Below are 62,370 nucleotides of genomic sequence, written 5' to 3'. Positions count from 1 at the left end.
CGGACGGGCTGCTCCTGCTCCTGCAGGTACGAGCCGCGGGCGGGGGCTGGGGGCGCCTCGGGGCTGGGTCCACAGGTGCAGGGGGTGCCCCTCCCTGGCAGGGCCTGCTCTTGGCCTTCCTGCCCGGGGACTGTTTTCTGCTGCCACCCCCTCCCCCGTGTCCCACCTGCTGACAGACCCAGCGGACCGTCCTGTCCTCACCCGGTGCCCTCCGGGGCCTCCCCCTACCTGGCTGTGGGGCAGCCCGGGGCTTGCACCCTCCATGCTCCCTTTGGGGGGCCCCTCGAAGCTCCCCTGGCTCTTTACCCTGCGGGCCGGGTGGCCTCTCCCTGGAGCTCCCCAGGAGCCTGGGTGGCCCTGGGCCCGGGGAGCTGCCCGCAGGCCTGCCCGTCGGGGTGGAGGCTGCGGAGCGCCAGCCCCTGCACCTGCCCGGGCGCCCCCTCCTGCCCCCGCCCGCGGAGGACAAGCCCAGTCAGAGATCCCAGAGCTCCCCGAGGCTCCCCCCCCAGTTCCCCCGCCTCCCCCTCCCCGCTCTGGGGCTTCTTGGGGTCTTGGGTTTGGGGCGCCTGCCCAGCGGCCCCAGCTGCTCCATGGCCATGCCCTCCCCGCTGGGCAGTGGTCACCTGACTGGCCCCCGACTTGTCCCCGGTGCTCGGGGGTCTCCCTGGCCACTGGCAGCTGCTGTGTAAAGTCGCTTCCACCTCTGTGGGAGGACGCGGGTCACGCTCGTCTGGGCCTTGCACGCGGCGCCTTGTGGTCTAGGGGTGTCCTGTGTGCGGACGGCGCTGTCCTGGCCTTGGGGGCCCGGCAGCGCCCACCACTCGGCGCTTCATGGGCAAACCAGGGAGCCAGTAGTGTTTTCACCGTGTTTTTTAAAGCCACCACGTTACAGAGGTTTACTTGGAAGTGACATCCGTGTGGAAGGGGCGGTGCGGGGACGCAGACTCACGGGCTCCCTGGGGGCGCTGGCTCTGTCCCGCGGAGCCCCGAGGCCCTGGCCAGGAGCGGGACGACAGGCTGGTCGGGCAGGAGCGTCCGCGGGGGAGGCTGTGCCACAGTCCCAGCCCCGGGCCTAGGTGGGTGCCCCCTGCCCCCTGTAGCCTGGCCGTCCCGCCCGTCCTGCCCCCACCAGCTTCCGACCGTGGGGCTGCCCCCCCGCCCCCCCAGGCTCCTGGCTGCCGGGTGCCTGGACACCGAGCTGGAGGCGGGCCGGTCGGACACGGGTGTGCTCCGAGGATGAAGCATGGTGTCCCCAACTGCACAAGAGGAACACTCCGTCCCCAACCTCGCCGGCGGGGTTGACTGTTATTACTGGACGTCCTGCGTTGGCGCCAGGAGACTCCTGGGCCGCGCCCTGGCTGCCTCTGCGGCACAGGCAGGGGTGGGTCACCCTGGGGGCTGTGATGTCCCCGCCGTTCCCCGGCTGGGTTGGGGTGCGCCCTGAAGCCCTGGCGCCCATCATCTTAGGAGAGCAGGTGCGGGTCCCTCTGGGGAGCCCCTGCCCAGTCAGGTCCCCGCTGGTGACAACGCGGGTGTGGGAGCCGGGTCCACGGAGCTCGGACAGACGGCTGGAGGGGGCGGGAGGGGCTGGGGGTGCGGGTCCCTGGAGGCAGCACCCCAGTGTCTGGGTCCGTGTGGAGCAGCAATGCTCCCCTGAGGAGCCGGGGTGCTGGTGGCAGGCGGGCAGTTCCGGGGTCCATGTGGGAACATCCCCCATGCCCGGCGGGGGTCGTGGTGCCGCAGCCGACCAGGCCGTGGGGTCTGCTAGACGGGAGGTGGGGTTGGCGCTGCCTGGGGCCTCAGCAAGGAGGTGGGGCCAGGCCTGCGTCCTGGCCACCATGCGCCCACTCGGGGTCAGGGAGTGGGTGTCCCCTCCTGCAGCCACGGGGGTGTGGGCCCCCTGGGGGCCGCGGCAGCGAAGTGGCCCAGGATGAGACCCTGTGTGGTGCCCTGGAGGGCAGGGGGCGGGGGCTCCCCACGGGGTGCCGCTCGGGGCACCGGGGGCCGTGAGCCAGGTCGGGGTGGTCACCCTGCGTGCTATCCCGGGCACGTCCCGCTCAGATGCGCGCCAGGGACGGCGCCTCGGGCCCTCACCTCGGGGCCGCTCAGGACGGAAGCCGGGTCCGGCGCGGCCCAGGGGCGGGGGGTCGGGGAGGCCCCTAGGACCGGGCGCCCAGGGCCCAGGCCGCCCTCCCGGCCGCCTTGCGCAGCGCGTCCTTCACCTCCCGGTTCCGCAGGCAGTAGATGATGGGGTTGAGCAGCGGCGTGAGCACCGTGTAGACCACGGACACCAGCTTGTTGAAGTTGAAGGCGTAGATGGCGCGGGGCCGGGCGTAGATGAAGAGCGAGGCCGAGTAGAAGACGAGCACCACGGCCAGGTGCGAGGCGCAGGTGGAGAAGGCCTTGCGGCGGCCGGCGGCGGAGCGGGCGCGCAGCACGGCGCTCACGATGGCGCCGTAGGACAGCACCGTGAGCAGCAGCGGGCCCAGCAGCACCAGCAGCGCCAGGAGGAAGTCCACGAGCTCGGCCTGCGACATGTCGGAGCACGCCAGGTTCAGCAGCGGGGACACGTCGCAGAAGAAGTGGTTCATGACGTTGGGGCCGCAGTAGCCCAGGCGCGAGATGAAGAAGACCTTCCCCAGCGACACGCTGAAGCCCGAGAGCCACGAGCCGGCGGCCAGCAGGCGGCAGAGGCGGCCGCTCATGACGGCCGGGTAGCGCAGCGGGCGGCAGATGGCCACGTAGCGGTCGTAGGCCATGACGCCCAGGAGCGTGCACTCGGTGCAGGCCAGCGCCAGGAAGAAGTACAGCTGCGCCATGCAGCCCGCGAACGAGATGCGCCGGAAGCGCGGCGCCGCCAGGCCCAGCAGCATCTTGGGCTCGGTGACCGACACGTACCACAGCTCCAGGAAGGACAGGTGGCCCAGGAACATGTACATGGGCTTGTGCAGCGCGGGGCTGACGCGGATCACCGCCACGATGAGCGCGTTCTCCGTGACCGTGAGCGCGTAGGCCAGCGAGAAGAGCGCCAGCAGGCCCGCGTGGAAGCTTGCCGGGCCCGGGAAGCCCACCAGGATGAACTCGGTCACCTCGGAGCCGTTGTCCGGGGCGCGCATGGCGGCACCTGGGGGTGGAGGCAGCGGCTGGGGTGCCGGCCGGGGTGTGGGAGCCGCTGCCCCGTCCCGGTCCGCCTCCCCCAGGCTGGCCCCCGGGAGCGCCTGCGTCCTCGTGTTCCCTGGGTGCCGGGTGGGAGGTGGGGACGTGGAGGGGAGGGGGCCGTGCGGGGCACACGAGGACGCCTCACACACCCGGCCCGGGCTGCACAGGCTCAGGGAGGCTGCGGCCACCGTCCCCCAGGTTGGGTCGGCGTCTTGTGGGTCTGGGGGTGAGGGAGTGGCCTGGGGGGACGGGGAAGGGCTGCGCCCCGAGCGGGGCTCCTGGTCTGTCCTCGAGGTGACCACCTGCGGGTGACCTGCCGACATGCACGGCCCCAGGAGGGCGGCGGCCACGCGGGTCATGGCCACCCACGGGGCACCTGTTCCCTGGGAGGATTCGGGGTCTGGGAGGTATAGGGACGCAGGAGGCCCACCCTGGTCACCCCGGCCGGGTCCCAGGGCTGAGGCCCCTTCACGTGCCCTGGGGGTCCAGTCTCCACCCCACCCCACACGCAGCTGCCGTCTGGTTGTGCACTGATGTGGCCACAGGGTGAGGGGGCCTCAGTGACCCCGGCCCCTGCAGCGCTGCCACGAGGACTGTGGTCAGAGGGCCCACAGGGCCGCTCCCCCAAACGGAAGTCGGCTCCCGTCACCCCCGCCTTGTGCACGGCCCTGGGTCCCCCCTGGGGCTCCGCACAATGTGTCTGAGCCTCATCCCGGGGTCCCCGCAGACTGTGGCTGTGTGTACGTCTCCTAAACCCATTGTAAAGGCAGCGAAGTCCGTTCCGGGGTTGGGGTCACAGCTCCTTACCTGCACCCTGAGCCTCACGGCCCGAGCAGACCCATGTGGACATGGAGGGCACGGGCGGAGGCTCGCAGGATGAACCCCCAGCCGGCCGCCCGGGCTCTTCTGCATCCCACCCCGCGGGCCTCGGGGGCTGAGCTCAGCCAAGCGGTGTGGGGGGGCCACCTGCCCTGGTGCAGGAGGTGCCTGGGCCCAGCTGCCCCCCCCTTTCCCGGGGCCCCTGAGCCCAGACCCCCGCAGGGTGGCTGCCCCAGCCCTGGGCCCACTCCTGTCCCTTGTCGGCCTCCTGCCTTCTCGGGAGCCTCGGGACTCCCCGGCTTCGGCCCCGCACACCGCCCAGGGCCCGCCTCACGCAGGAACACGCGGTTTTCACCCTGCGAAGATTTCACGGGGCCGTGGAGCCCAGAGCCGGGGGGGGGCGGCTGCAGATGGACCCCCTCCCCACCGCTGCCTGAGACGGGACGACGGGACGCCTGCCCTCTCCGTGCCTCACGCCCCTCAGCCGCCCCGCGGCGACGCTGCCACACCCACTCGAGGGGCTGTGCGGCCCGGCAGGTGCTGCTGGCCGTGCGGCCGGAGGGGGCCCGGTCGGACCTCGCTGGGGTCAGTGCCCTGAAGCAGGGACCTGGTAACAGCGCCTGCAGGGGTGACTGCGGGACTGTCCGCTCCGATGTGCCCCCGTGAGCCGCCGGACGCGGAACCAAGCTCCATCGGGTCCAGGGTTGTCTCCGGGCGGAGTGTGACAGCACTGGGCGGCTGGGGGGATGGGATTTCCTCGGGAGCCCGTGCCCCACGGACACGAGCAGACAGATGGGACGGCCCTGGCTCCACGGTGACGCTCCCACGCCTGTGTCCCGAGCTTCACCGGGTGCAGAGTCACATCCTCTGACCCACATGCGAATCCTGCCCACGCCGCCGGCCCTGGTGGCGCTCAGCAGCCACGGACCCTGACCCACCGGCCCCGATGCGGGTTCCCACGTGGACTCCGGGCACCTGCATGTCCGTGTGCCCCCAGCACGCGCGCGCGCACACACACACACACACACACACACACACACACACGCGGGCGCCCTGCACTCTCTGCCGGCACCAGGACAGATGCCAACCCCCCACCAAGCCTCAGGAGCCGCACGCTGTATCGCAGAGACGTCTGCACAATCGGCTCCTGAAGCGGAGCTGAGCCCCCAAACCACAGACACCCGGCCCCTCGCGGGACGGAGACGTGCAGCAGCAGGTCCCAGACAGGCCTGCGGCCCTCGTCCCGCGTGGTGCATGCAGGACACCCCCCACCAGGGGCTCACACAGGCCCAGGCGGACTCGGGTGTGAGCACCCATCGGCTCCCACCTGTGCAGATGCAGACCCCCCCCCACCAGGCTCTCAAGCCCCAGCCCTGCGCCCTCACCTGCGGACGGGCTCCGCCGCTGCTCCCTGGCCTCTCCACAGGACCCAGGGCCACCGGGGCAGGGACTTAGGGGACGTGGTTCAGTTCCTGGCCCTCAGCGCCAACGGGGGTGACCGCGGGCTCCGAGGGCCACGTCCTGCCCTCGCCGGGGGCTCCCTGAATGCCCCCCGCCCCGGCGGCCGCATGCCCAGGGACCCCACACCCAGGACAGAGCTTGGAAGATAGAAAACCAGAGGAGACTGTGTGCTAAGGTCCTGCCAGGGACGCTGACGGCCGCCGCTGCCTCCTCCCCGTCCGCCTTGTCCAGGAGCAGGCGTCTGGCTTGGGGGAAGCACAAGGGGCCCCGCCTGCTCGGGGGGTCCGGGTCAGCCCCGGAGCCCACACCCTGCCCGGCCGCCTGTGGGTTCTTAGGGGCAGCCGCGCGGTGAGCTCACCTCCGTGCCGGCAGCTCCTCCGTGGGCAGAGCTCGGGCGGGAGGGGAGGCAGGGCAGTAGCTGTGCGGCGGCCGGGGAGCAAGCTCCTGCCCCCACCGCCGTCCCAGGGGCCGTCCCACGGCACCCGCGGCTCCGCCCGGGGAGCCCCTCAGGCCCCTGCTCGGGGACCCACCACCCCCGGGACCTGCCGCCTCGGCCAGCATGGAAACGTGTCCCTCTCTGCCGTCCTCGTGGGCACACGGCAGCTGTGACCCGGTGTGGGGACGTGGGTACAGGCGGCACCTCTGCCCTGCCGCAGCTGCTTGGTGTCGCAGAGGAGCCCGGGGAGCAATGTGCGCCCCCACCCCCGAGCAGCGCTGTGGGCTAGACCCTGCTCTCCCGAGTGGGCTCCACGCTGCGTCCCTCGGGGCTGGGCTGAGGCCCTGGTCCTGCCCCGTGACCACCCGCCTCCCTATGTCCAGCGGGTCCCCGCGGGGCCACACGAGGTGGACAGAGAAGCCCCTTTGCCAGCCGTGAAGAGGCCCAGGAGGGGAGAGGAAGGTGTCCAGGACCGCACACGGGGCGATGGGCTCCCCTGCCTCGTGGGGTCCAGTGTCCACCCCCTTGTGCAGTCGGTCCCTGTGTCGTCAGGGAAGGAGCCCTGCGGCCCCGGGCACAGCCCACTAGCCTCCCAGACGCGGGGTCCTGGCCCCCTGCACCCGGATGTCTGGGGCGCCTGGGTGGGCACAGGTCGCCCATGTTCCTGGGCCCCAGGGTCGTTCTGCGGCCGTCGCGGTGACTCGTTCACACTCAGCTGAGCTGAGCTCTGGCCTCTGGGTCCTGCCCCCAGCGGTCAGGGTCCTGGGTGGCTGCAGGGAACAGGCTGGGGGTCCTGGGGGGCTGCAGGGAACAGGCTGGGGTTCCTGGGGGGCTGCAGGGAACAGGCTGGGGGCCCTGGGGGACTGCAGGGAACAAGCTGGGGGTGGCAGGTGCTCAGGCCAGCGGGTGCTGGAACCAGGCGGACTTGGAGCAGGGACAGCATCCGGGAAGAGCGGGCCAGGGGCGGCGGGCCAGGTGCGGGCCCCGGGTGCGATCGGCAGGCTTGGGGGGCAGGGTGGTCAGGGGCTGCTTCTGGATGTAGATTTAGGGACGGGGGCTGTCAGGGCATGGACGTGAGTCCACCCCCCCCCTCCCTGGGCCTCACTGCGGCAGGCATGTGGGCTCCGTGGGGCGTGAGGCTGGGCCTCACCCCTCCCCCACCTTCAGGAGCCTGGCACCACGGCCCCCCGCCGGCGGCTCCCAAAGGCCGTGTCCCCCCCCCCCCCCCCCGCAGACCGTGTCCCCCCCAGGCTATGGCCTCCCCCCCAGGGCTGCTGGGCTCCTGCTGGGTTGCTGATTGCCGCGGGGGGGTTGGAGATTTTCTTCAGGGAAGCCTCACATCCGAGGTGGGGCCTCCGCCCTGACTGCAGGATTTGGAGATCCGGGTCCTTCCTGCCCAATCCTCGGGTCACCCGCGGCCCCCGGCCCACCTCAGGGGTGCCCAGCACCTGCCCCGCCCTGCCCCCCAGGGTCAGCGTCCACCCCGTCCCTGCAGGGTCCCCCGGCTGTCCCCGGCCTCCCCCAGGCAGGCTTCCTCTCGGACCAGAGCCGAGGGGCAGGGCCTCAGGGGCTCGGCTTCCTGCCCCCCTCGCCACCCCCCCCACAGGCCTCACCTCTAGCCACGGGCCTGGGGCCTCTACCCCTTTCCGCCTTTCCGCCTTTCCTGGCTGAGCAGGGATACTGGCCGCAGCCTCCTGTCCCCGAGATGGAGGCAAGGAAGGTCCAGCCCCGGGGCCACACCTGCACCCTCCCCCTCCCCCCTCCCGTGGCAGCCCGGAGCGCCCTCACCCTCACCCCTCCTCACCCTCCTGCCGCCTGTGCCGGGCCTGCGGGGAGCAGAGTCCCCTCCTGGCCGAGCTCTACTGTCCCCGTGGCTGGCGGCCCTGAGACACGCATGGGCCTGACCTGCTGACTGCCGCCGCCCAGGCGGGTCCCTGTGAATTTTAGAGTCGCTTTGTCAGGTCAGGGCTCCCCCCTTCAGTGGTTAATTTGGGGAAATGTTATGTCTTTGCAAGACCGAGGCTGCTGACCCATGAACTCGGCGTATTTTATTTCCTTCCTTAGACTTTGCTGAGGTCCCTGCGTGGAGCCTGCCTCTCCCTCTGCCTGGGTCGCTGCCTCTCTCTGTGTCTCTCGCGAATAAATAAATAAGACCTTAAAAACCGCGCAGCATTATTGAGGTACAAATGACGACAGTTAATGACACACGCTGGGGGTGTACGGCCTGGGGGGCTTCGGCCCCTGCATGCACCCCGACACCCTTACGGGGTGAGCAGGATGTGCGTTTCCGAGCCCCCGAGGCCTCCTCCTTCCTGCCCCTCCCGCGCCCCCCTCTCCGCGGCCACTGACCTGCTTTCCGCCACCACAGGTTCGTGTGCGTGTCCTAGAAACGTGTGCGTGCGGCGGTGGTGAGGACGGCGCGGGCACGCGGGGAGCCCTCGGTGAGCTGCCCGAGCTCCTGCCCGGACCCCCGCGCCCCCGCCCGTGCCCGGTGGCCACAGGGCTCGTCCAGGGATGCCCTGGGCGGGCACGGGGTGGTTTACGGCGGTCCCAGACTGCGGCCCGCAGCGCCGTTTCAGATCCCACCGGTTGTGCATGTCCTCACTCGTGTGTCTGAGTGACTCTCGGTGTCATCATGCGTGCACCCTCAGGTGAGCACCCGGGGATCTCGCGTCTCCCTGGTGCCACCCTGCAGTCCCCCCTCCGGCCCACACCCCTACCCCAGGCTCTTTGCTCTTAACTCAGAAACGTCATACAAGTGGGCCCATGCAGCACGGGCCCTTTTGAGGTGCCTTTACGTCCAGCCGACTTTCCCTGGGGTTCACCCAACTTGGGGGCCAACAGCTACGCCACGTTTTTGGCTCTGGGGTCAATGCCCGACACTGCAGTGGCCGCGTCAGGTGGCGAGTCTGCTTGGTGGGTCAGAGGGAACGGCCGTGTGTCCTGCCACCGGCCACGCAGGAGTGACTTAGTTTCTTGACTTTTTGCCAGCACCCGAGATGACCACTAATTTTTATTTTTATTAAAGATATTTATTTATTTATTTATTTATTTATTTATTTATTTATTTATTTATGAGAGAGAGAGAGAGAGAGGCAGAGACACAGGAGGAGGGAGAAGCAGGCTCCATGCCAGGAGCCTGACGTGGGACTCGATCCCGGGACTCCAGGATCGCGCCCTGGGCTGAAGGCAGGCGCCAAACCGCTGAGCCACCCAGAGATCCCCCTGACCACTAATTTTTAGAAGAGCTGTTCTGGTGGTTCCTGGCGATACTTGTGTTTTCAGTTTGCATGTACTTAACTGCTAACGAAGCGGAGCATCTTCTCATGTCCTCATATGACCCTTCTGTATGTCCTCTTTGGTGAAATGACTACGCGTTCCCATTTTCTAATTGAATATATTTTCATATTGAGTTTTTAGAGTTAAAAAAAATACTTGAATGCAAGTCTTGCATCTAATGTGATTTGGAAATATTTTCTCCTAGTGTATAAGTATTGTCACGATACTCTCGCAAAGCCACGATTTTAAAATTTTACAAGGTCCGCTTTAACTTTTTGTAGAATTTTGCTTTTGATGTCAAATTAAGAATGTCATTTTTTTTCCTAGAGGTTTTATAGTTAGGCCCGTCATTTAAAAAAATATATTTTATTTATTCATGAGAGACAGAGAGAGAGGCAGAGACACAGGCAGAGGGAGAAGCAGGCTCTCGGGGAAGGAGCCCAACGTGGGACTCGATCCTGGACCCCCAAGATCACGCCCTGAGCAGAAGGGAGATGCTCAATCACTGAGCTCCCCAGGGACCCCCCATTATTATTTTTGAATCAGTTTTTGTGTAAGAGCTGAGGGTTAGGTTGAGTTCATTTCTTTGAAGAAATTATAAATTATATTGAATTTTTTTTTTATTGAGGGCTCCATCTGTTCATTGTTACTGTAGAAATGTATCTGATTTTTGTGTTTAATCCTATGATCTTATTAAATCCACCTTTTACTTCTTGGACTTTTCTTTTTGTAGACTTCTTGGGATTTTATGCATGAATAATTATGTCATCTGTAAATAGAGATATTTGTTATTTCTTTCTGATATGTATACTTTTAGTTCTTTCTCTTGTCTTGCTGTGCTGGCTGGAACTTCCCGGGCTATGTTGAGTGTGGGTGGTGGGAGTGGGCCTCCCCGCGCTATTCCCGACCATAGAGGAGGACGCTCAGCCTTTCATCAGTAAGGATGATGTTAATTGCAGAGGATTTTGGTAGATTCCTAGTTTTCTGAGGGTTTTTTATTTATCCTGAAAGGGGTGTGAATTTTGTCAAATGCTTTTTCGGTACATTTAATATGATCATAACATTTGTTCTCTTTTGCCTATTGATGGGATGAATGACAAGGATTGATTTTTTTTAAAGGTTTTATTTGTTTATTTATTCATGAGAGACACACACACACACAGAGAGAGAGAGAGAGAGAGGCAGAGACACAGGAGGAGGGAGAAGCAGGCTCCATGCAGGGAGCCTGACGTGGGACTTGATCCCGGGACCCCAGGATCACACCCGGGGCTGAAGGCAGTGCTAAACCGCTGAGCCACCCGGGCAGCCCAGGATGATCAATTTTCAATATTGAACCAGTCTTGCATGCCTGGAATAAATCCACTTAGTCATAGTGCATTAATTTTTTTATATATTGGTTTATGTTGACGAAGTTTTGTTGAGGATCCTGCATCTGAAGTCATGAGAGATACTGACTGGTCTGTGGTTTTCATTTGCAGTGCTCTCTCTGGTTATAGTTTCAGGATAATTCTTGTCTTATAAAGTGAGTTGGGAAGGATTCCATCTTCTTTTATTTTTAGAAGAGATTGTGTGAAATTGGTGTATTCTTTTTTAAATATCTGGTAAAATTCTCTAGTGGAAACATCTTGGCCTAGAAATTTCTTTTTTTCCGGAATTTTTAGACTTTATTTTTTAGAACAGTTTTAGATTTGCACAAAAATAGAGAAGCTAGTACAGACACCCCACACACAGTTTTATTGTCCTTAACATCTTACATTAATATGGTATATTTGCTACAATTAATGAATGAATATTGACATATTACTATAAACAAAAGTTCATAGTTTATTCATATTTCCTTAGTTTTTATCTAATGTCCTTTCCCGGTCTTAGGATCCCATCTAGGGCACCATGTTACATTAGGTTGGCATGTCTCCTGAGGTTCCTCTTGGCCATGGTGGTTTCTCATACTTTTCTTGGTTTTGGTGACCTTGACAGTTTTAAAAGAGTATGCTCGGGGATTTTGTAAGATCCCCTTTTATCCCCACAGGAATTTCTATGATCTTCCCATTAGATCATAGTTACAGTTTTTTTGGAGGCAGATCACAGAGGCGAAGTACCATTTTCATCCCATATGATTAAGGGTACACATATCAAGATGGTGTAGGATTGTTGGTGTTGACCTCGATCACACGGCTGAATTGTGTTTGTCAAGTTTTTTTCCATTTATCTCTCCTTTCTATACTTCACTCTTTGAGGAAGACATTAGGCCCGCCCCTAAGGAGTGGGAGTTTATGCACTCGTTCCTTGAAAGCAGAGTATGTAAACAAATCACTTGGAATTCTTCTGCATGGGAAGTGTGTCCCTTCTCCCCCTTTATTCAGTCATTCCTATGTCAGGATGACTCATGGATCTGCATTTTACCCTTTGGGTTATAAGCCAATATTGACTGATCATTGCACAAATTGTTCCAGCTTTGGTCTTTGGGACTCCTTCAGTCAGGCCCTATGCACCTTTCGCATACCTCATCATCAGTGTTTTCAATTTTCTCTTATGGTTTGTTTTTGATCACTTCTTTACTTTCTGACATTATTTGATGCTCCAGACCCACCTTACATGTTTCCAACCCCAGTCTTAGAATCAGCCACTTCTCCCAGGACTCCTGGTTCCTTTTACTGAGGATGATGTTAGACACCAAGATCTGGGCGCTGGGTGTGCTCATTGCTACTGGGGCACTACTGCTTCCAGGCCTTCTCAGCTGGCAGAACAAAGAAACACATGTATGTACGTGCACATCTATGCACACATCTGTGGAGAAATACACACACATGTAACATTTCTGTATGCAGCCATCTGTACCCACATTAAGCTGAACCCAAGATCTTACTGACATCTCCACCTCTTATCCACCCCGCGTGGGTCCTTTAGCCTCCTTCCCTTGTTGGTCTGTAAATGTCAGTTGTAACCGTGAGAACTCTGGATTCAGAAGCATTTTGATTGTGAAAACTTAGTTTCTTTTCTAGTTTTAGTTATCTCTTTCATCAGGCTGAGTTTCAGTAGTTTGTGGTTTTCAGGGAATTGGTCCATCTCTTTGAAGCTGTCAATTTTATGAGTTTAGAGTTGTCTGTAAAAAATACAGCATCCATTTCTGATCAAAACTCTTCAGAATGTCGGTATAGAGGGAATATTCCTCAGCATCTTAAAAGCCATCTACAAAAAGCCCACAGCAAATATCATTCTCAATGGGGAAACAGTGGGAGCATTTCCCCTAATATCAGGAACAAGACAGGGATGTCCACTCTCACCACTGCTATTCAACATAGTACTGGAAGTCCTAGCCTCAGCAATCAGACAACAAAAAGACATTAAAGGCATTCAAATTGGCAAAGAAGAAGTCAAACTCTCCCTCTTCACCGATGACATGATACTCTACATAGAAAACCCAAAAGCCTCCACCCCAAGATTGCTAGAACTCATACAGCAATTTGGCAGCATGTCAGGATACAAAATCAATGCCCAGAAATCAATGGCATTTCTATACACTAACAATGAGACTGAAGAAAGAGAAATTAAGGAGTCAATCCCATTTACAATTGCACCCAAAAGCGTAAGATACCTAGGAATGAACCTAACCAAAGAGGTAAAGGATCTATACCCTAAAAACTATAGAACTTCTGAAAGAAATTGAGGAAGACATAAAGAGATGGAAAAATATTCCATGTTCATGGATTAGAAGAATTTATATTGTGAAAATGTCAATGTTACCCAGGGCAATTTACATGTTTAATGCAATCCCTATCAAAATACCATGGACTTTCTTTTTTTTTTAATTTTTTTTTTTTATGATAGTCACAGAGAGAGAGAGAGAGAGAGAGAGAGAGAGAGAGGCGCAGAGACATAGGCAGAGGGAGAAGCAGGCTCCATGCACCGGGAGCCCGATGTGGGACTCGATCCCGGGTCTCCAGGATCGCGCCCTGGGCCAAAGGCAGGCACCAAACCGCTGCGCCACCCAGGGATCCCTACCATGGACTTTCTTCAGAGAATTGGAACAAATTATTTTAAGATTTGTGTGGAATCAGAAAAGACCCCGAATAGCCAGGGGAATTTTAAAAAAGAAAACCATAGCCGGGGGCATCACAATGCCAGATTTCAGGTTGTACTACAAAGCTGTGGTCATCAAGACAGTGTGGTACTGGCACAAAAACAGACACATAGGTCAATGGAACAGAATAGAGAACCCAGAAGTGGACCCTGAACTTTATGGTCAAGTAATATTCGATAAAGCAGGAAAGACTACCCACTGGAGAAAAGACAGTCTCTTCAATAAACGGTGCTGGGAAAATTGGACATCCACATGCAGAAGAATGAAACTAGATCATTCTCTCACACCGCATGCAAAGGGAAACTCAAAATGGATGAAAGATCTAAATGTGAGACAAGAATCTATCAAAATCCTAGAGGAGAACAAAGGCAACACCCTTCTTGAACTTGGCCACAGCAACTTCTTGCAAGATACATCCATGAAAGCAAAAAATGAACTATTGGGACTTCATCAAGATAAAAAGCTTCTGCACAGCAAAAGAAACAGTCCACAAAACTACAAGACAACCTGCAGAATGGGGGAAGATATTTGCAAACGACCTATCAGATGAAGGGCTGGTATCCAAGATCTATAAAGAACTTATTAAACTCAACAGCAGAGAAACAAACAATCCAATCATGAAACGGGCAGAAGACATGAACAGACATTTCACCGAGGAAGACATAGGCATGGCCACCAAGCACATGGGAACGTGCTCCGCATCACGGGCCACCAGGGAAATACAGATCCAAACCACACTGAGATCCCACCTCACCCCAGTGAGAATGGGGAAAATTAACAAGGCAGGAAACCACAAATGTTGGAGAGGATGTGGGGAAAGGGGAGCCTCCTGCACTGTTGGTGGGAATGTGACCTGGTGCAGCCACTCTGGGAAACCGTGTGGAGGTTCCTCAAAGAGTTAGAAATGGAGCTACCCTACGACCCAGCAATTGCACTGCTGGGGATTTACCCCAAAGATACAGATGCAGGGAAACGCCGGGACACCTGCACCCCGATGTTCACAGCAGCAGCGTCCATAGTAGCCACACTGTGGAAGGAGCCTCGGTGTCCAACAGATGATGGATCAAGAAGCTGTGGTCTATGTATACAGTGGGATATCCCTCAGCCATTAGAAACAACAAATACCCACCATGTGCTTCGACGTGGATGGAACTGGAGGGTATGATGCTGAGTAAAGTAAGTCAGTCAGAGAAGGACAAACATTATATGGTCTCATTCGTTTGGGGAATATAAAAAATAGTGAAAGAGATTAAAGGCGAAAGGAGGGAAAATGAGTGGGAAATACCAGTGAGGGTGACGGAACATGAGAGACCCCTAACTCTGGGAAACGAACAAGGGTTAGTGGAAGGGGAGGTGGGCGGGGGGTGGGGGTGACTGGGTGACGGGCACTGAGGGGGGCACCTGACGGGGTGAGCACTGGGTATTATGCTATATGTTGGCAAATTGAACTCCAATAAAAAAAATAAAAAAAATAAAAAAATAAAGTCTATAGGATTTCCCTCTTAACCTTTTTTTTTTTTTTAAAGATTTTATTTATTTATTAATGAGAGACCTGAGAGGCAGAAACACATACAGAGGGAGAAGCAGGCTTCCACTAGGGAGCCTGATGTGGGACTCGATCCCAGGACCTCAGGATCACGCCCTGGGCCAAAGGCAGATGCTCGACCTTGGAGCCATCCAGGCGCCCCTCCCTGTTATCCATCTAGTGGCTGTTGGGTGTTCAAGATATCACTTTTTCTATTCTAGGTATCGATTTGGGTCATTTGTAACTTTTGTCGATCTTGCTAGAGTTTTATTAATTTTATTTTTCTTTCAAAAAAACCAGCTTTTTGTTTTATTAATTTTTAAAAATTGTTTTCCTGTTTTTGACTTCATCGATTTCTGATTTTATCTTTATTATTTCTTTCTTTATGCATACTTTGGCTTTATTTAGATTTTTGAGATGGCAGTTTAGCTTATAGGTTTGAGATCTTTCCTGTTATGTAAGTATTAAGCGCTAAGAACTTCCCTCTTAGCATTACTTTAGCTGCATCCCACAAATACTGACATGTAGTTTTCATTTTCATTCACTTCTTTGTGTTTTTAAAATTTCCTTTGAGACTTCATCATTGGCCCATGGATTATTTTGAAGCACGTTTAATTTTCAAGTGTTTGCAGATTTTTCTGTTGTCTTCCTGTTAATGAGTCCTTGTTTGGTTCTATTATGTCAGAAAACATATTCTGTATGATTTAAATTCTTTTAAGTTTGTTAAGGTTTGTTTTATGACCTAGGATATAGTCAATTTTGGTGAATGTCCGGTGGGTGTGAAACAAATGTGTATTCCTCTGCTGTTGTGTGAGTGTTCTGCAAATGTGGATTCGATCCTGTTGGTTGATGGTGTTCAGTTCCTCCAGACCTTGTGGATTTTCTCTCCAGTAATTCTGTCAATTGCTGTGAGTGGCATCTTGAAGTCTCCAATCAGAATTGTGGATTTGTCTATTTCTTTTTTCAGTTTTATCCATTTTTGCTTCATATATTTTGAACTTCTGTAGTTTGGTGCATACACATTTAGGATTGTTCTTTGTGGTGTGTTCATCCTTTTTATTATTATGTAACATTCCCCATTCTTCCTAGTAATTTTCTTTTATCTGGAATCTTTCTCTGATAGCAATATAGCCACTCCCACTTTTATTGATTAATGCTCCCATAAAATATCTTTTTTTTTTAAAAAAAAAAAACAACAACATATATTTGGATCATTTTTAAAAATTCACTTTGTCAACATCTGTCTTCTAATTTGTATATTTAGAAGATTTACATTTAAATTATTATTAGTGTGTTAGGGCTTATATCTGCCATTTGCATTTTGGTTTCTGTTTGTTCCCCCTGTTTCTCATGTATCTGCTTCTTTTTTTCCTTCTCTCCCTCTGAGTTATGTTAACAGCTTTCTGTTTTGATGTATTTATAGTGTTTTTGAGTTTTGTATAATTTTCTTATTGGTTACCTTATATATAACATATACAAGACTATACTATATAATACTATATTATATATGTTATGTATATAACAGTTAACAATTTCATATATATAAACAGTTATATATATGTATATATACTTATATACTAAAGCCTTCTGGTGTTGCCATTATACCACTTCAAGTGAAATATAGAAACCTTACTTATATTTAGTTTTTTTTTTTTTTCCCATCCATCTTAAACACAGAACCATCTGGAATTATCCTCTGTACTCACTGAGCACCACTTCGGGTAGTGTTATAACATAAAATGTGATCAAAGAAATTCACAAAGTGAAGGATAGTCTATTATGGTCCCTCTACTTTTAACCATTTCACTGTTCCTCTTTCCTTTCTGGAAGTCCCAGCTTTTTATCATTTGCTTTCTGTTTGGAGGGTTTTCTTAACCATATGTAACAGTATGTCTGCTAGCAAGAAATTCTCTTGTTTTCCTTCATTTGAGGATGTCTTTATTCCCCTAATTTCTGCAGGATGGTTTCACAGATGCAGAACGCAGGCTTAACACTCCTCTCTTTCAGCACTTAAAAACTGGTCTCCTGTTACCTGCTGGCCTCCATTTCAGATGAGAAATTTGCTGTTATTCAAATTGGTTTTCCTTTATAGATAATGTGTCATTTTTCTTTGGCTGCTTTTAGTTTTTTTAAAAATCTTTAGTTTTCAGAATTTTAATTATTATATGGTTTGGTGTGAATTTCTTTGGATTTTCCCGGTTTGGAATTTACTCAGATTCCTGTATCTCTAAGTTTATGTCTTGGGAAGTTTGCAGACATTGTTTCTTCACATTCTTTTCTCTCCTTTCCTTTCCAGATCTTCAGTGATGGAAATATTAGCTCTTTTCTTATTGTCCCAGAGGCCTCTGTATTAATTTTTTGTCTATTTTTTCTCTGCTGTTTACATTATATAAATTCTATGTATTTGTCTTCAATTTGACTGATGCTAACCTCTGGCATTTCCATTCTACTCTTGAGTCCATTTAGTGAGGGTGTTTTTAAGGTTTTATTTATTTATTTGAAAGAGAGTGGGGGGAGGGGCAGAGGGAGAAGCAGAAGCAGACTCCCTGCTGAGCAGGAAGCAGATGTGGGACTCGATCCCAGGACCCTGAGATCATGACCTGAGCTGAAGGCAGATGCTTAACAGACTGAGCCACCCAGGTGCCCCTATTTAGTGAGTTTTAAAAAAACTTCAGCTATTATATTTTTAATTCTATAATTTCCATTTGGTTCTTTAAAAGAATAATAGCTTTGGGTAGCCCGGGTGGCTCAGTGGTTTAACACCGCCTTCAACCCGGGGTGTGATCCTGGAGACCCGGGATCCAGTCCCACGTCAGGCTCCCTGCATGGAGCCTGCTTCTCCCTCTGCCTGTGTCTCTGCCTCTCTCTCTCTCTGGGTCTCTCATGAATAAATAAATAAACAAAATCTTAAAAAAAAGAATAACAGCTTTATTGACAATATAATTCATACACCAAATGTATCCTTTAAAAGCGTATCACCGAGTAGTTTTTAGTATACTCAGAATTATACAACAATCACCACTGGCTGATTTCAGAACATTTTCATCTCTCTCGAAGGAAACCCCATACCTATTAGCAGTCGCTTCCAATTTTCTCCTCCTTCCAGCTCCTGGCAACCCGATTCACTTTCTCTGTCTATGGATTTGCCCAATCAGGATATTTTCTATAAGTGGAGTCACACAGGTGGTCTCTTGTGTCTGACAAGCCTCACTTAGCACGATGCTGTCACGGTTCATTCCATTGTTGCAGGTGTCAGAGCCTCTGTCCCTTCAGTGGCTGAATATCGTTCTGTGCTGTGGATAGACCACATTTTGTTTATCCGTTCATCAACTGATGTACATCTGGTTTGTTTCTGTTTTTTTTTTTTATTATGAACATTGCTGCTATGAATGTTTATGTACCGGTTTTCGTGTGGACATAATAATTTCTCTTTGATACGTAGCTGGAGTGGAATTGCTGGGTCGCAGAGTACCTCTATGTCTAACACTGAATAACTGCCGAACTGTCTTCCAAAGTGACTGCACCATTTTCCAATGAATGTGCCAGTTTTTCCATATCCTCACCAGTAATTCATTTTTTATAACTTCTATTTCTTTGCTGAGATTTTCTATTTTTTTCCATTTGTTTCAAAAGAGTTTTTAATATATTGTGGAAGCATTTTTATGACGGGTCTTTAAAAATCCTTGCAGATCAACTTCATCTTGTGTCAGTTCATTGCATTTGATCATCTGTTGTTTTCCTGATTTTTCAGATGATGCGTGATTTTCACTTGTATTCTGGACTGTGATGTTAGGACACTCTTGCAGTCACCCTGTTTAGGTTCACCGTGTAGGTTCTATCTTTTTGTGGCTTTAGTTCCAATGACAGTTTTTAGGGGCCTTTCAAGGCTGCCCTGGCCTGTCTCATTCTTCTGGTGCTGTGGGGCTTCCACTCAGTCCCTGCTGATCCCCAGAAGTCTGGTGTCACTGTGTCACTGTCTGTGGTGGGGAGCCAAAGCCTCTGGGGCTGGGTGGAGGGCTTTGTTGCTGCTGTGGCTGTGGGCAGACTGGCCCACCTGCCTGACTGTGGGGTCTGAGTCAAGCTACCCTGTCAGCAGTTACCAGTGTGGGAGGAAACCCACAGCCTGGGCCCCTCCCTGATATCTGGCAAAGCTCAGGGCTGCCAAGGCCATTGGTTGCTCTGCTTAGAGATAGAGAGACAGACCCTTGGTACATTCTGGAAAGGCCCTCACTGTCCCCATTGGCCCCTGGAGGCCATTGGTGGCTCCTACTTCTGTATATCTGATTTTGGACTGTACTGTCTGCCATTGCATCAGTTGGGCGGCAGGAGCTGGCTGGGCCCTGGGGATCACAGGGCCATGAAGGCAGTTTTCTGGCCCTTGGGACTGGGGACCCTTCTCCTCACTCTCGAGGCAGCCCCCATTGGTAAGTACTTCCTTCCTTCATCCACGGGAGCTTCTGAAGGCAGCAGGTGTGAAGAGCCTGGGACCCTGGGGTGTCTCTCTGGCTCTTGCTCAGCCCAGAGGTGGATGGGTCGTCCTGGGACAGGAGAGATGTGGCATCCTAAGCGTGTACCTCTGGAGACGCTTGCTCTAACGACTGAGTAGCTCTAACTCCAGGGTGAACCTGGGGTGCAGGTCTGGGTCAGAGAGTGGATGGAATGAGGGGACATGGCTAGTGTCTGGTCCCAGTGACCCCCATGGACAGGAGATGCTGATGCATCTGCTGAGCGGCTGCTCCATCTCCTGTCCCTGGGGCTGGGCTGGCGGGAGGCAGGAAAGCCGGCTGTACCTGGCAGTGAGGGTGACCTTCAGCTCGGGCTGGGGCAAGGAAGAGAGCCACAGTTCCGGGGAGCTACAATAGCAAGGTGGGGGGCACAGGGGCGTGGGGTGCTGCTGGGTCCAGAATCGTGGGCAGGAAGCTGTTCTCCCAGAGGGAACAGCATGGAAAGGCTGGTAGTGAAAGAGCAGCCCCTGGGGGGCACGGCACACCGTGGCACGCGGCCTCGGACTGGGTGTGGCAGAGTGTGTGAGAGCCCGGGTGTGCATGTGTGCATGTGTTGGGCAGGGTCACAGGAGAGGGTAGCAGTGTCCAGTGCCCTGGAAACTGCTGGTGATACAGGGCCCAGCCCAGTGACCCCAGAGCTGGAGCAGGGGCGCCCCGGGCGGTAGTGGCAGGCATTTGTGGGCAGTGTGCAAGCTGGAGGGCATCCCGTTTCATCTTAAAGATGCAGACAGCCACGCACATCTATGTCCAGAGAAGCGTGGTGGGAAGGCGATGAGGAGGCTCTGGGGAGGGTGCTGGGGATCAGTGGAGATGCTCAGGTGTCGGCAAGAGGGGCGGGTCAAGGGCCATGCCTTCCTCTGGCCCTGTGTGGGGAGTCTGCCCCTGTCTCCTCCCTCTGTGGGTCCGGGATGGGCCCTGGAGGTGGTGTGGGGTGGCCCAGGCCGGGATGTAGACTCCTCTGTGGCTGCTGTTGTGTTTCTCCAGCACCAGCCCCGGAGGGGGGTTGTGAGGATGGAGGCGGGAGGGGCAGTGCAGGACAGACCAGGGGGCAGAGGCCTAGGAGGGGTTCAGGGACACCTCGGTGGTCCTGTGGACTGGGCCCACTGGCTGGGGTCTAGGAAGCTGCTGAGACCCCGAGACCTGAGGAGTCCGGCTTGGAGAGCGGAAGTGGAAGGGAAGGTGCGGCCCAGGTGGGTGGGTAGGGGTGAGCAGGGCACGGAGAGAGGTGGGGTGTGAGTCGGGGCCGCAGGGCCTCTGCAGGAAGCGGGGAGATGGTGATCGGGCGGTGGAGCAGGGTGGTGGGAAGGGCCAGCCCAGGGGACTTCCTTGCCTGGGGGGGGTGACCCACATCGAGGGGCCCCAGAGGGTTGGCGGAGCAGAGGCTGTGGGGGACCGGGCTGTGCACGGGGGCAAAGGGCTGCGGGGCGGGGCTCTGTGTGACCCCACCCTTCACCTTTCTGGACTGTGAGCCCTGGGACAGGCCGGGCCTGCCTCTACCCCCGGCGCGCCTCTGAGGCCGGCCTGTCCTTCCGTCCTGCTGCAGGTGGGCCGCCGCACCTGCGGCTGGGGTACAGACACAGCCCCTGCGATGGAGTGGTGCTGGTCGGACGCGACGGGGAGTGGGGACACGTGTGCAACCAGGAGTGGACGTTGGCGGAGGCATCCGTGGTCTGCAGGCAGCTGGGCTGCGGGCCCGCCGTGGGCGCCCCCAAGTACGTCCCGCTGCTCGGGGAGACGCTGCGGCCCCGGCTGCACAACGTGTCCTGCAGGGGTGACGAGCCCTCCTTCTGGGACTGCAGCCTCGGGGCCTGGACGCAGACCGCTTGCCCTCACGAGTGGGTGGTGGTGGCCCTGTGCGCAAGTAAGTGGGCGCAGGAGGGCTCGCGCAGGGAGCAGGCCCGCTGGGGGGACCGTGGGGACCAGACCCCTTCCGCCCTTCGGTTAGGGCTCCTGTCCTTCCCAGCCACCAAGTGCTGCTCGCGAGGCGCTCTTCGTGCAGAGGGTGCGGCTGGGACGGAACTGGACAGAAGTGCCGCCGCCCGAGCTTGTTCTCTCCCAGGGGGACGCAGTGAACAGACTCGGGAAACGGCGATTGTGGAACGTGGGGGGCAGGAACCAGACAGGCGGGGCGGGCGCCCCCCTGTGCCCCAGAGCCGGCCGGGCCCCCTCCGCCTTCGGTGTCTCGGCCTGGCGGATGCTATCCCTGGGAGGTCCCCTGCAGGGTCTCCCGCTGCCTCCGGGCCTGTGCCCCAGCAGCCTGTGCCTGAAGCCGGCCCACTCCGGGGTTCAGGGGCCCCGTTGGCGGAACACGCAGGCTCCTGGGTCACCACACGGTCTCCAAGTCAGGCACAGGCCCCGGTGAGCGGGGATGCTCTGGGTGGGGGGCCCTGGGAGCGGCAGGACCCCTGTGACTGCTCAGGAAGGACCCCTGTCAGCGCTGCGCTGACCCCTGGAAGGAGCAGGGCTGGTCTCAGTCTCGGCCCCGGGGCAGGGACCGTCGTGGCCCCGGGCAGGCTGGTCCTGGAGGCAGGCCACAGGGCGGCAGTGTCCCCACCTCGGTCCCGTGGCCTGTGCTCCCCAGACGGCACTTTTCGGGAGATCCGGCTGGTCAAGGGCCGCAGCCCCTGCGCTGGGCTCCCCGAGATCAGGAACGTGAACGGCGTGGACCGCCTGTGCGGCCTGCACGAGGAGGAGGCCACAGTGTTCTGCGGGGAGCTGGGCTGCGGGCGGGCGCTGCAGGCCCCCCGACGGGCCGCGGCTGGCAGCAGCCGGTACATGACGTGCCAGGGCACCGAGCCCACCATTCGAAACTGCAGACTCAACAACAATCTCCGCGGCGGCTGCGACTTCCAGCAGGACGCCGAGGTGGTGTGCTCAGGTGAGGCCGTCCCCCCGGGCACCTGGGAGAGGGGAGAGGCCGGAAAGCTGTGGAGCCCGGCAGAGGCCCAGGCGGGAGCACAGGGGCCCAGGCGGTGCCTCACCCAGTGGGTGCCCGCGTGTGCCGGCCCTGGCTCAGGGGCCGCGGGCCGGGGCTGTTGCCCGTGCAGCGCGCGTCAGGGGCTGCTGCCGGCCTCCTCGCAGTCCCGTCTCAGATGGCCAAAAGAGGTGGCCCTCCTGGGTCCTGCCCGAGCCCCGGGAAGCAGGAAGGCCGCCCTCCTGGGTGCCTGGGCCTGGCCTGCAGGGGCACACGGGGCCTGGAGGCCACCGCCCGGGCGGGCAGAGGCTGTGACACCTCCAGGTGGGCTCCTGGAGGAGGTGACTCTGCCCTCTGCCCTCAGGAAGTGACAGGGACCCCTGCTCCATTCTGGGTGCGGGGTGCACGGGCCCCTGCTGTACCCCTGCCCAGGCCTTGTGGCCCGCTGCCCTCACAGGCGGTCTGCCCCTTGGTCCGTGGTCCGGGCCGTGGCCGCAGTGTCCCCAGCGGACACTCATCCTGAGGCTGTGTGTCCTCCCAGGACACGTGGAAGCCCGCTTGGAGGGTGGCGAGCACCCCTGTGCCGGGCGTCTGGAGGTGAGGCGGGGCCTGACCTGGGGCACCGTCTGTGACGCTGACCTGGACCAGGCCACGGCCCATGTGGTGTGCCGGGAGCTGCAGTGCGGCTCGGCGGTGTGGGCCCCCGGCGGTGCACACTTCGGCCCCGGCTCTGGGCCCGTGTGGACCGAGGCCTTCCGTTGTGCGGGCAACGAGTCTCTGCTGTTCCACTGCCCTCGGGGGCCTGGGCACCAGTGCGGGCACCGCCGCGATGCTGGGCTCAGGTGCTCAGGTGAGGCGGGCCGGGAGGGCCCTGACGCTCAGCCCTGCCCCTCCCCTGCCAGCTGCGTGCTCACTCCCCCTGCGGGCTCTAAGCTGGGTTCCTAAGGGAGCCTCCTGCCCGGAGGGGGGGTGTTCCTGCGGGTGGAGGGAAGGGGAGGGGTGTACGGTGCCCCCCGGCTGCCCCCCACGGCAGGCACAGGTGCGCAGAGGTGGGACCCGGCACGGAGGCCGTGGGCAGGGAGCTGGTCAGGGAAGGGCACAGCTCTGGGGCCACCACCAAGACCCGGGGCCTGGAGGGGCAGCGGGGACGCTGACACCCCCTGCGCTCCTCAGAGTTCCGGCTGGTGAACGGCAGCGGCGGCTGTGAGGGGCGCGTGGAGCTGCAGGTGCAGGGGGCCTGGGCGCCCGTCTGCGCCGCCCACTGGGACTTAGCGGATGCCACCGTCCTGTGCCACCAGCTCAACTGTGGCAGCGCGGAGGCCACGCCCCCCGGAGGCCACTTTGGGACCGGGGACGTGGGCATCTGGCCTGACGCCTTCCACTGCGCGGGCACAGAGCCCTACCTGTGGCACTGCCCCGTGAGCACCCTGGGCAACCGGGCTTGCGCCCCGGGGAGCGCGGCGGCCGCCGTGTGCTCAGGTGAGTGGGCGCCGGCGCCCTGGGGCTTCCGCGGGAAGCAGGCGCCCCCCGCGACCCCGAGCGGCCTCCCTGCCCCCAGGTCTCCCGCACGCCCTGCGGCTCAGGGGCGGACACAGCCGCTGCGACGGCCGCGCGGAGGTCTCCCTGGACGGCGCGTGGGGCCGCGTCCTGGACGCCGCGTGGGACCTGCGCGCCGCCGCCGTGGTGTGTGCGCAGCTGGGCTGTGGCCGGGCCCACCGGGCCTACGACGCGCCCCCCCCGAGCCGCGCGCTCCCCGTGGGGCTGAGCCGCGCGCGCTGTCGGGGCACCGAGACCCGCCTGACCCAGTGCAACGTGTCCAGGTCCGCGCTGGTGCCCCCGGGCGCCTCCCGGGACGCGGGCGTGGTGTGCTCGGGTGAGTGGGTCCCGGCCCCGCCCCCCGCCCGCCCGACCCAGGGCGCCCCCGACCCCGACCCGGGGCGCACCCCCTGACCCAGGGCGCCGCTAACCCCGACCCGGGGTGCAGCCCCCGACCCAGGGCGCCCCGACCCAGCCCCCCCCCCCAGGGCGCCCCCGACCCCGACCCGGGGCGCACCCCCGACCCAGGGCACCCCCGACCCCCTCCCCGCCGTGACCCGCTTCTCCGCAGGGAGCCGTCGCGTGCGGCTGGCGGGGGGGCCCCACCGCTGCGCGGGGCGCGTGGAGGTGCTGCTCGGGGGCGCGTGGGGCACCGTGTGTGACGACGGCTGGGACCTGCGCGACGCCCAGGTGGTCTGCGGGCAGCTGGGCTGCGGCCACGCCCTCCGCGCCCTGGGGGCCGCGCCCTTCGGGGCCGGCTCCGGCCGCATCTGGATGCGGGAGCTGCGCTGCAGCGGCCACGAGTCCGCGCTGTGGCGGTGCCCGTCGGGGGGTGCGCAGGGCTGCGGGCACAAGGAGGACGCCGGCGTCGTCTGCTCAGGTCCGTCCCGTGGAGCGTGTCCGGGGCCGCGGGGGGGGGGGGGGGTCGCGCTGTCCCTCCCCGGAGCCCCCGCCTCGCCTGCGGGCCTGGGGGCTCCTGCTGCAGCGATGCCGGGGGCCCAGCACCTTTACACGGCCTGGGGGGGGGTGTCCCGCGGGCTCCTGGGTCCCGGGTGTGCTCGGAGGTGCGGGGGGGGGGGTAGCCGGGCCAGCCCTGCCTGGGGTCTCTCACCTGGGGAGGACACCTTGAGGGGGGCAGGTCTGCTCAGAGGTACTGGGGGCCTGGCCAGCTCTTCCTGGGGTGTCTCACCTGCGGGGGAGGGGGCCGGGGCCCGGGCGGGCTGGACCAGCTCTGCCTGGGGTCTGTCACCCCTGCTCACAGGCTCACCTCACAGTGAGTGGGAGGGTCTCTGTCTCAAACTCTTGGGACCCCTATTTCAGTGTGGCTGGGCTTTGTCCAGGGCTTTGCAGGTGGTGTTTGAACGTCTTTGTGTCTTAGCTCATGCTGTGGGACGCTCTCTGCATTGCCCTCGCGGGGGTGTGGCCTTCTTGGGTGACAGTGGTGCCTTATTGGGGGTGTGAGCCCTGGGGGTCTGCTGGGGCTGCCCCCCACGGAGGAGCCGAGCATTCACTGTGGCTTCTTTCATCCCTTCCAGTCCTGGTTTTGCTTTAGGAAAGTTTTCCTCTGCTTTGTCTCAGAGGATGGCTCTGTTGCAATTGCGTGTCTTCCAACATGACCTGTGGCCTCATTATTTTAGCTCTTCCCTGTCGCTTTTATTTATTGTTTTTGGGGGAGGGGCTCCAGAGACCGTAGGTGTGCGCGTCATTGTTTTGCCGGGTGCAGCACCGCTCTTGCTGGACTCCCTTCTCAGCTTGGCTGGCTCGCCTTATGGGCTCCCGCGGCAGTGCTCCCTTGCTGACTGAGGGGCCTCGGCTGCGGGGGGCGGGGGGCCCTGTTGCTGCGGCCACTCCGCATGGCAGCAGCGTTCCGGAGTCGAGAGCAGAGGCCAGCGAGGTGCGGGGGCTCCCCAGGCCCAGAACGGCTGTGGTCACCCTCAGACTGTTTGCTCAGTTGGCTGACGTCCCAGGGCCAACCCGGATTCCAGGGGTGTGGGTGCAGGCAGGAGATCTTGGTGGCCACTCTGGTCACCTATCATGGATGCACTTCCTTCGAGTGTCTTTTTTTTATATATATTTTAAAAAATTTTTTTTATTTTTATTTATTTATGATAGTCACAGAGAGAGAGAGAGAGAGAGAGAGAGGGATAGAGACAGAGACAGGAGGAGGGAGAAGCAGGCTCCATGCAGGGAGCCTGATGTGGGACTCGATCCCAGGACCCTGGGATCACGCCCTGGGCCAAAGGCAGGCGCTAAACCGCTGGGCCACCCAGGGATCCCCTTTCGAGTGTCTTTTATTTTTTTATTTTTATATTTTTTAAAGATTTTATTTATTTATTCATAGACAGAGAGAAAGAGGCAGAGACACAGGCAGAGGGAGAAGCAGGCTCCATGCAGGGAGCCCGACATGGGACTCGATCCCGGGTCCCCAGGATCACACCCCTGGCTGCAGGCAGCACCGAACCGCTGCGCCACCGGGGCTGCCCTTGAGTGTCTTTTAAAAGCTTATTTAAATTTTAATTTGTTATGACCCTGTCATATGCAATTCGTATCCTACTTTCTCCACTTATCCTGTAGACATATTTTTGATGTATCATGGACTCGTATAATTTTGAAGAGTTTCCTGTGCTTTATTATGGGTGATATCGTAGTCTCCTTAATACGTCTCCCTGTGGTCGGAGTTGCCCCACTTGAGGGTAACTTGATGATGTTCGGGCCATGACCAGCCAGGGCTGATGTTGTCTCTGAACATGGAATTCTGTGCTCATTCCTGTTTTTTTTTTTTAATTTTTAAATTTTTTATAGTCACCGCTAAGTTGATCATCTAGTACACAAGGATTGTTCTATATTTGGTTTTTCAACAATTTAAATTCAATTAATTAGTGTATAGGTAGCGTTCAGTGATTCATCAGTTGCCTATGACACCCGGTGCTCATGCCATCCCACGCCCTCCTTCCTGCCCGCCCCCCAGGAACCCCCACCCCGACCTCAGCGACCCTCAGTTTGTTTCCTGTGATTAAGGGTCTTGCCACAGTTGGGCTGTTGTGGGCCTGGCTGCTGTGAACACTGGGGTGCAGGGGTCCCTTCAGGTCACTACACCTGAACTGTGGTTGGAGTTTCTTCTGTTTCTGTCCTTTGCAGTGAAAGTGGTGTTAACGTCCTCTATTTTATTATTATTTTATGTTATTTCATTATTATTGATCATCATCTTCTTCTTCTTCTTCTTCTTCTTCTTCTTCTTCTTCTTCTTCTTCTTCTTCTTTTCTTCTTCTTCTTCTTCTTTTATGTGCTTCTTTAATTTTGTGTTTGATTGGTTGATGTAATTGGCTGCTCCCATGTTAGGGGCATAAATATTTACAATTTTTAGACCTTCTTGTTGGATAGACCCTTTTATTATGAAATAGTGCCGTTCTTCATCTCTTATCACAGTCTTTGGTTTATAATCTAATTTGTCTGATACGAGGGTTGCTACCACTGCTTTCTTTTGAGGACCATTAGCACGACGTATGGTTTTCCACTCCCTCACTTTGGACCTGGAGGTGTCTTTGGTCTAAAATGAGTCTCTTGGGAGGCCTGGATGGCTCAGAGGTTTAGCATCTGCCTTTGGCCCAGGGCGTGATCCCGGAGTCCTGGGATCGAGTCCTACATCAGGCTCCCTGCATGGAGCCTACTTCTCTCTCTGCCTCTCTCTCTCTCTGACTCATAAATAAATAAAATCTTAAAAAAAAAACACATAAAATGAGTCTCTTGCAGACAGCATATCAATGGGTCTTTTTTAAAATCCAGTTTGACACCCCCGTGTCTTTTGATTGGGCCATTTGGCCCATCGACATTCAGAGTAACTATTGAAAGTTATGAATTTAGTGTCACTGTATTATTACCTATAAAGTCTCTGTTTCTTCCTGGTCTGTCGTACTCTTGGGCTCTCTCTTAATTTAAAGGATCTCTTTTTAATATTCCTTGCAGGGCTGGTTTAGTGATCACAAATTCTTTTAGTTTCTGTCTGTCCTGGAAGCTTTTTATCTCTCCTCGTATTTTGGATGACTGCTTTGCTGGATAAAGAATTCTTGGTTGTGTAGTTTTTTCATTTAGCACTTGGATTATTTCTGTGTTTTGAATGGTTTCCAAGGATGGATTTCTGGACAATTACTGACACCTGCTAAGATGTTTCATTTGGGGATTAACCCTGGTCACCTGAGGTTAAGCGCCCCCTGCATCTCTGGGGTGGGACATTGTCATGGGGATGCACAACCGATTTAAGGTTCACACAGGGGCTCCCGGGTCGGATGCCCCTGAGTGGCATTGATCTTGGTGCTGGGACACTCTGACTTTGGCCTTCAGAGATGTCCCCTGGCCCGAGTGCTCTTGTCTTCCAGAGTCAGTGGCTCTGAGGCTGCGAGGTGGCACCCAGCGCTGTGCTGGGTGGCTGGACGTGTTCTACAACGGCACGTGGGGCGCCGTGTGCAGTAACGCCCTGCAGGACATCTCCATGTCCATCATCTGCAAGCAGCTGGGCTGTGGGGAGCAGGGCTGGCTGGAGAACAGGCCGGTCCCCACTGGCTCGGGCCCCTCCTGGGTGGACAACATCGAGTGCCGCAGGCTGAGAAACTCTACGCTGTGGCAGTGCCCCTCGGCGCCGTGGCACCCGCAGTCTTGTGCCCCTGGAGAGGAGGCCTGGATCACCTGTGCAGGTGGGACCCTGCAGGTTCAGGAACAAGCCACCTTCAGGGGCTGCCCTCGCTCCATGACTCAGGGCCCGGGGAGGGTCCCGTGGGCTCTACAAACTTCATTCAGTAGCTTCCCAGAGCATTTACATGGGATGGTGACTGTGAAATCCTACAGGAGTGTCAGAGAAGATGATGCAGGATTCCGGGGAGCCCCTCAACTGCTCGTCCACCCACAGCTGCCCAGGTACCCCTCTGCTCGCCCCCCTGTCCGCTCCTCACCTTGGTCCCGCCCTGCAGTGACCACAGCCCCCTTTCCCAGGGGAGGCCGTGCTGCGTGTGCGTGGGGGCGAGGACGGCTGCTCAGGCCGTGTGGAGCTCTGGCACGCCGGCTCCTGGGGCACCGTGTGTGACGATTCCTGGGACCTGGCAGACGCGGAGGTCGTGTGCCGCCAGCTGGGCTGCGGGCCGGCCGTGGATGCACCCACAGGAGCTACCTTCGGGCCGGGCTCGGGGCCCGTGTGGCTGGATGAGGTGGGGTGCCGGGGCAGCGAGGCGTCCCTGTGGAGCTGCCCCGCGGAGCCCTGGGGACTCGGAGACTGCGGCCACAAGGAGGACGCGGGCGTGCGCTGCTCCCGTGAGTGGGCGGTGGCGGGACAGGCGGTGGCAGGTTGGCTGGGGGCCAGGGTGGCCGCCGGGAGGGGTGCCCACTGGGGGCTGCCCCGGTGGCTCTTCTGTGCGCGTCGGGCTCGGGCTGCGAGGTCCGGCTGGGGCCTGCGCTGCTCCCCTCACCTCAGGCCGCTCCCCTTCTCTTGCAGGTGACAGGGGACCCCCGGCCCTGCCGCCCGCTCTGGCGCACACACCAGGTAGGCTGCTCTCGCTCAGGCTCGGCTCACGCCCTCCTGTGTGGCCCCGCCTGGGGCCCTGCGTTGGCTCACAGGGGCGCTGGGGAGTCTCCCGTGGGCGCTGAGGCCCCCCTCAGCCCCTCGGGATGCCCGGGCCGCAGCCCAGGCCCTCCCAGCCCCTACTCTGGAGTCGCTTTCATACCAGCTGGGGGTTCTGACCCGGGAACAGTGTGGCCTTCCTCCTGGCCCCCACCCTCCCTTGCCGCTCTCTCCTGACCTCTGCCCCATGACCTCAGGGCCACCTCTGGGGGAGGAGCGCAAGGCCCATCTGTCCTTTGGGGGCCTCCCCCACTCTGAGCGCCTCGGGTGGTCCAGGCCCAAGGTCACAATACCCCAGGCACATGGGCACGCAGGGGAGACCCCGCCTGTCACTGTCCCCACAGGAGCCCCCCTGGCCCATCCGCCTGCCCTCAAGGCTGGGAACCTGCCCATGATGCTTTGCTTCGTCCTTGGCACCCTCCTGGTGGCCGTCTCCCTGGTCCTGGGGGTGCAGTGGTACCGCGGCAGGAGAGCCCGCAGGGGTAGGTGGCAGTGGCCGGGAGGTCTACACGGGGCTCTGGGGGTAGGCGGGGTAGGCGGGGGCGTGCTCTGAGACCCAGCCCATCGTGGCCTTTCCTGTCCTGGGACCCGCTCAGCGAGCCGGGTCCCACCTGGACCCCACCGTGTGGTGACTCCTCGGTGCTACTCTAGGGCCTATGAGTTACAGGGTCGGGGGACCCCATCCCTGCTCAGCTGCTGAGGGGCCCCCATGGGCTCCCGATGCCTTGTGCGGCGCATGGGCTGGAGCCGGGCGGCCCTGGTGCCCTGGTGCCCTGGTGCTGGTGTGTCGCTGTCGCGTGCGGCTGCAACAGAGGGGCCAGGCTACTGTAGGGCACCCATGGGCCGGCGGGCGGGCGCGGCAGGGGTAGTGCGTCTGCTGGACGGCTGAGCTGTGGCCTTCGCAGGTTCCAGGATGTGGGGGAGTCTGCCCTCAGAAGGCGTTTATGAGGACATCGGCGCCGTCCCCATGGCGGACCAAGGCGAGGGACCCACAGTGTCCGGGACCCCGGCCCTGGAGGAGGAGTATGATGACGCTGGGGAGCCGGTGCTGGGCGCCGAGGACGAGGACGAGGAGGAGGAGGAGGAGGAGCCGGCGCCCCTGAGCCCCACGGGTGTGCACCTCTGTGCCTGGGCGTCTGTCGCGCTGTTCCTGCTCTACTGCTCCTACGCCCGCGGCTCTGCTCTGGCCAGCGCCTACATTTAAAGACCCCGAGAGCCACCTGTCCGTGTGTCCATGCCTCTCAGTCCAGCGTCACAGGCTTGCTCGTTAGGAGGCTCGGCCGTCCCTTCAAAGTTGCCCCAGAGGCTGGAATCTTCCTGCGGGTGGATGTGGAGTTAGGAAGGGTCCTGGGGTTTTCTTCGGGTTTCTTCTTCTGGCTGCTCCCAGGTTCTAGCACCTTGTCCTGGTGGCTATGATGGGGGGTACTGAGCATGTGGGGGGGATGTGCTGTGACCCTGCGCCACTGTCCTGGGCAGGTGGGGGAGACGCGCTGTGACCCTGGGCCACCGTCCTGGGCAGGTGGGGGGGACGCGCTGTGACCCTGGGCCACCGTCCTGGGCAGGTGGGGGGGACGCGCTGTGACCCTGGGCCACCGTCCTGGGCAGGTGGGGGGGACGCGCTGTGACCCTGGGCCACCGTCCTGGGCAGGTGGGGGGGACGCGCTGTGACCCTGGGCCACCGTCCTGGGCAGGTGGGGGGGACGCACTGTGACCCTGGGCCACTGTCCTGAGCGGGGAGGCGGGGGGACACGTTGTGACCCTGGCTCACCCTGTGCAGTGACCCACGAGGGCCCAGAAGGCGTGGGGCCCTGAGCCACGGGCTCGATGCACCTGTCTCTCTAACGCAGGTGTGGCCCCTTCTGGCCGCGGCCCCGGAGCCCCGGCTGAGACGGACGACGCATCCCGCCCGAGGCGGTGAGGACAGGGAGCTGGCCGTGGGGTCGTCAGTGGGACCACAGTGGGCAGCGAGCCCCCGCCCTGGCGGCTTTCACTGTCCTCATTTCAAAAGCAGATGCCATTAAAGTCCCTTTGGAGTCACTCCTTTGTGCATTAATTCAGCTCAGAGACATTCCTCAGAGCCCGGGCTTTCTGCGCTCTGCACCCACCTGCTCCTGGAAGTCCCCCCACGCCGGCGGGGGATCATGGGGGAGCCAGCGGTGTATGGGCTCCCCCACCCCGGCCTCACCCCACCCTGATGGCACCCATCCCCAGTGCACCTCACCCTGACCACAACCCTTCCTCGACCACCCCCTCCCTGACCACCCTCTCCCCATCGCCCCCACCCCGACCACACCCCCTCCCGACCACACCCTCACCTTGATCACCCCCACCCCGACCCCTCCCGACCACACCCCCACCTTGATCACCCCCACCTGGACTCCCCCCGACCCCCCCCACCCCGACCACCCCCTCCCTACCGCCACACTGGACATCCCAGGGACAGGGGTGTGGGGAGGGTGTAGCCCAGGAGTGGGTCCCTGGGGTCTAGAGGAGACAAGTGAGTTGCGGGAGGTGGGGTGGGGGTCTGAGCATGACAGGGGACCCGGGAGACCGTGGGGAGCAGAGTGGGCCGGTGGGGGGGTGCACAGGGCCCAAGGACTCGGAGGAGGCGCGGAGCTCATCCCTCTGGCCACCTGTCTGCACCTGCTGTGCCCAGACTGTGCCCCACGGCCGTGCACCCCACCTGCTGGCCCCCCCAGGCTGTCTGTGGGGTGCTGGTGGGGCGTCTCTGGTGCTAGGCCGGGCTGTGGTTCGCGGGGTGCCCAGACTGCTGCCCCGCGGGCCCTCCTGGCCTCTCCCTCCAGACTCTCCACGCCTCCCACTCTGGAAACCCGGGCGGCCCCCCAGATGCTGGTCGGCGGCAAATCTCCCGGAAAGCAACCCCTATTGATCTTATTCTGTTTATAAAATAATACACATTTATTATTGCAAGTTTAAAAACTCCTGGAACCAAGAAAGAGAATGGAAACACTTGTGCGCTCAGAAGCGAACCCCTCAGCCTCCGGGTGTATGTCCGGGAGGACGTGTCTGTCCGGACCCCGAGGCGTGAGCTCCAAGCGCGGGGCCCGGGGTGCTCGGCCTGTGTCCCGCGTGTGTCCCACGGGGCGTGCACCTGCCTGTCGGCCTGGGTCCGCACGCGGGCCTGCCGGGGTGTTGGCTCCTGGCGGGTGGCACGTGTGGCTGCTTTTCCGAGAGGCCGCGCTCTCAGAGGGCTGTGTGCCGCTTGCGGTCGCTGACCACGGCCACAGAGGTTTCTAGGCCGTCCCATCACCCTGCCGCCTCGAGATCCAAGCTCGGGGTGTCGGTCTCTGGAAGGTGAGGAGGCTGTGGCCCCGGAGCCCGCACCAGTCGGGTCGCTGCCTTTGGAAGAGACTCCAGAGAGCGCCCTACGCCTGCCTCTCGTGAGGACCCAGGTGGGCTCCCCCCTCCCCGGATCTGCCTCCAGGACTGCGGGCTGCGGGCCCCCCATCCGTCGTGTCCCACCCGAACACACGGACAGCCTGGGGGCTGGGCAGGCCCTCCTGCCTCTGCGGGGCCAGGCCGGCCGCACACCGTGCTGGACTGAACGTGTTTCCGGAGTGAGGACACCGCCAGGACCCAGCCCTGACGAGGCTGGAGGGGACAGCGTCCTGGCTCCTGCACCGCGGGGCGCACGGGGCTCGTGCAAGAGGCAGGGCGGCGCTGGGGTCACAGGCAGCCCCACCAGACCTCCCCACCCCGGCTGTGCCCTTCTCACTCCTGCGAGGTGGTACGAGGAGGGACGGAGCAGCCCCGGGGGCCACCCGCCCCGGCCCACTCCTGCGGGGCGCCCGGGCTTTGTGTCCAAGAGGAAGCTTGGCCGGTGCAGGCCTGAGGGGGGCCTTCCCAGAGCTGCCCAGGGAGCAGAGGGGCCGTGGCCCTGACGACTTGGGCGACTCAGGGGCCGACTGTGGAGTGGGGGGAGGGCCGAGGCCTGACCCTGGGCCACGAGCCCCTGGGGCCTGGGGACGAGCCTGTCACTTGCACAAACGGGGCGGGCGGCCTGACCCAGGCAGAGCGACAGTGCAGCCGTGGGCAGGGGCCCTGCCGGCACCAGAGCTGTTTCCCACGCAGACAAAGCGTCGGCGCACAGCCCACAGCTCGCTCCGGGGCTCCGGGGACCCAGACTCTGCGCTGCTGACCTGCCCGCCCACCGCCCCGAGCAGCAGCTCAGGACCCTTGGAGCTCCTCGGGGGTCGTGGGCCGCCGACCCCTTCCCCGTGGCCCCTGCTGACGTCCTTCCCCCGAGGCCGACGACCGCGGGCCCACGGCCACAGCTCCTGCGGGACAGGACCCACTCCCCGCGGTGGCCGCCGTAGGGTCCGCACCCTGCTGGCTTAAAACCACAGACACCGGGCGCCACCCAGGGGTCGAGGCTCCACCCCTGAGCCCTGGCGCGGGTCACCCTCCCTGTCTGAGCCCGTGGGAGGGTCCCCGTGGCGTCCCGCGTCTGTGTTCACGGCGATCCTGACACGTGGCTCATGGACGCTCGGCTCCAGTGTCGTCTCCACCGGCCCCTGGCTTCCCCTGCATCCACGGCCGGGGTCTCTCATCAGGACCCCAGTCAGGGGGGTCAGGGCCCACCCCAATGTGGCAGGGCCTCACCTCGGCTGCACATCTGCGGTGACCCATCTCCAAAGGCCACGTGCAAAGGCTCTTGTGTTCAGACTTGAACATATGCTGGGGCGTCTGGGGCTCAGTCACCGTCCCAGGGTCCTGGGGTAGCCCCCACGTCGGGCCCCTGCTCGGTGGGGGATTTGCTCCCCCCCCCCACTGCTCCCCTGCTCACACGCGTCCTCATTCTCTCTGTCAAATAAATAAATAACACCTTAAAGAAAACAAGACGTGAGCGTGTCTTTTCAGGGCACACAGTTCAACCCACATGTGTGGATTAGGACCGGGTTAACTGGCTTCTTTTTTTTTTTTTGTAATATTTGATTATTCATTTGTGATAGACACAGAGAGAGAGAGAGAGAGAGAGAGAGAGAGGCAGAGACACAGGCGGAGGGAGGAGCAGGCCCCATGCAGGGAGCTGGATGCGGGACTCGATCCCGGGACCCTGGGGTCACGCCCCGGGCTTAAGGCGGCGCCAAACCCCTGAGCCACCCGGGCTGCCCCTGTTAACTGGTTTCTGAGGAGTTCGGGGTACACCTGGAGCACAGGGGGGGTCTTCATGCGTGGAGCACAGGAGACCCGCTGGGCACTGGGCCGTGGGGCCGTGAGCGTGTCCCTGGATGGCGAGTGGCTGGAGCCTGTTGTAGGACGGAGCAGGGCAGGATGACCCATGGGATGGGCCTTGCGGGGTCAGGGGTCCAGGACGCGGCGCGTCAGGCGGTGGTGACGCTGGGTTGTGTGTCAGTTCTTGGCCACAACGTTGGTGACAGAGAAGCATGGAGTGGGGGGGTGGGGAGCCCTGGAAGGTGGGGCAGGTACGACTGCGGGTCCCTGAACCGGCCCCAGCCCCGTCACCCTGACATGCTCGGAAGTGAGACCAGCGGGGAGGGCCCGGAGGAGCCCGAGGACTGCGTCAGGGCCGCCACCTGCTCTGCAGGGTCGAGGGCGGCACGGCCCTTGGGGATCCGTGACATTGGCATGAGGTGGAGCGGCCGGCCAGGGGCTGGGACGCTGTCAGAGGCAGGCAGCTGCCAGGATTTACGGCTCAGGGCAGAGGGAGGGTCGGGGCGCAGTGGGGGGCGGGGGGGCTAGTACCGGGGCAGGTGGGACCTGGGGATGGAGGCAGGCTGGGAGCACGGGGTGGACAGTGCCCCGAGGAGGGGGCTCTGACCCAGGCAGGCTGGTGCTACGGGTGGGGGGGTGGGGACACTAGGACGTCACAGATCCAGCTGGTGGCCCATCCCCAGAGCTCGGAGTCAGCAGGAGACTGTGACCGCGATGGAAGAGCTGGTCAGCAGCAGCTTTGGGGCAGTTCCAGCATCCGGTGCTGGATCCCCCGGGAGCCGTGACGCCCCCCTGGGCAGCAGGACGAGCGTCCACAGGGACCTGGGCTGCGACTCTGCAGAGGCGGCGAGCCCCGTGTGCGCAGTGTGGGCCAGTGAGGTGGGAAGAGCATGGCCAGCAGGCATGCCCAGCTGTCACCGACCCGACAGGTGACAGCCGGGCATGATGTCCACAAGCCTGGTGTCCAGACAGGTGCAGGGGGCCCAGGCCGCGTGGAGGCCTTGACATCACCGTGACCTCCGGGAAGGGTGACGGGGCTCCCCCGGGCGAGCTTGACCCTCGGGCTCCTCGGGGACTGGATGCGGGGTCGCGCTGGGGGCGCTCAGGTCCGCAGAGCACACGGACTCACTGTCGGTTTCAGGACTGCGGCTGGGGCGGCTCACGGGGCAGAGGACACAGCCGAGGAGGCCACGGTGACAGCGGGACGTGGGAGGAGCGGGTGGACGTTCCGCCGCCAGCCCGTGGCCCAGCAGGTGTGCGGGGAGTGGGCGACGGGGCGGCCGTGGGACCCCGGGGACAGCAGCGCCTGGGGGACGTGTCCTGGGAGGAAGCCGGTGGCCTCCAGCCAGAGGTTGCTCAAGGACGATGACGATGGGTCCAAAGGAGACAGAGCCAGCTGGACGCGCTCCCGCCGGTGACATCCCGACCCTTCAAGAGCCAAATAGTGAACAGTCACGCGATTTTCCCTCTTGTGACCTTTGCGCCGCGTCCCTCCCTTTCTCTGTCACCTTCAGGAAAAGGTGACGACGTGTTGGCTCGGAGCGGGCTGTGGGGGCGAGCCTCCCTGGTCCCCGCAGCCCCCAGGCGCTCTGGAAGGAGGCTCCAGCCAAAGGGTCCCTGCGGTGACCTCGGACGCCCCGCGGCCTCCGCGTCCCCGGGGCTGGGTCTGGGTCCCACCAGCCTTACGGAGCCTCCGTTTCTCCTCGAGCAGCCGCTTGTGCGGGAAGCGGGGCCCCAGAGAGCGCGGTGTGCCGGTCGCCCATCAGGTGTGCCGGTCGCCCATCAGGTGTGCAGGTCGCCCGTCAGGTGTTCTGGGCACACGCTGAGTTTCGTCAGCTGGTTTTTCTGCATCCCAAGGATCATCGTACGCGTCGGTGGCCGGGGGGAACGTGAGCTGTATTGGTTGAACCAGCCTTCGCCCTCGGGCTGAGCCTCCGCGGCCGCGGTGTTCATCGTTTGCGCGTTATCATTGATCTGTTTTCTCTTCTTATAATATCTTTGCCGCGGGTCTCAGAACTCAGGGCCCTGGTGGCCTTGTCGGGTAAGTCAGGATTGCTTTAGTCTTTCCCCTCCCTGGAAGATGTTTTGTAAAATCAGAATTCTTCCTTCCTAAAAAAAAAAAAAAGAATTCTTCCTTCCCTAAGTCTCTGTTAGAGAACCACACACAAGACTTTCATCTCCTTCTGAATCGCCTGAGGCACGACACTCTGTGGCTCTTGCCCACAGATGCTTCCACGCACAGTGTTTTGCATTTTAGAGCTGTCGTCGGGGTGCAGGGGTCCCGGCGTTTCCCTGCATCTGTATCTTTGGGGTAAATCCCCAGCAGGGCAATTGCTGGGTCGTAGGGCAGATGGAACTAGGGGTGGTGGAAGGGGAGGAGGGCAGGGGGTGGGGGTGACTGGGTGAGGAGCACTGAGGGGGGCACTTGACGGGATGAGCACTGGGTGTTATTCTGTATGTTGGCAAATTGAACACCAATAAAAAATAAATTTATTAAAAAAAATAGAGCTGTCATTGCACAGCCTTCTGGCTCACACACCTTCCCTCCCTCCCTCCCTCCCTCCCTCCCTCCTCTCTCCTTCCTTCCTTCCTTCCTTCCTTCCTTCCTTCCTTCCTTCCCTCCTTCCTCGTAGGGGGAGGAGGACAGAGGGGGAACCTCAGGGAGACCCAGCTCTGCGCTCAGAGCGCGGTGCAAGGTCCATCCCACGACCCTGGGATCACGACCTGAGCCGATGCCGTGCCGGCCGCTCCCCGCCTGCGCCCCCAGGCGCCCCGGCTCACACAATTCCTGGTGATAAGTCAATATTTTATCTCTGTTCCCTCATATGTGAGTCTTCCTCTCCTTCAGCTCCTCTTGAGAGTCTCTGTTCCGGGTCAGACTGGGTGATGGTGGTCACGATGCGGAGTCAGCGTGTGTTTGTGCTGCTCGGGGTGACCCTTGAGATCGCTGGACCTACTAAATCTTTTGTGACCCATTTCCGTTGTTGTTTGCACCCCCTTTTGGGTGGTCCACTTCCGGCTGACAGGCGGCTCAGTATCCCTCGTGGGTCAGCGGAGACGCTGGTTTCCCAGGTTTCTGCTTGGCCTCCGTCGCGAGGAGCGGCTGCTGCTGTGTCTGCAGAGCCACCACTTGCCGCACAGCACTTTCCATGTCGACACGTCCGATTTGGCTTTTAATTAAGCCTCTGCATTTTTGTCTTCACTTACACTCACTTTTTTAGCATGGACCACGGGCTGCTTGGATGCGGTTACAGATTCCGTGTCCTGGGCGTGTTTTGCTCTGTCTGCTCACCGACCTGCCCCCTGGTCTGTCACGCTTCGGTTCTGCCCCTTTTGTCTGTCTGTCATCTCGAACGGATGCCGGACGCATGATTTTGTGTTGTCATGCACTTTAATCAGTTTATTAATAATATCTATTTGTAATATTAAGCTATTGACTTTTTTCCAGAAAAAGGCCGCCTGCCTCTGTCGCGTTTCTGGCCAGAAACGAGCGGGTCCCGATCTGTTCGCCTCTAGGAGGCTCCTTGTAGGTGCTTCGGGCGGAGCTGGTGGCCTTCGCTTGGGCTGGCAGGGCCTGCATGGGCCCCGGAGCCCCTCTGCGTCCCCTCCTGAGCACCTGCAGTCCTCGCCCCGGGAGGGTGGCCGGCACACGGCTTAGCTGAGGAAGGACGAGCCGATTCCCAAGAGAGACCTGGTATTGCCAGCATTGGGGGGGGGGGGTGGTGGTGGTGGGTGTGCAAGTTACGTCAACAGTGAAATAAAATTTCTCCTTTGGATTGGAAATTTTGGTGAAGCTACGGGAAAATTAATACATTTGTACATTATTTGCATTTTGTGAACAAAGAAACAAAATTTGACAGTTTCCATAAATATCCCTTCCGTGATGAATTCCGCCTCCCCCACACTGTGCTCTGCATAAATACTCAGTGCTCACGTACTTGTAAAAAGATTCAGTGTAGTATTTTTTTTAAGATTTATTCATTTATTCGTGATAGACATAGAGAGAGAGAGAGAGAGAGAGAGAGGCAGAGACACAGGAGGAGGGAGAAGCAGGCTCCATGCACCGGGAGCCCGACGTGGGATTCGATCCCGGAACTCCAGGATCGCGCCCTGGGCCGAGGGCAGGCGCTAAACCGCTGAGCCACCCAGGTGTCCCCAAGTGTAGTATTTTAATAACAGAAAAATGAAATAATCCAAACCTCCATCAATAAATACCTGACTGAATAAAATTACTTTGTACAATAAAAAATTACAGAAATCTACAAATGGCGTGACAGACAGCTATCCAGTATTTGTTTAGCGACGCTCAACAAAAGTTTTCTGGAAGAATGTAAAAGAAGAAATTAACGGGGATTCCTCTGGAGGTCGAAATGGGGTGTGTGTAAGCAGGGAGCGCAGATCCGGGGGGGACCAACCACCTGTGGAACTGTTGTTACTCTTCCTGGAACATTTTGCAGGGATGAGACCTAAGTATCTGCTCTTACATAGAAGGAGAAGTGGGGAAAATAATTCAAGGTTAGTTGCAATCACGGTCTCTGGTCGCCTGTCCAAGCCGCTGAGGTGATGCGGGAAATGAGGGAACTTCACGGCTTTACGGGGCAAAATCAGTGACAGTTCAGAAATAGCACTGAGCACCTGCAGAGTTGGGAGATGAGCCCTGAGTGGTCTCCAGGGAATCCGGGGAATCATGCACGGGAAGGGAGGGGGCTTGGTGGGTTCTCCGGAGAAACAGAACCAGCAGGAGGTACTCACGCGCTCTTGGACTCGTGAGGATTTGCATTCATATCTATACACACGCGCACACACGTTACATAACATGCGCACACACGTATACAACACGCACACACGTGTAGCACGCGTATAGACAATACACGTGTGATGGCCTGCGTGTGTGCCGACCGACCGTACGGTGAGTGGGTGCATATACACACAGAGGCACATTGGGAGGTTTATTTTTTCTTTATTTTTTTAAATAAATTTATTTTTTATTGGAGTTCAATTTGCCAACATATAGAATAACACCCAGTGCTCATCCCGTCAAGTGCCCCCCTCAGTGCCCGTCACCCCGTCACCCCCACCCCCCGCCCACCTCCCCTTCCACCACCCCTAGCTCCTCTACATTGGGAGGTTTATTATTGGGATTGGCTCGAGTGTTCGTGGAAGACGAGAAGCCCCACTGGCCACCGTCTGCCACCTGCAGACCCGGAGCAGCTGATGGCGTGATTCCGGCCACGTCCAGAGGCCTGCAAATCAGGGGCAGTTTGCGAGCACGATTCTGAGTCTGGAAGCCGAAGAAGCAAGTACACCGTCCTTCTCTTTTTTGTCCCGTCCTGGCCTCCAGGGGCCTGGTGATGCCGCCCCGTGCGTGAGGATGGTCTGTGATCTTCACGCCCGTTCAGAGGCTCATGTCTCCCAGAGACGCGCTCACAGACACAGCCCGAGGTGATGTCTGGGCAGCTGTCCCGTGTCCCAGAGCCCAGTCGGGTCGACACAACGAAATCAGCCGTCGTAGGAGTTGAGTCCTCTGCAATTCGAGGCCAAGATCCGGTGGCCTGAGCAGAACCTTGGGGAGCCTCCCGGGGGCATGGGTGACGGGGCTGAGTCAGCTCCCACGTCACGACGGTCAATAAGACGCGGGTGGGACTCCGAGTTGGGGTGCAGCCCAGGGATCTGCGAAGGAGCCGCGCGCCCCATGTAGACTAACGAGTGTCGTGTTCCGGGAGCTGCAGCCCGTCAGTAACAGGAGGCCCAAGCCACCGCTACCCGAGGCGCCGTAGGCAACTCACAGGGGAGTGTTTGCCCGGCAAAGCCGTCTCGAGGGTGTCAGCGCCAACTCGCGCAGAGAGAGGGTGTTGATAGCGGGTGGGGTGCATGTCACGGGGTCGCTGGTCCGAGAGCCCCCCCCGTTTACAGGCTTTTGACCACGAGCGTCAAGACCTTCCTGAGGGCTGCCTTGACCTCCTTGTTCTTGAGGGAGTAGATGAGAGGGTTCAGGGTGGGGCTCACAGTGGCGTACAGCACGGCCATGACCTTGCCCATCCCTGGGGAGTAGCTGGAGCCAGGGCTCAGGTAGGTGTAGATGATGGTGGAGTAGTACAAGGTGACGGCGGTGAGGTGGGAGGAGCAAGTGGAGAAGGCTCGCTGCTTCCCCTCGGCTGTACGGATCTTCAGGATGGTGGAGATGATGAAGCCGTAGGACACCACGGTGAGCAGGAAGTTCAGCATGGCGAAGAAGATGTCGGCCATCACGGCCATGACGTCGTTCACGAGCGTGGAGGAGCAGGAGAGCACCAGCACGGGGGGGATCTCGCAGAAGAAGTGATCGATCACGTTGGGCCCGCAGAAGCTGAGCCGCGTCATCAGGCAGGTGTTGACCCCGGCGCCCAGCACGCTGATGCCCCACACGGCGCCGGCCAGCGCCGCGCACACCCTGGGGCTCATGAGGGAGCCGTAGCGCAGCGGCCGGCAGATGGCCACGTAGCGGTCGTAGGCCATGGCCGTGAAGAGCAGCACCTCGCCCGCCACCGACCACGACAGGAAGTACATCTGGGCCATGCAGCCCCCGTAGGAGATGCTCCTCCTCTCTGCCAGCAGGATGTCCAGCAGCTTGGGCACCACGGTGCACGCGCAGGTGACGTCCAGCACAGACAGGTTGACCAGGAAGAAGTACATGGGCGTGTGGAGCCGCGGGCTGGAGGCGATGGCCGCCACGATGAGGAGGTTGCCGCCCAGCGCCGCCGCGAAGAGGCAGAGGAAGAGCGCGAAGAAGGGGCCGCGCAGCCGCGGCGTGTCAGAGAAGCCCTGCAGGATGAACTCTGTCAGCAGCGTCCGGTTGCTCATGGCGCGGACTGGCCTCGGCTCCCGGCTCTGCGGCTGCAAGACAGGGCGCAGCTCACGGTCCGCGGTCCGTGCCGGGGCCCCTCGGGGTCCCCCCACCCCGATCAACGACGGCCAGCTCCTCTCAGGAAGGGGCAGGAGTGCTCCATCCCCCACCTCCTCCCTCCATCCTCCACCACCTCCCTCCAGTCTCCACCTCCTGCCTCATCCTCCACCTCCTGCCTCCATCCTCCACCTCCTCCCTCACCCTCTGCCTCCTCTCTCCAACATCCACCTCCTCCCTCATCCTCCACCTCCTCCTTCCATCCTCTACCTCGCACCTCCATCCTTCACCTCCTCCCTCCATCCTCCTCATCCTCCTTCCATCCTCCACCTCCTCCCTCACCCTCTGCCTCCTCTCTCCAACATCCACCTCCTCCTTCCATCCTCCACCTCGTACCTCCATCCTTCACCTCCACCCTCCACCTCCTCCCTCCATCTTCCACGTCCTCCCTCATCCTCATCCTCCTCCCTCCATCCTCCACCTCCTGCCTCCATCCTCCACCTCCTCCCTCCATCCTCCACCTCCTCCCTCATCCTCCACCACCTCCCTCCATCCTCTGCCTCCTCCCCTCATCCTCCATCTCCTCCCTCACCCTCTGCCTCCTCTCTCCAACATCCACCTCCTCCCTCCATCCTCCACCTCCCGCCTCATCTTCCACCTACTCCCTCTATTCTCCACCTCCACCCTCATCCTCCACCTCCTCCTTCCATCCTCCACCTCCTCCCTCATCCTTCACCTCCTCCCTCCATCCTCCACCACTTCTCTCCATCCTCCCACCACTACACTAAGGACAACCCTCCCACACCTCAACATGGCACACTGTCCTCCCACAGTGATGGTCTGACCTTGCCATGTCCCTGCTGGAGCCCTCAGAGATGATATCCAATGTCTCCAGGGGGCCTTCAAGTGTCACCATGTCCCATCAGGCCAGCATCGCCCCTGCTTCTCTCCCCTGCACCCCTAAGTGTCCTATCGCACTTCCTCTGCCTGACACCCCCCCCATCCCTTCACACTCCTTGATGACCTGCCCCAGACATGAGATTCCTCCTCAGGAACATTGGAGCCTTACGGAGCCCTGGCTCTGGACAGGGGGACGGGGAATGATGCCAGGGGAAGGCAGGGGGCCACGGGGCAGGGCAGATACCTCTGCAGTCAGGTGGGACCTAAGTCACCAAGAGGGAGCAGCATGAGGTCCAGGTTGGGGGTACAGTCAGGGCTGGAAGAGCAGGGTCCGAAGCGATTCACTCAGTCCTGGGGGCCGCCAGGAGCTTCCCGGTCGTGGGTGGCCACACAAGAAGAGAGCAGAGCCGAAGGGTTTTCCAGAGACGCGTGTTGCTGGTCCTGGGGGCGATGCGTCCAGGTCTGGGCAGGGCAGGCTTCTGAGGCCTGGGTGGCAGCTCCCAGCTCTCGGTGGCAACCCTGCCTGGAGTCCCAGTCTCAGCTGGTTCTGTGCCGACTTCAGAAATCGGCGCAGTTGCAGGAAAGTTTATATTCCTTAGTCACGTTGGTTGTGGGAAAATAGATGGAAAGAAACTTCCCCCGGATGAGCCTACAAATGACAAGTGGGTGAACGTCAGGCTCAACGGGGACATTTCGGAAAGACACCCCGTCACCCGGCGGAGAGAGACCCTCGGAGTCTTGGTCCCGGACCTGGGGTCAGGCTGTGGCGACCACGACACGCTGCGCGCATCTGCACGTCCCAGCCCCTGCGACGAGCAGCGAGGTACTTGTGCTGGAGACCGCGGCCGCTGCCGAGCCAGTGGTGGCCTCGCTCGCTGGGGAGTGGGGGCGGCCGGTGACCCCAGCCCCGAGCCGCCAAGCAGACGTCCCCGGGACCCAAGATCCCCCACCCCGCGTGGCCTGCCCCTGACGTCTGCACGGCCTAAGGTCTCCCACACAGAGTGGGGTGTATTGTCCCTGAATTCTGACCTCGTCGGGCAAAGGCACCGAGCTTGCTCAGGTTCACGGGGACACCCTGGTCTGTAGGGAAATATCCCTGCTTGAAACGTGCGGTGGGCCTGGTCCCCAGCGCTTCCGTGTTTACAGCCCCAGGAAGGGTCCGTGGGGGAAGGCCCAGCAGCCTGGGGGCACCCCTAGCTCCCGAAGTAGCCTGTGGACCGCTCCGTTCTGTGCAGTTCTGCAGCATTAATAGGACGTTCTTGGGGGTGATCTTGAGGATGTGATCCTGGCAAGGGGACCCGAGGTCGGAGCCCGTCAGCCTTCCCCCCCAGGGAGGAGGACCCTGCACGGCCCAGCGGTTTCTGATCTGCTGCCGGCTTGGGCTGCGCCGTGGACACGGGGCCGGGGCCGAGGGGCTGCGGTGCGAGCAGCAGGGGCAGCCTCCCGGGAACCCCCGCCCCCACCCCCTGCTCCTTCCCCGACCCGTCTGAGCCTGGACACTGTGCTCGGCAGTTGGTTTAAAAACTTGACGAAATGGCAAATTCTAACAACCACACATCCTCCGAAAGCAGAAGTCAGTAGTGTTCAGACACACCGAACCCGACCCTCTTGAGCACGACGCCAGGGCACAGCCAGGTACCTGCACCTGCTGGGACCGCAGAGTCAAGGACCTGGGTCACCGCGGTCACCTCACAGCGAGACGCACGGACGCCGTGTCATCCGCAGGGGAAGGCGCGGCCTCAGGCCCCCTGTGGTCCGGCTCCCTCCCGTGGGTCCGGAGGGGACAGGTGTCGGGCGGCCCGCAGACCCGGAGGCCGTCAGGGGCCCGTGGCACCTGGGGGACGGTGCACAGCACGGCACCTGCTGCAGGGACATGCTCCCCGGCCTCCTCCCTCCCCGCCCTGCCCTCCCCGCGAACACGGAGGACGCCCAACACTTACCTCCTAAAATTCCAAACTGCTCAATAATAATCTATGACCTACAGATACAACGATTCATGGCCTCAGTCATGGTAATTGTGCTAATTCTGTAAACGGTGTCTCCTTAACAGCAGGAGAGAGACCGGGATGGAGAATGAACCCACGGCGGGACGCCTGGGGGCTCGGCGGTTGGGCGTCTGCCTTCAGCTCAGGGCGTTACCCGGGGTCCCGGGATCGAGTCCCGCGTTGGGCTCCCTGCGTGGAGCCTGCTGCTCCCTCTGCCTGGATCTCTGCCTCTCTCTGTGTCTCTCATGAATAAATAAATAAAATCTTAAAAAAAAAATCCCTGAGCAGCCTGGAGCTCCTCCGGGCCCTAGAGGCAGGGTCGGGGTCCTGAGGCAGCCGAGGGAGGCCCCGGGCAGGACTTGGTGCTTGGCGCTCCGCGGGTCCCTGCTCAGGACAAGGCGGGCAGACAGGGTCGAGCCGCCACCGTGGTTTTGAGCAGAGCCACCTGCTGTGCGCCCGGAGCCAAGCCGCCAGCCCCATGGGATCCTCTGCAGACCTGTCACCTGCAGGGCCTCAGAGGCCCTGGGCCTGGGGACCTGAGCGTGGTGGCCTGGGCCGAGCGGCTGTGCAGGGAGGTGGAGGCCAGAGGCGCAGGCAGGGGCTGGCGCTGCTCCAGGCCACACAGGACGCCCAGTCCCCCGTGCACACTCAGCCCCGCTTCCCTGCAGGCACAGCCCAGGAGGCTTCTCAGAGGTGGCGCTGACCTCCGTGATGGGGGAGGGAGCAGGTGCAGGGAGGGCCGGGTGTGGCTGTGTCAGGGCCCGGGGCCCCGGAGCAGCCGGGACCCCTGGCTCTCTCGTCCACGCATGTGGGTGAACTGAAAAGTGGTTTGGGGGCGCAGGGCAGACCTGCTGCTGGGGCTGGGGCATCGTCGGGGTCTAAGAAGCGGCGGCACGCGGTCGGGCGGGGAGGAGGCAGAGCGGCGGGGGCACGGGCTCTGGGGAGACCGAGGGCCTGCCCCGTCCTCACGGCCTGCAGCCTCCGCTCCCCTGGACGTCTGCCTGGGGCCTGGGCCCCCCGATGCCCCACAAGCGTGCACAGCCTGCACCCCTGACCCCCCGGGCTGTTGCCCTGCTCTGCACCGGTGCCTTCCCCGAGACCTGCTCCCCGGGCGCTGTCCCCCCACCTGTGCCCTGGGGACCCCCCCCCCCGACCCCTCCTCACACTGTTCACGTGTTTAAATCTAACAAAGGCCAAACCATGTCTCCTGGACGTCATCTCCCCTGGAGCCCGAGGTGTTGACCCCCCCCCCCCCCCGCGCTGCAGACCATCCCTTCCGAGGGCGCCCCGCCTCCATCTCCCCTGCCTGCCTGAGCGTCTCCCTCACCCGCTCTTGCCGCCCCCCATCCCTGCGCCGTGGCTGGTGGGTCTCGAACCTGCAGGATCAGGCGCCCGTCCTGCGACTCCTGTCCCCCGCCCTGCTCTGAGGGGCGCCTCCCTCCAGCCCCCGCCCCCTGCTCTGCCCTCTGCCCGGACTGGGCCGTCCTGTCCCGTCGCCTTCTGACATAGTGCTTGCCCCACGGCCCCACGACGGGTTAGAGTCCCTCCCGTGCCCCTAGAATCCAGGTGTTTTCTCTCACATCCACGGGGCTGCAAGCCCGCACGTCTCTCATGCTCCTGGTTGTCGCTGCGGGAAGGCGACCGCCTGCACCCCAGGGACGCGGGGGTGCTGCGGCCGGTCCACTCCTTCCCAGGACCACGAGGCTAAGCCGTCACAGTTGTGCCGATTTCCTCCAGGGATCACATTGAGCCGCAAGCTGCTCACACAGCCCTGGCTCCATTCTCAGGGAAGGCCCCGTGGGATCCGACCCCGGGCTCCCTCGTCGGGGTCCTGGCCCCCAGGGCGGCCCGCTCCCGCCTGGACACTCCGTACCTGTGAGGGGTGGACACTGCAAGCTGCGATGCCCACACTTGGATCCACGGATCCCAAACCCAGTAGGAGCCCGAGAGTCCCCGGGGCCCTACCCTGGGCTGGACTCCTGAAGGCCCGGGCCCTGGCAGGACGGCAGACGGCGTCCCCTCCTCCGTTTCACCGGCACAGCGCCAAGACCCGTTGCGGCCGTTCCCTTGACCGATCCGACGCCGCTGGTGTGGAGAGGGCATCACGGGCACATCGAGGCACGAAGCGAAGATGCAGAAGGAACCTCAGAACCAGGCGCACAGGGAGGCCGGATGCATCAGACCAGGAGCTTAAAACGACTTCAGTTAATAGGTCGGCGACTGAGCGGAGAGGTAGGAATCCCAAGGAGGAGCACGGGAATTCGGACACAAACCACCAGGACGGGTCGCAGACTGCCTCCGAGAGGCCGTTGGTGGACGGGACACGGCTGAGAGCTAGAGGACTCAGGCACTCCGGCATCGGGGCCGTCTCGGGGCGCGCCTCCGTGACCCTGTTCCCGTCTTCTGCTCACACGGTCCTCGCCACGCGTGTGACCTTGTGAGCCGGGCACGCTAAGACCCCGTAACCGGGGCTCCCCAGGCCCTCTGAGTGCGTTTCCTTCCTGTGAAGAGGGCTGACTTCTCCACCAGAGTCAAATTACTGGGGGGAGCTTTTGGAAGCTTCACTTTGTTTGTTGGGAATCACTCTTTTTTTTTAATTTTTTTATTTATTTATGATAGGCACACAGTGAGAGAGAGAGAGAGGCAGAGACATAGGCAGAGGGAGAAGCAGGCTCCACGCACCGGGAGCCTGACGTGGGATTCGATCCCGAGTCTCCAGGATCGCGCCCTGGGCCAAAGGCAGGCGCCAAACCGCTGCGCCACCCAGGGATCCCCTGGGAATCACTCTTTATTTTGTCAGGATGGGTCTGTTTTGTTTTTTTTTTTAAGAAATTATTCATTTTTATTTTTTTAAAATAAATTTATTTCTTTTTTGGTGTTCAATTTGCAAACATGTAGAATAACACCCAGAGCTTATCAGGATGGGTCTGTTTTGGTTTTGACGCTAGTTTTTCCCTCATTGTTTTATTAATCTTTAATTTAATTTCAATTTGCCGACAGCATAGTAGAGCATCACACCTGGCGCCCCCCCAGGGCCCGTCACCTGGTTACCGCATCCCCCCAACCCCGACCTCGGCGACCTTCCGTTTGTTTCCTAGGGTCAAGAGTTGCTCATGGTTTGTCTTCCTCTCTGACTTTTCCCCACTCGCTTTCCTTCCCCCCCCATTTTTTTGTTTTTTGTTTCCCTCCTTCCCTTGTGGTCACTTTCACTATTTCTTTTTTTTTTTAATTTTTAATTTTTATTTATTTATTTATTTATTTTATTCAGAGGCAGAGAGAGCGGCAGAGACCCAGGCAGAGGGAGAAGCAGGCTCCATGCAGGGAGCCCAACGTGGGACTCGATCCCGGGTCTCCAGGATCACACCCTGGGCTGAAGGCGGCGCTAAACCGCTGCGCCACCTGGGCTGCCCACTTTCACTATTTCTTTATTCCGCATGTGAGTGGGAGCATATGGCGCTCGCCCTCCTCTGAGCATCACTCCCTCCGGTTCCATCCACGACGATGCAGGTGGCGAGTCGTCCTCCCTTCTGACGGAATAGTCCGCTGCGTACACATGTGCGTGTACCACAGTCCTTGCTGTTTTACATTTTTCCCCCAGCTTTATTGAGATATAATCAACATACAGCATTTGTACGTTGAGTCGTACAACATGGATCTGACACATCTGCACGTTGAAAAATTTGTATTTTGTGAAAATACAGCATCAGAGCGTTAGCCGGCACCTCCCTGTGACACACGTACCACTTCTTTGTGGTCAGAACTTAGGATCCGCTCTTAGCAGCATTCACGTGCGTGATGCAGGATCATTAGCTGTTAGGTCCCCCAACTCGTTAATCTTATCACGGGAAGCTGCTCCCCTTTGACCAGTATCTCCCCATTTCCCACCCACCTGCACAGGGTCTGTTCTTCATCACCTTGCTGTTTCTCCTAGTTTTCGGTCTTGTTGGTTTGGATCCTGCATGTAAGAGCCTCACACGGCGTGTATCTTGCTCCGTCTAAGGGGGTCAGTCAGCACCACGGTCTCAAGCTGCATCCCAGTTCCATAAAGGTCAGGCCTCCTTCCTTAGGCTGAACGGTGTCCTGCCGCGTGTGAGAGCCGTGCTGCGGTGGACGTGGGGCTGCAGAGACCCTTACGCGCTTCTGATTCAACCCCTTTGCATACGTGCAGAAGTGCAATGCTTGGGATCCCTGGGTGGTGCAGTGGTTTAGCGCCTGCCTTTGGCCCAGGGCGCGATCCCGGAGACCCGGGATCGAGTCCCACGTCAGGCTCCCGGTGCATGGAGCCTGCTTCTACCTCTGCCTATGTCTCTGTCTCTCTCTCTCTCTCTTTCTGTGACTATCATAAATAAATAAACATTTAAAAAAAAAAAAAAAAAGAAGTGCAATGCTTGCGGCATAAGGTAATTCTCTTGTAATTTTGGATGGAATAGGAGCCTCCACGCTTTCCACAGGGGCTGCCTCCGTCTGCATTCCCACCCGCAGGGCTGAGGCTTCCTCTCCCCACGTCCTCACCAAGGCATATGATCACTTCGTGTCAGCCATTCTGACGGGAGTGAGGTGACGCCTCATCGCGGCTTTGATCTGTAGTTGAGCCATCTTAGTCTTTCTAAAATTTAAATTGCATTAGCTCACAGATAGTACGTAGTTTCAGACGTAGTGTTCAGTGATTCCTCAGGTGCCCATCGCACTACGTGCCCTCCTCCATGCCCGTCACCCAGTCGCCCCATCTTAGTCTTAAGGGGACTCTTTGGTCCAGTGACACAGTCCTTATCCCGTAGGTATGACCTTTCTTGGGTTTTAATGGAAAACCAAGTCTCTCTAATGTGGTGGACTCGAATTTCAAAGTCCATCTGTGCCCCCCATGATGAGAGCAGCTCACATGCAGCCCCCTGAGCCTTCCAGACACTGACAGTCTGTTGTCTCCGTCCAGGGCCCCGTCCAGGCACAATTCAGGTCGGCCCGTGGCTGGAATGCCCTTGTGTCCTCCGCCTCTATTTTTTCCCAAGACATTTACCGTCCATTCCCATCTGCCCGGCAGCCGCAGTCTCTGTCCTCTGACCCCTCAGGCCAGCTGGCCTGTGGCCCCGTGATGCGTCGTAAGTGCCCCGAGGTCACCTCGCACTTGAGCTTAGACACAGATCCTTACACTGACTCCATCCTTTCCAGGTCTATTCCTACCCAGTTTTGCCTGATTTAGGCCAGTCTCAGGTTCTAGAAAGAGCTGTGACACGCAAAGAATTTTGCTCTGAAGATTACGATTGTTCTTGTGTGAGGGCTATTGAGAAAACCTACTTAAGACTATAGAAGTGTCCTTAAAAAAAAAAAAAAAAGACTACAGAAGTGGAAAGAGCCCATCGTGTGCTTTTTAATTCAAAGTTTTCTAAAAATCCTTAAGTTTGCACATGTTTTATTCTGAAGCAGGGAAAGAACAAGAGACTTGCTGAGAATTTGCGCCTAGGGCTTGGGAGGAAGGCCACCACTCCTGGGACAGGACGCCACCCACCTGAGGCGGTGGACTCCCGACACCTGCGCACAGGAGCTGGGAAAGAAACTGAGCCCTTGGAACATCGACTGATTTGGAAGAATCCGGAATGACATGGAAAGGCTTGCACGAGAGGCGGCTTATTACGTGACGCGTGCACAGTCATTCTGCATTCCCCGCAGCCTGCGTGCTCACGGACGGGCTTCCTCGGATGGAATCACAAGAGTCTGCTTTTCAATTTTCTCCTTTTAAGTGTCCTCCCTTTTCCAATGTTATTAGCACAAAATACACTTTTATAATGAAAAGAAACCCCGTGGATGTTTCCCAGGGAATCCCCGAGGCATGGAGCCCAGAAACCCGGGAGGGGACGCGGGCCGGGGGTGCGAGGTGCTCGGGGCGCCCTGGGCTCCTGCGCGCGGCTCTGGACCCTCACCTGTGTGGGGAGCCTCCCCTGGCTGGCGGAGCGGAGGGCACTTCGTGTACGGAATCTGGCTCCAGAGCTCAGCCCTGGAAGCGCGGCCTGCAAGCCCCTCGCAGGTCGGAGAGGCACGTGCTCCACGGCTGACCAGCCTCCCGCTGTGATGTCCCGTGGGGAGCTCAGGGCTCCAGCAGCACTGTCCTCGCTGCCCCTGGCCACCACCCTGGTCCCCGGCCGACTTTCCGCAGGTTTTACCAACCTCACGAATGTGATCAGGGAGAGAAGAGGAATGGTCCTGTCCCCGGACTAACCATGTCACCAGAATGCCTGTGTGCGGCCTTTCCAACGTGAGCTCTAGTTGGTAGAGACCCTCTGCTTGTTCCCCCAGAGCTTCGCCTCGGGCGGAGGGAGCAGGGGCATGTGGGAGAGAAGCGCACTGGCCAGGGCTGGGGCAGGGCTTTGCCCACACGGGCCCGCTGTCCTCCCCGCCGACCCTCAGGCGCGGGCTCCAGCGCTGGGCCAGGCCCGTGTGTCGGGGGCAGGACGGCCCACCACAGGCCCCAAATCAGAGCCAGCGCCCGAGTGCTTTGGCCCATCTGCCTGCAGGAGCAGGGCTCGGGCTTTCCAGCCGCCCTTGGTGGCCAGGCGGATGTTGGTGGCCAGGAGGGCGCGGGCGGGTGCTCTGACACGGCGGCCTGAAGATGTGTCACTGCTTAGACCCCAGCCCTTCAGTTAAAGACGTTCACACGTCTGTCTGGACGGGGCTCGGCCTCCATCGGGATCGGTCTCCCCACCCACCCAGCAGTCAGGGGCGGTGCGACTGTCACTGACGTTCGGGGACATGTCCGGCGAGGTGGCTCTAGTATGACCCACCGGATCGCCCACTGGGAAATGCTGAGATGTTTCAGCCAAACATTGTGATTCTTTAAATAAGAGAGAGAGAGAGAGGTGGATTTTACATATTATCCTTGTTGCTGAGCCCTGCTCCTGCAGGCAGATGGGCCAAAGCACTCGGGCGCTGGCTCTGAATTGGGGCCTGTGGTGGGCCGTCCTGCCCCCGACACACGGGCCTGGCCCAGCGCCGGAGCCCGCGCCTGAGGGTCGGCGGGGAGGACAGCGGGCCCGTGTGGGCAAAGCCCTGACCCAGCCCTGGCCGGCGTGCTTCTCTCCCACATGCCCCTGCTCCCTCCGCCCGAGGCGAAGCTCTGGGGGAGCTATCCTTGTTACGTTTTCCTTTAAAAAATATAATCAGAGAGTTTTCATCCTAAAACATAATGGGCAATGGGATCTCAGACCCTCAGCTGCAGAGTGAAGCGGATCATCCGGCGTCACCCGGCAGCGCTGCTCATCTTCACCTTTGCGCAACGTGGGTCCCACATTCAATTGCAGAAACTGCTCACACACGCATGAGAAGGTCTGGAATCCCATGTCCTCTGGAGAAGGTTCCTGCTCCGTCCCAAGGAAAAAGCTCTAGGGAGTCATCAGCAACGATTAGGAAACACACTTTGTTTTAAACAGGACAAGCGCAGGGAGAATGGGCACCAACCCTACGTCTCCACCACGGGACACGCTGTCCTCCTTCCCCATCCACGTGTGCAGAAGATCAAGGCCACCGCCTGCCAGCAGGTCGTTGCCCTGGGCCGTTGCTGGACATCCCCAAGTGCCAGCAGCTTGGAGGAGCTAACAACCGCCTGCCAGTGGCCACTGGGATTGCCCTCCGCGTCCCGCGCTCCAGTGCCACTGCCTCACACAGGGAGCGAGTGTAGACTTTGTGCCGCCGGGCAGCCCAGCACACCTGAGGGCATGCAGCCTCCCCCTCCCCCCCCAACCTGGGGCCAGCCGCCCTCCGCAGCCTGGTGCCTGCAGGAGCCTCTGCTCCTGGACGGGGAGGGGGGTGCTTCCAGCCGGTGGCTTTTCAGGCCTCGGGGACCTTCGCAGAGGGAGCAGCGGCTGGCTGGCCACCAGGTCTTGTCAGGCCCGTCCACACTGCCCATCTGGGCTGGGCGTCTTCAGTTCCTGGCCGGACACTTGCCAGTTTGGGCCTAATCTGGGCTTCACTCACCCAAACCCTCCACTGCCCGGTTTCAGAGAAGGGGTCAGCCCCCCGCTCAGTGCTCATAAGGGCTGTGGGATGGGCCCGGCTTCCCCCTGGTTTTATGTAGGTAAGAATGACAAAGAAAAGGCATCTGTACCGGGTCTTATCAACCCGAGTCCTTGACAGGACGCGACGTGACGGTCGGTGCCCAAGGACCCTGTGCAGTGACCGCCACAGTCAAGTCAGAGGACACAGCCATCATCTCGCAGCTGCTGTAAAGCTTCATATTTACTGTCTTGGCAAATGTCAAGTACGGAGGACAGCGCGTCGTCAGCGCCCAGTGTGGCCTCTGCCGGGCTCCCGCCGTGCCCCACACCCTGAGCTCCAGGCAGGGTCCTTTCTACCCCGTGTCCACGTGTTCAACTCTTTTTCAGATTCCACATGTTTTCCATTTTTCTGTGGTGGATTTCACTGATCAGAATGTGCTCCAGGCTCATCCACGTTGTTGCAAAAGTGAGGATGCACCTTGTGGGGTTGTTTCAGGTCACCCATATGGTCATTCTCTTCCTATAAGATCCCGCCGTCTGCAAACAGGCACAACTTCCCTCCTCCTTTCCCAAGGGGTGACTTTTACTTGTCTTGGTGGCCTGAGAGCTCCGGCCGGGCCTTCTGTGCGCTCGGGGCCGCAGTGCTGGGCGTGGAGTCCTTGCCTCGTTCCCGGCCCCAGGAAGGCTGGTGGCTTCCAGCATGAGCGTGACGTCAGTGGCAGTGGGGGTGGCCCTGGCTCCTGTGCTGAGCCCCCTCCTTCTGTGTCTCATGGTGGACGGACTGTCATGGTCGAAGGACACTGAATTCTGCTTCTCCCAGATGGTCGTATGGTTTCACCCCCGTCCTGCTCCCGTGGGCTCGCGTAGATCGAGTCGAACCCGCGTGGGCATCCCCGTGCCAGGCGTCGTCCCGCCTCGCCTCGGCCTGTGCTCCTTTCCCAAACGTTCTCAGCAGTGCTCGTCGGGGCCACTTGCCTGCAGTGTCCGTGTCTGGCTTTGGGGACTGAGCTGTGCCGGCCAGGCCAGCGACCTCCTCTGCGGCTCTTGGGGAGGGCCTGAGAGGAGGGCGTCCATCTCCGTGTTCGGTAGGAGCCGTGCGCCCCGGGCTTGTCTTTGTCGCCAGGTTTCTGATGTGTCCTTCCTCCCTACTTTTCTGTTCAGATTTTCTGTTTCTGGGTTATTCAGCCTTGGTCACTTGTGTGTCTCTGGGAACCTGCTCATTTCTTCCAGTTGTCCACTAGCTGGGTGGAATTGCTCGTCGTAGCCTCTTGGGGCCGTCGCTGTGTCTGTGGTGTCACCTGTAACGTCTCCTTCGTTGACTTGAGTCTTCTCTTCATTCTTTGTGAGTCTAGCTCGGGCTTTGTCCCGTTTCTTTATCATTTCAAAAAACCAGCTCTTATTTGCGTTGATCTTTTCTATCGTGTTTCTAGCCCGTATTTCATTTTCTTCGGCTCAAAGGACTTCCTTCCTTCTGTAACTTAGGGCTTAGTTTGTTCTTTTCCTATTTCCCGAGATGCGCATTTTTCACGTAGGCCTTTATTGCTATAAAGGACTCTCTTGTTATTCTATATGTTGGCAAATTGAACACCAATACAAAATAAATTTATAAAAAAAATAAAAAGAGTCTCTTAGAATTGCTTCTGCTGCAAACCATGACTCTGGATGTTGTGTTTCCGCTTCATCTTGCCTCAGTGTAGTTCTCTATTAGTGTTTCGGAGGTAGGGTTTGGTGATTCATCGGTTGCATTTGGCACCCAGTGCTCATCCCGCCCCGGCCCCAGGTGCCCCCTCGCCCGCACCTCCCCTCCAGCGACCCTCGGCTTGAGTCCTGTGACTCAGCCTCCTATGGTTTGTCTCCTTGTCTGATTCCGTCTTGTGTTATGTTTCCTTCCCTGCTGCTCAACGTAGGTTGATTTCCCCTCTGACCTGTGGGCTCTTCAGAAGCGTGCTAGTTAACCTCCGCACAGCTTCAGATTTTCCAACTTTCCTCCTGCTGCTGACTTCTAATTTCATGTATTTATGCTCAGAAAACATATTTGGTATGATCTTAACCTTCTTAAATCTGCGAAGGCCCATGTTGTGGCCCAATATAGGACACTATACGATCCCTCCTGGAGACGCCCGCACGTACCGGAGAAGAACGTGCATCCTGCTGCCGGTGGATGGAACACACTGGGCATTTCAGGCCATTATTTGCTGTGGTTTCCTAATGGATTATCTGTGTGGATGGTCTCCCCACTTATGAAAGTGCGGGTTGGAAGTCCTCGAGTGTCCTCCCGTGATGTTCCATTTCCCCTTTCACTTCTGTGATCGTTCACTTCCTGTACTTAGATGCTCCAGCCTTGGGTGCATATACTTTAAATTGTTGTATTGTGTTACGAACCGACCCCTTTATCAGGACATACTGATGTCTTTGTCTCTTATGACTGATTTTGACCGGAAGACTATTTGGAATTTTGTCTAATCTACCTATAGCCAGTTCAGCTCTTTTGGTTACCACTTGCATAAAATATCTTTTCCCACGACTTTGCTTCTCAGCAGATGACTACCTTAAGTCAAAATGAGTCTCTTCTAGGCAGCATATTGTTGGATCCTGTTTTTTACCCACTCAACCCAGAGAATTTTTTTTTAAGATTTTATTTATTTATTCATGAGAGACACAGAGAGAGAGAGAGATGCAGAGACACAGACAGGGGGAGAAGCAGGCTCCATGCAGGGAGCCTGATGTGGGACTTGATCCCGGGTCTCCAGGATCATGCCCTGGGCTGAAGTTGGTGCCAAAACATTGAGCCACCCTGGCTGCCCAAGAATTTAATCCATGTATGTTTTTTTAATTTTTAAAAATTTAAAAAGATTTTATTTATTTATTCATGACAGACAGAGAGAGGCAAAGACCCAGGCAGAGAGAGAAGCAGGCTCCCTGCGGGGAGCCCGATGTGGGACTGGATCCCGGGACCCCAGGGTCACACCCTGAGAGGAAGGCAGACGCTGAACACTGGGCCACCCAGGCATCCCTAATCCATGTATATTTAAAGTAATTCTTGAAAGGTAGGGAATTACTACAGCCATTCTGTTGTTTTCACAACAGAAGTTCTCTGTTATAATGTTCAAAGAAACCCTTAGCCATCCCCTCTCTCTACTATTCTTCTTGGACCCCAATTATTCTAATATTATTTCACTTTTGGCAGTTCCCGAGGCCCATTCTGCTCTCTTGCTGTCTTCTTTCATGATGTGTTGAGTTTTTTGGTCATAGTTTGCCTCGATTCCTTTCTCTTTGTCTTTTGTGTACCTACTAGCAGTTCCTGCTTTTTGTTTACCAAGAGGTTGCCATAAAACATCCTATAGTTATAAAAATCTCCTTCGAGCTGATGGCACCTTAGCTTAAGAGCCTAAAAAACTCCCCCTTTCCTCTTCTCCCTCCACATTTGTGCTTTGATGTCACACTTTACATCTTTTTATGTTGTGTGTCCATTAGAAATGACCATAGCTATAGTTGTGTGTAATATTTTTGCCTTTTAACATTTACGCTACAGCTAAAAGTACTACGTGCACCACCGTTACGGCACGCGTATTTTGAATTTGACTATGCATTTACCTTTAACAGTTTCATACTTTCATAAGATATCACAACTTTAATAAGTTCCTTTCATCCAAATTTGTTGAAGTCCAGGTAGCATTTCTTGTAAGGGAGATGCAGTGGTGATGAACCCCCTCAGCTGTTATTTGTCTGGGAATGTCTTATCTCTCTTTTGCTTCTGAAGGACAGCGTTGGTGTTTGGTTGCAGGTTTTTCTTGAGCACTTTGTATCTGTCATCCTACTTCCTTCTAAGCCTGCAAGGTTTTTTCTGAAAAATCCAGTGATGGCCTCAGAGGAGGGCCGGGGAAGCCCTTGTATATGATGAGGCATTTTTCTCTCGCTGCTCTCAAAACTCTCTGTCTTTGGCTTTTGATGATTGTTGATGATGTACATGTCTGAGGGTAATCTTCAGTTTGACCTTGTTTGGGATCTTTTGAGTTTCGTGTCTCTGCATGTTCATACCCCTCCAAGATTTGGGATGGTTTCAGCCATTATTTCTCCAAGTAGCTTTCTGCCCTTTTCTCTCTTCTCCAGTGATGGGACTCTGCCTTGATGATCACAGCTTTGTAATACAACCTGTAGTCTGGAGTTGTGATGCCTCCAGCTTTGGTTTTCTTTTTCAACATCCCTTTGGCTATCTGGTTCCATACAAACTTTAGGATTATTTGTTTCAACTCTGAAAAATGTGGATGTTATTTTGATAGGGACGGTATTGAATGTATAGGTTGTTCTCGGTGGTATAGACATCTTCACAATATTTGTTCTTCAGTTACGAGCAGGGAACATTTTTTTTTTTCATTTCTTTGTGTCTTCCTCAGTTTCTTTCATGAGGGTTCTATGGTTTTCAGAGTACAGATCCTTTACCTCTTTAGTTAGGTTTATTCCTAGGTATCTTATGATTTTTGGTGCAATTGTAAATGGGATCAATTCCTTGATTTCTCTTTCTTTGGCCTCATTGTTAATGTGTAGATATGCCACTGATTTCTGTGCATTGATTTTATATCCTGTGACTTTGCTGAATTCCTGTATCAGCTCTAGTAATTTTTGTGTGGAGTCTTTTGGGGTTCCAACATAAAGTATCATGTCATCTGTGAAGAGTGAAAGTTTGACTTTTTTTTTTTGGCTAATCTGGATGCTTTTTATTTCCTTTTGTTGTCTGATTGCTGATGGTAGGACTTCCACTACCATAGTGAACAACAGTCGCGAGAGTGGACATCCTTGTCGTGTTCCTGACCTTAAGGGAGAAGCTGTCAGTATTACTCCATTGAGGATGATATTTATTGTGGGCTTTTTATAGATGGCTTTCATGATATTGAGGTATGTTCTCTCTATCTCTACACTGCAGGGAGTTTTTTTTTTTTTAATCAAGAAAAGATGCTGTATTTTGTCAAATACTTTTTCTGCAACTACTGAGAGGATCATCTCATTCTCATCTTTTATAAATGTGCTGTATCTCGTTGATGGATTTGCAGATGTTGAACCTCCCTTGCAGCCCAGGAATAAATCCCACTTGATTGTGGGGAATAATCCTTTTAATGTACTGTTGGATCCTATCGGCTAGTATCTTGCTGAGAATTTTTGCATCCGTGTTCATCAGGGATATTGGTCTGTAATTCTCCTTTTTGGTGGGGTCTTTGTCTGGTTTTGGGATCAAGGCAATGCTGACCTCATAGGAAAGTTTGGAAGTTTTCAGTCCATTTCTGTTGTTTGACACAGTTTCAGAAGAATAGGTATTAATTCTTTCTATGTTTGGTAGAATTCTGCTGGGAGGTCATCCGGTCCTGGATTCTTGTTTGTGGGGAGATTTTTGATTAGTGCTTCAATTTCTTTGCTGGTCATGGGTCTGTTCAGGTTTTTCTATTTCTTCCTCTTGAAGTTTTGGTGGTTTATATGTTTCTGGGAATGTATTCATTTCTTCTGAATTACCTAATTTGTTGGCATATAATTGCTCATAGTAGGCTCTTATAGTTGCTTGTATATCTTTGTTGTTGATTTTGATCTCTCCTCTTTCATTTATGATCTTATTAATTTGCGTCCTTTCTCTTTTCTTTTACATAAGTCTGTCTAGGGGTTTATCGATCTTTTTAATTCTCTCAAAGAACCATTTCTAGTTTTGTTCACCCATTCTCTGTTCTTTTGATTTCTATTTCATTGATTTCTGTTCTAATCGTTATTATTTCTCATCTCCTGCTTAATTTATTCATTTGCTTGTTTGTTTTTGCTGTTCTTTCTCCAGCTCCTTTAGGAATAAGGTTAGGTTGTATATTTGAGACTTTTATTGTTTCTTGAGAAAGGCCTGTATTGGTCTACACTTCCCTCTTAGGACTGCCTTTGCTGCATCCCAAAGGTTCTGGGCTGTCATGTTTTCATTTCCATTTGTTTCCATGACTTTTTAAAATTCTTCTTTTATTTCCTGGTTGACCCATTCATTCTTTAGTAGGATGCTCTTCAACCTGAACATATTTGAGTTCCTTCCACATTTTCTCTTGTGATTTGGTTTCAGAGCATTGTGGTCTGAGAATATGTTGGGAATAACCCCAGTCTTTTGGTACCAGTTGTGACCTGATTTGTGACCTATGCTGGAGAACATTCCATGTGCACTCGAGGTGAATGTGTCTTCTGTTGCTCTAGGGCGGAATGTCCGAATATGTCTGTGATGTCCATCTGGTCCAGTGTGTAATTCAAAACCCTTGTTTCTCTGTTGTTCTTCTGCTTAGATGATCTGTCCATTGCTGCGAGCGGGGTGTTAAAGTCCCCTACTATTAATGTATTATTATCAATGTGTTTCTTAATTTTGTTATCGATTGGTTTACATAATTGCCTTCTCCCATGTTAGGTGCGTAAATATTTACAATGGTTAGATCTTCTTGTTGGAAGGACCCTTTTATTATGAAATAGTGCCCTTCTTCATCTCTTTGGTTTAAAATCTAATTTGTCTGATATAGAGATTCCTACCCCACCTTATTTTTGCTGTCCATTAGCATGATACATGGTCCCCCCCAACCCGCTCACTTTCAATCTGTAGGTGTCTTTGGGTAAACAATGAGCTTCTTGGAGACAGCATGTCAATGGGTCTTGTTTTTTTAATCCAATCCGATACCTTGTGTTTTTTGATTGGAGCATTTATCCCACAAACATTCAGAGTAATTATTGAAAGATATGAATTTCGTGCCATTATATTACCTATAAAGTCACTGTTTCTGTAGATAGTCTCTTTCTCTCTGGCCTTTGTTACTTTTGGGATCTCTCTCTGCTCACAGGATTCCCTTTAATATTGCTTGCAGAGCTGTGTTGGTGGTCACATATTCTTTCAGTTTCTGTCTGTCCTGGAAGCTCTTTATCTCTCCTTCTATTCTGAACAACAGCCTTGCTGGATAAAGTATTCTTGGCTGCATGTTTTTCTCATTTGGTGCCCTGACTGTATCATACCAGCCCTTTCTGGCCTGCCAGGTCTGTGGATAGGTCTGTTGCCAGCCTTATGTTTCTACCTCTGCAGGTTTAGGATCTCTTTTCTTGATCTACTTTCAGGATTTTCTCTTTATTTCTGAAAGTTACCAGCTTCACTAGTATACTGTGGTGATGACCTATTTTTTTAATTGGTTTTGAGGGGAGGTTCTCTGTGCCTCCTGGACTTGGATGCCTGTTTCCTTCCCCAGATTAGGGAAGTTCTCTGTTATAATATCCAAAGAAACCCTTAGTCATCCCCTCTCTCTACTATTCTTCTTGTACTCCAATTATTCTAATATTATTTCACTTTATAGTATTGTTGATTTCTCGAATCCTCCCCTGGTGATCCAGTAGCTGTTTATCTCTCCTTATGTCAGCTCCCTTATTCTCCATCTTTTTGTCCTCTGTATCACTACCTCTCTTCTGCTTCTTTTATCCTAGCAGTTACAGCCTTCATTTTTGCCTGCATCTCAGTAATAGGGGTTTTGCTTTTGGCCTGATTAGATTTTAATTATTTTATGTCTTCAGTAAGGGATTCCCTAGTGTCTTCTATGCTTTTTTTTCAAGCCCAGCTAGTATCTTTATAATCATTATTTTGAATTCTAGTTCTGACATCTTACTTATATCCATATGGATTAAATCCCTGGCAGTGGGTACTGCCTCCTGTTCTTTCTTCTGAGGCGAGTGTCTCCATCTCATCATTCAGTACAGAAAAGAATAGATGAAAGAGAGAAAATTCAAAAACAGCAACACCAGAAAAATACAAACAAAAAAAAATGAGAAGAAAAAAATACCAGAGAGAGAGAGAGAAATCAAACAAGAAGTAAAATATATCAAAACAATAAAATAGAGGTTTGTTTGAAGAAACTAGATCCCATAATAGGAAAGAAAGAAAAATTTATTTACATCTGAAAATAGAATTGAACACAATGAAAGGAAACCAAGTGAAAAATAATATAGCTTAAATATAAAAATTAAAACATTTTTACAATATTAATTCTGCCAATCCATGAGCATGGAATATTTTTCCATCTCTCTGTGTCTTCCTCAATTTCTTTCAGAAGTGTTCTATAGTTTTTAGGGTATAGATCCTTTACCTCTTTGGTTAGGTTTATTCCTAGGTATCTTATGATTTTGGGTGCAATTGTAAATGGGATTGACTCCTTAATTTCTCTTTCTTCAGTCTCATTGTTAGTGTATAGAAATGCCATTGATTTCTGGGCATTGATTTTGTATCCTGCCACGCTACCAAATTGCTGTATGAGTTCTAGCAATCTTGGGGTGGAGGCTTTTGGGTTTTCTATGTAGAGTATCATGTCATCGGCGAAGAGGGAGAGTTTGACTTCTTCTTTGCCAATTTGAATGCCTTTAATGTCTTTTTGTTGTCTGATTGCTGAGGCGAGGACTTCCAGTACTATGTTGAATAGCAGTGGTGAGAATGGATAAAGAAGATGTGGTCTATGTATACAATGGAATATTACTCAGCCATTAGAAATGACAAATACCCACCATTTGCTTCAACGTGGATGGAACTGGAGGGTATTATGCTGAGTGAAATAAGTCAATCGGAGAAGGACAAACAGTGTATGTTCTCATTCATTTGGGGAATATAAATAATAGTGAAAGGGAATATAAAGGAAGGGAAAAGTAATGTGTGGGAAGGGAAAGTAATGTGTATCAGAAAGGGAGACAGAATATGAAGACTCCTAACTCTGGGAAATGAACTAGGAGTGGTGGGAGGGGAGGAGGGCGGGGGTGGGGGGGAATGGGTGACGGGCACTGAGGGGGACACTTGACGGGGTGAGCACTGGGTGTTTTTCTGTATGTTGGTAAATTGAACACCAATAAAAATTAATTTATAATAAAAAATTAAAACAAAAAATACTTAAAAACTGAATTGATCAAATGAGAAAATAGCTAAAAAGAAAAAAAAAATCCTGGAAGACTAAAAAATAATAAAAACAGCCAGGAATGCCATATACTATTTCCCCCAGAGCTGGAGTTTTGCAGTTCTCTCGGATGGGTTCCTGTGCTATTGGCTGGGTGTTCCTGTGGGCTTTCTGGGGGACGGGCCTATTGGGCTGGTTCACAGGTGTCCTTGCCCAGGAGTAATTGCACCACCCTTGCCAGGGGGCCGGGCTCAGTCTAAGCAGCTCCTGAGCTGGGAGGGGGTGAAAATAGCAGCACCCCATCTGCAGCCCTGGAGCTGGAAGTTAACACCCCCCACTCCTCATGCGCCCTCACAGAAAAGCCGTCTGTCATTCTGTCTCCCTGGTGTCCGTCCACACTCTGTGTTCACCCAGCCTGTGACTCAGCATTTTTAACTCAGACAAGTGACCCCAATTCAAGTCTTCAGACTTCACAGATTACTGTGGGGGACCCGTGTCACCCCTTCTAGGGGAGGGTGAGGGGTCCTGCCGTGCTTCTGCCTCTTGCTGGACCCCTGCTCCGGGACCAGTTGCCCAACCGTGCAGACTTCCCAGGTTATGGCAGTGGGCAGCAGAAGGCTGGCCCCTGGGCTCACCCTGATGCTTGGGACCCCTGCCGCGCTCAGGTGCCCCCATCCTTTTTGTGACCCCCGGGATTCTGAGACCGCGCTTCCCACTTGAGATCCCCCGCTCTGCTTTGTTACCTGAAGCCCTTTCAGAGAGACTTCCAAACGTTCCGATTTGGTACTCTGCCGCTTCTAACACTTTCCAGGAGCAGGGTTAAGGAAGTTCCCTCTGCTCATGGTTGATCTTACACATATCGCCCCAGATTCACTTCTTGCACCTCCTGTCACAGCTGTTCTAGTTGTAGAATTGCAACCGTTCTCAGATCTTCAGCTGATTTCACAGGTGTTCAGAATGATTTGATAAATATCTAGCTGAATTCCGGGGACCAGACAAATGCCGGGTCCTCCTTTCCTCCACATTCCTAACTCCCCCCCTCCATCCACACATTTATTAGGAATTCGTAGCTCACGGCCCAATGCCAGGCTCTGGTTTCGCCTCTGGGCTGGATGGTGGACTGACCATGCTGTGCCTTTCCTAAAGTATGGATACAGCACACGGATGGCGCCTGCAGTCGACTGGCCCTGATTAG

At 57.0% G+C, this 62,370-nt stretch overlaps 3 protein-coding genes across 3 annotated transcripts; 1 reads left to right on the top strand and 2 right to left on the bottom strand.

Moving 5' to 3' along the window:
• Window positions 1-2,159: 2,159 nt before the first annotated feature.
• Window positions 2,160-3,116, bottom strand: LOC121484772 (olfactory receptor 226-like). Its single transcript, XM_041744446.1, has one exon. The coding sequence runs from the start codon at window positions 3,114-3,116 to the stop codon at window positions 2,160-2,162; it is 957 nt and encodes a 318-aa protein (XP_041600380.1).
• Window positions 3,117-6,942: 3,826 nt separating this feature from the next.
• On the top strand, window positions 6,943-33,679 carry LOC121484770 (scavenger receptor cysteine-rich domain-containing protein SCART1-like). Its single transcript, XM_041744440.1, has 19 exons — window positions 6,943-6,948; window positions 7,371-7,586; window positions 8,244-8,316; window positions 8,680-8,775; window positions 20,809-22,143; window positions 22,721-23,038; window positions 23,353-23,658; window positions 23,738-24,052; window positions 24,287-24,595; window positions 28,089-28,403; window positions 28,558-28,623; window positions 28,699-29,013; window positions 29,195-29,242; window positions 29,665-29,802; window positions 30,226-30,432; window positions 31,168-31,234; window positions 32,516-32,635; window positions 32,766-32,898; window positions 33,413-33,679. The coding sequence occupies exons 1-19, from the start codon at window positions 6,943-6,945 to the stop codon at window positions 33,677-33,679; spliced, it is 4,650 nt and encodes a 1,549-aa protein (XP_041600374.1).
• A 6,744-nt stretch (window positions 33,680-40,423) lies between these two features.
• On the bottom strand, window positions 40,424-41,356 carry LOC121484756 (olfactory receptor 13A1-like). Its single transcript, XM_041744418.1, has one exon. It carries the CDS (start codon window positions 41,354-41,356, stop codon window positions 40,424-40,426), a length of 933 nt encoding a protein of 310 aa, XP_041600352.1.
• Between the last annotated feature and the right edge of the window lie 21,014 nt (window positions 41,357-62,370).

Source organism: Vulpes lagopus, chromosome 2 (assembly GCF_018345385.1).
Source record: "Vulpes lagopus strain Blue_001 chromosome 2, ASM1834538v1, whole genome shotgun sequence".
In the NCBI taxonomy this organism is placed as follows: Eukaryota; Metazoa; Chordata; class Mammalia; order Carnivora; family Canidae; genus Vulpes; species Vulpes lagopus.
The sequence above is the reverse complement of the archived record's forward strand: the minus strand, read 5'-3'. Positions and strand labels throughout refer to the sequence as shown.

Coding starts and splice junctions, on each gene's coding strand:
- LOC121484772 (XM_041744446.1), bottom strand. CDS start 3,116: ATGCGCGCCCCGGACAACGGCTCCGAGGTGACCGAGTTCATCCTGGTG.
- LOC121484756 (XM_041744418.1), bottom strand. CDS start 41,356: ATGAGCAACCGGACGCTGCTGACAGAGTTCATCCTGCAGGGCTTCTCT.
- LOC121484770 (XM_041744440.1), top strand. Junction 8,776..20,808: donor CACTGCAGTGGCCGCGTCAG/GTGGCGAGTCTG, acceptor GTCCTGCTGCAG/GTGGGCCGCCGCACCTGCGG. Junction 32,899..33,412: donor GGACTGAACGTGTTTCCGGA/GTGAGGACACCG, acceptor TTTCCCACGCAG/ACAAAGCGTCGGCGCACAGC.